The following is a 54,681-nucleotide window of genomic DNA, read 5'->3' on the forward strand; positions in this document are numbered from 1 at the left end:
TTATAAATAAAGAGTAAACATTATTATATTTTTTAAGAACAATAAATAGTTAGACAGGAAAATTAGGTACACGTCAAGCGTGCATATAAAAGAAATACAGCTACCGGTTCCGTATATTGACTTCTCACGTGGTGCAGTTATGAGTAGAAACTCTACGGAGATTTGGTTTTATACTGTCATAATAATACAGCCAAAAAAAATAGTGTTTTCTTAATCATTGGAGTATAGGTTTTGTCATATCCTTTTAAAATTATCATTAATTTTTTGTAATTAAGATTATTTAAAAATTAGTGGAAATACATATATGTGCTTACTTTGTTTTATGATAACATAGAATAATAAAATATTATTAAATTTTATAATTTTATTGTAAATAATTTTTATGTATTTTGCAGATAATGTTTTTCATTGTAAATATTTATTCTAATTCAAAAAATATTTAAATTTAAAAATAAGGATCAAATAATAAAATTGTTAAATTAAAAACAAAAAGATTATTTAAAAGATAAAATTGGTAAACTTAATATAAGAAAATAAAGATAAAATGTGAAACAAAATGTAAACACTAAAAAGAAGAATCCTATATATAATGGAAAAGATATATTTTGAGTAGAAATTAAAAACTAGAGCAGAATTAACTAATCCACCTCGTGGGATACAAAAATGTGAATAGGATCTTGGTAGTTTTAATTTTGAATTTCTTGTAGAAAATGCAACAATAATAGGAATAGTTAATGTTATAGAGAAAAGATAAACATAATAAAGTAATAAAATTATATAAATAATTGTTATTAATGATAAATAATACCATTTTAAAAGGAACTATGACTAATGAAATCGTTTCAATTTAATTTTTTATTTAAAAACGAGACAATAAGAAAATCAAAATTTGGGTGCGTTTCACGTTGACCTTCATGCATGTATAACATGCAATTAGAGCGTGCAGGTGAAAGCCATGTGGAGCCAAAAACCACCTCAAATAAGAGTGTGCGTAGAGGCGAACACATAACCGCAGATCGGTTTCACATGGTAGACGATTTTTTTTTTATTCTTTTATCAGCTCATGGTAGAGGCGTGTGAATGAGTGTTGCACCTACTTTCTAATTATTTAAATGTACTTGTATATTAAAATTACTGGTGGAAAAGTTTTTATTTTGAATAATCGTGATCGAAGAAAATATTCTATCAATACATGGGATTATTTTATGCTGGAGACAATGCACGGTAAGATACGTACTTATTTACTAAGGATTATATTTTATTTCTCGAAAGTTTGATAATCTATTAAGCTTTTGCTTTATGTTATATTTCTGCAAAACTTTGTTGGTATATGAAAATGCTTGTGTAAATTTGATTTGTTGATTGAAAATATCTGTGTTTAAATTTTATTATTTTAAGTATTAGAAAAAGGAGGAGATTTTAGTTTTGATTAATACTTTTTTACAACAAAGTGTAAAACGTGAACAAGTTTTTATCTATTTTGAAAAATAGCAAATTATGTAAGATGCAACCTTATATCAACTCTGATCGAACAATATGCCGCGTGCAACTTTTGTTTTTATTTCATCTTTTGCGTGGTTATATTTAATAATTTTAATTTAACCTTTTAAATTATAATTATTTATTACATTTTTAAAAATTAACTATTATTTTTACTTGTTTTTTTTATAAAACTGTCTATCTTCTCTTCTTTTTTTTTTATTCATTAACATTTATTTTTTTATCTTTTTTCTATTCATCTTATTTTATTTTTCATAAATTTATTTTGTATATTATTTTAATAATATTATAATATCATTATCTATTATATCATGTATATTTTAAAAGTGAGTACATGTTTTTACGTTAGTATTTTTACGTTAGTATTAAGTAAAAAGTTTTGTAATCTATATTTTCACCTATCAAAATATTACTTGAAGAAAGAAATAGCATTTGATATTGTGTTAAAACACATGTAATGCATATGTACATTCAAACTAAAAGATGTAATATATATATATATATATATATATATATATATATATATATATTAATTTTACAATGTAGAACACAGCTTAAATTGAAAACACATATTGATTATATATAATATTGAATAATTTTCCTTTACATGAGCGTTTTTGGATTTATAAACTTGAAACAATTTTACTTAATAAAAACTATTTTAAGTAAATGAATTTTATAATATAATCACAAAGGCACGAAGCCATGCCGCAAGTTGGCTTCAAGTACTGCATGGTTGAGCGAGGTGTGTACAGACTGTGACATAATAAATACAAATGGTATTATAACAATTTTAATTTTAAAAAAGTTCTTTTAATTGATGCAACCATAATTAATATTAGTCTACATGTTATACATACCTTAGACCAACAATTAAATGACTTCAACGAATTCAATATCTGAAAACTTGATTTTGTTTTAATTATTATACCTTTATGTTGAAAACAATATCAATAATAAATGTAAAAACTAATAGTAGTACAATGATACTAATATAATAACGTAATAAAATAATAAATAATTCTTTTAAAAATAAAACAATATTATTATAAATTAACTCATGTTACACATTTTATACAACGATTTCAAGATAAAACAAGTTATATAAGAAGAAGTAGTCAATTTTGTTACTTCTAATTTATGAAAAACTTAAAATTAATTATTTTAAAATTATATAAAAGAGTATCTATAAATTAATTTGAATTTATATAAAAATTAATTATAGTTTTTTTATTTTTTTATTTTAAAATTATATAAAAGAGCTTTTATATATTGTAATTAATGAATTTTTGATAAGAATAAAAGCACACGTCAAAGTAGAGTGTGTGAGATGGAATTCAAAGCAAAAATATAAATAAATAGAGAAAACATTAATAGATTTGTTGTTGGCATAGATAGAAAGAAAAGAAAATTAGGTACATGTCAAGCATGCATATAAAAAAAAGGCACGCATGAGGATCCTAGCTAGCTACCGGTTCTGTGTATATTGACATCACGTGGTTCAATTATGAGTAGAACTTCTACTGAGATTTGGCTTTATATTGTCATCATGCAGCTAAAAAAATAGTGTTTTCTTAGTCAATTGACTATAGTTTTTTGTAATATTTTTTTAAAACTAGTATTAAGTTTTTGTAATTAAGATTATTTAAAAACTTATTTTCACTAGAAATTAAAAGCTAGAGCACAATATTATTTAATCCACATTGTGGCATAGAAAACAGGTAAGTAGGATTTAGCAGTTTTAATTTTGAATTTATTTAGAAAATGCAACAATAAAAGATGTAATTAATGTTAGTGTCTTACATATATACATGGCAAAACTAAATATGCCTACGGGTACAACAAATAAAATTCGCTACGAGTGATTACTTTAAAAGGGTAAACGATCATGTACGGATATTATATTATTAGTAATTGCGGGTGTCCAATAAATAATTAAAAATAAATTTATTAGTTTAAATTTAATTAAAATTAAAAATTAATTTATATTTAATTTAATTTATATTATATTTTTTATATATTTTTTTTAATTATTTTAGATTTCATTTTAAAAATATATGAATTACTTTTTATAAAAACTCATAGATACTTTTTAAATGGATATGATGAGTAAGGCATCAAGTTGGATTTTCGGTTAGGGATTCAGTAACGGGTAGGCACTATTTGTATCTAACCTGATCTCTTGTCATCCCTACTCACATGAGACTTAGATGATGTAAGCCGACAAAGGACGACATTATCTTTGTAGTTAGTTAATCTAACTTAAATTAATTTGATAAGTAAAGTCAAGATGATTAATTAAGGATTACTGAGAAATCATATTACACTAGGCACCAGATAAGCTTAAACTTAGCCAGTACATACCCATTCAGATAAAACTCCATAATAGAACTATAAAAGAGCATTATTTACGAGTGGAGATGTCAAAATGGGTTCTGACCCCGTGAGTTAACTTGGTTCATCACAAGTTTGAACTAAGTTAAGTTGAGAAATATTCAGTTTTATTAAATATGGGTTGAACTGAACCCAACTAACTTAACCTACGGGTTAAACAAATTTGACTCAGGTTAAAAGTGGGTTGGCCTTTAACCCACCAACAACAACACTTTATTAATTTTTTTTACCATTTTTATTAGTTTTTTATTATAATTATTTCTACTTCTAATTATATAGATTCACAATTTGATATCTTTAAATATTAAAATGTTATTCAATAATATTTAAATAGTTTTGTTAAGTCATATATGTTTATACTTTAATTTTCACTATTGTAAAAAAATAAATTGAGTCAATCCACTTTCATTATATACAATAAATATATAAAATAAATTGAAAAAATAAAATATTCATAACGAGATAACCCACTAACCCCTAATGGGTCAAGTTGCGTTACAAAATTTTTGACACACCAAAAAATGAGTCCGGTTGAGCTGACATTATATTAGTTCAACCCATAGTGAGCCAACTCGTGTGAAATAGGTTGACTCATTTTGAAACTAATATTTACTAAATATGACTATTCACTTAATAATGTAAAATCTCTTTAACATCGTTAGTACGATGCTAACAAAAATGACCGAATTAAGTTGTTTATTTTAAAAAATCGAAATTTAATTGAAACAAAAATATAAATAGAACCTACTTGAAACTTTTTAACTAAAATTGAGATAAGGAGCGGTTAAGTCTAAAATTTAAAATACTATACACACTTTTAAAATATAAATTGTCAAATAAATATTATATGCTTCAAACAATTATAAAGTAAATGATAATAATTAACACTCACATCACGAATATAAACAACAGTTATAAAATATAAAAACTAAAACTAATACAAGAAAATATTAATTGTTTAAAATATAGTGTAAATTAATATTATAGAGGAAAGATAAACGTAATAAAACTAATACAATAATTTTTATCATAATTAATAATAATATTTTAAAAAAATTAAGATTAATGAAATCATCTCAGTTTATTTTGAATGATGAAGAAGTTAGAAGATTCTCAAAACATTATAGATTAACTTTTTTTTTAGTTCTAATCTATGTAGAAGCTAAAATACAAATTTTTTAATTGTGATAAATTTTTTTATAAATAAAATAAAATAAAAATTAATTTTAGTTTATATAAGAATTATTGTTATTTTTTAATTCCATATTTTAAAATGAGATAATAAAACAAATCTCCATGAAATTTCCAACATGCATTAAGATATAAGATCCCCTTACCTCAGAAGATTATGCGCCTGATCCAAGAAAGTATTCTATCTACATTTGGAAAATAATATACTTTTTTTACTGTTGACTTACAAAAAGGTTCTCCTGCAATGTGATTTTATTCCAAAAAGATTATAATTTAACGCCACTTCTTACAACTACTTGCCTAATAAATTACTAATCATAATAAATTATCTATAATAAAATATTAACTTTTTTTAATATTGATAATTTTCTTTATTTTGTTATGGCTACAAATATGTTGGAATACAATAAACTTCCGAGACCAAATTTTTATGCACCGTTTTCAGTTTTTTTTTTTTTATAAAGAGAATATAGTAAAATGTAAATATAAAATTTTAAAAGTAAATATAGTTAGTTAATAAAAATTTTAAAAGTAAATATATAAATACTATCCAAAATAATTAGAAAATAGGTCAATATAAAATGAATATAAATATTTTAATAATGTTCTCCTGCAATGTAAAATTTTATTTTATTATCGTTACAAATATGCTATAAATGAAATCGAACTGGAGCCAATTTTTATGCACTGTTTTTAATGTTTTTTTTAAATCTAATATAATAGTATAAAGATATACGTTTTTAAAATTAAATAAATGTAATTAACGAATTTCTAAAATTAGTAAAATATTTTAGAATAATATAATAGTACATAAATATTATTAAAAGTAATTTTAATATATGCTAATATAGTCATTTGTTGAAGGAGACAATGCACACGATATCCTTTCTATCTAGACTGATTTTGTTGGATTTTATTAAATTTGTTTTGAAGCATAAAAAATTGTTGATATTTTATTCTACCCTTTAAACCAATGCTTTAAACTTTGTTTAGTATTGGTGATGCAAAAATGTCATAGCGAAAGTAGTACAGTATGAAGAGATGTTTGCTTTTTATTGTCCCAATAAGAAGTTTAATACATTTTATGGTAGAGGACTATCACTAGATTTCATATCAACGATTTTCTTGTAGTGACGCATTGTGCCCAAGTCCTAACGTATTTGATTAAGATAACAAACGTTTATGCATGGATATTACTGGCCGACGTATCCTTCAGTAATTACCGACGGACTGATCCGTCGATAATGGCATAACATTAACGTTTGTAGTTTCCGACGGATTAGGCCGTCGATAATTACCGAAGGATTGATCTGTCTGTAATAACCGATGGTTTTTGCGAAGGATGTGTTTGTCGATAAATACCAACGGATCTCAGGCATCCGTCGGTAAAATTGTTATCGACAATGCGTTATCTGACAAATATCTGATCATCGATAGTCCGTCGGTAATACCAATTTACCGACGGATTTGTGTCATTATACATGGATTACTGCCGTCGATAATTACAGTTTTTCTTGTCGTGGGTGATCGTTCCTAACGATGGTTATTAGACGAACTTAGGTCGGAACCGAAACATTACTTGTAATGTAAATGATAACATCTTGTGCACTCTACCACCAACGTGGAGAGCACAAGATACAATTTTGAGGTCTTCCAAAGAGCTTTAGAAAATATCATTGGAGGAACTTGTAGGAATCCTTCTTGTTCATGAGTAGATTCTACAAGGTGACAAGAAAATAACAAAAGGCATAAATCTAGCTCTTAAAACCAAGCAAAAAGGTATGAATAACAGGTCATCTAGAGTTATGGACACATTAGATGAAGACTTAAATGAATCAGACTCCAAAGGAGATGATGAATTAAATCTCCTAACAAAGAAATTCAAAAGATTCAAAAGTAAAGTCAAAGAGAAAATGGTATACTATGAATTAGAGTCTAAATTGGTCTTTAACCTTAGCTACCAAAGTTTTAGCTTCTTACTGTTATTGATTTTGAATTTCCAATTTTAAATTAGATACTAATATTAATTTCTTGATAGCTAAAACTTTGGTAGCTAATATTTGAGACCAATTTTGACTTTAATTTCTAAACCAATTATAATTTTTTATTCATAATAGACTATTTAATATACCAATACTCTTTAATTTATAAAATGGTATCTAAATTAGTCAATATATTATTACTTTTAGATTTTAGATACCAATAATTTCAGATACTAGTATTTTTTGTCTTTAAAATTGGTTACTATTTAATTATGTTGGATACTATTTAAGGATTTTATCATATTTAACTACTTTTATGATAATGAAATATTAAAATAATTACTAATTACTATTATTAATGTAATTATAGATTATAACGTTTCTAATACTGAAAATATTTAATTTAAACTTTAGTAATCATTCATTATAATCTTAAAGATTTACGTTTATTTTATATTGACCTATTTTAAAATTATGTTGGATAGTATTTATATATTTACTTTTAAAAATTTGATTAACTAAATATATTTACTTTTAAAAATTTATATTATATATTATGTATTATATTTATAAACAAAACTGAAAACGATGCATAAAAATTTGGTCAGGGAAAGTTGATTTTATTTAAACATTGTAACCATAATAAAATAAAGAAAGATGATCAGTATTCCAAAACATATAATATTTTATTATAATTAAGTATTTATTATAATAATATTTTATTAAGAAAATAGATGTATAATGGATGTTCTTAATGAAAAGTTGCGTTAAATTATAATTTTTTTGGAATCAGGAGAACGTTTTTGTAAGTGAAGTGTAAAAGAATATGCTTTTCCCAAATGTATTTATAGAATACTTGACTGGATCAAGCGCCCAATCTTCTTTGAGTTGGTTTTGTCTTCACAAGGGATATTATATCTTACACCTCCACGTTCTAAATGCATGTTGTAAACGAATAAAGTGAAAGGTCAAACGCACCCCAATTGTAAATTCCATGTGGGGTTTTCTTTATTATTTCGTTTTAAATATAAAATTAATAGTTGAAAGATTTCATCCGTCATCATTTCTTTTAAAATGTTATTATTAATTATAACTAAGATTATTAATGATAACAAAGATTATTACTAAAATCCTACCTACATTTTTCTATGATAGGAGGTGAATTAAATAATTCTGCTGCTATAGTTTTTAATTACAAGTTCAAAAAAATATTACAAAAGCTACAGCCAAATGATTAAGAAAACACTGTTTCTTTAGCTGCACAATAACATTATAAAACCAAATCTCAGTAAAGGTTCTACTCATATAATTGCACAATGTGAAGTCAATATACACAACCGGTAGCTGTAGATGGGATCTTGTGCATTCAATTTCATTTTTTTATATGCATGCTTGACGTGTACCTAATTTTCCTTTCTAACTATTTATTGTTGTAAAAGATATAATAATATTTACTCTATTTATTATTTTACTTTGGGTTCCACCTTACATACTATACTTTCCTTTTTAACTTTTTATTGTTTTAAAATATATAGAAATATTAGTGTCAAATATATTTTTAAAAATTAGAATTAGTTTCTCTTCGAAACTTTAGACCAATTTAGTCATTCATTTTTAAAACTGTGTGGATTTAGTCATAATAGAAATATTTTTGTTAAGTTTATTTGACGTTTAAAACACATGTCTTAGCTAACATTCAAGCGAAAATATGTCAAACGGTGTAAATAACTCAAATGATATCATGAAATGTAACGACCCATTTAATTAATAAACGTAATTAAAGAAATGCCACACACAAATGGTACAACAGCGCAGTCTTGGGGTCCTTAACCCAACCCCTACAAAACTAGGCACAACACGATGCCAAAGCAAAACGATTGAAAAGTCTAACAAATACAAGTAGAGTAATAAAGCTTATCGCAATACATGGGACAAAGCCCTAAAGAAAGCCCAAAGAAACTAAGATCCAGCCCATGCAAATTATGCAGCGGAACCATCACCTCCCTGTTGCCCGCGGGTGTTCCTCGCATCTGCTCACATCAACAATAAAAGTAGGGTAAGCTAGAGCACAAAAGACTTCATCCATACAATAAGACATATTCTCACAATCTCATATACACATCTCAATCAAGCATGTTATGACTTCTCAAACAATACACTAAGACTCGACTCGACTCATCCGGATACATATAACCTAGTCGGATTCAGCGGATGCTTGCACTTGTGGTGGATACCTCTGCTCACCCCCGAGCTATGTGTTACAAGTGTTATAATGAATCAATTTCCCTCACCACAAGGTTAACCCTTAATGAATTTCAGGCCTCCTGCTACTCTCACCACAGGAGTCAGTCCGCTTTAAGTGAGACTAACTGACCCCTTAGAGCGTCAGGATACAATCCTTACCTTGAATCCTTACCAAGATATACAGATGGGGCACCACCATGGACACCCACTATCAGGGGCCATGGAATTACGTCCCGACCACTGAAGCAGGACCCTGAAGATCTCACCTAGAGATCCTAAGGAATTACGCACTGACACGGACCAATCATGCTCAATAAATTAAGAGGAATTAACATGCATATACATTTACATATCACACCAGCTCTTTATTGTTTCTCCTCTTTCATTTTCCCGGTAAATCCATACACATCCATCATTCTCAAACCATAGTTGTGAATTCCATCTCATGCCAATACCATGCTACTTTGACACCAACCATCTCATTTGTTTCACATGCCGAGATCATACAATCATATCAATCTAATTTGTAACCACAACTCATATCATGCACATCATTTCGTAGGTCTCATGCATTATATAAGGTACATCATAAACCAAACATTTCATTGAAATCGCATGCCAAGATTTATCTAAGTTCATCATTCACAATCCATGAATCACATCACTCATGCAAATTCATTCATCTCATACTTTATAAATGCATACCAAGACATACATATATCACAAAATAGTATTCATCCCAAACAAATGTGTGCCAACATTTAAGTACTTGCAATTCCATACAATCAAGCACAACCCACAACCATAATTCTTACACCAAAATTCCTAAGAAAATTTATTATCACAGAACCAAAATCATTGCAGTAATGCGTGACACATTTCTCAAGCTACATATATCTAATCGACGATCCAACCGGTCAAACCATAAAATAGCATGTTATGAACCAAATGTCAAAATTTGAGCTCAATCCAACGGTTAATGAGTTGGGAAATTCAATTTTACTAAAACTGCGCATATTAGAAAAGTACACAATCGCCCAGCGAGCCAAGGAACTCGCCCATCAACTGTGCGACGCATCAGAATACGAAAAAAGACATCAAACATCATAGTTTCATGAATATTTGAACCCCTAACTCAGAAATATACCAAAACTAACATTTTCCAATCATTTAAGCATAAAACAGAAACGAAAACAACACCACATATTTCAAAAACGTGAAAAGAACCTAGCTTCCCTTACCTGGGAAATGTTAGCTAGAGCTCCGATACTCGAACGGTGGAAAACAGTAGTACGCGGAGTAACTTTGAGAGCTGAAAATCAGAGGGACAAGGTTAGAACGAGTGTCCTAGGACAAGCCCTAACGGAAAGCACAGAGAAGAAACGAAATGGACAGAGCTAGAGTTGGGAGAGACTTACGCGGAGTGGAAGAACGAGATTGAGCTCGCTTGGCTATGGTGATTCCAAACCCTAGCAGAGGTGACGACTGCAGCTCAAGGGGGCACAAGGTTTCTATTTACGAAAAAGAGCATTAGGGTTGGGGCAGATTAGGTCTGATCCTCCCCTTTGGGCCAACTCTTACGTCCACAAGATTGGGACAGTCCTTCAAATAAAGAAGCAGAAAACTGGGCCTTACATAAAACATATTTGAAATGTCAAATAAACTTAACAAAATTTAATTTAAAGGACTAAATCCACAGTTTTAAAAAATCAAAACTTAATTGAAATAATAGAACCTACTTGAAACTTTTCAACTAAAATTTAGATAAAGAGTGATTAAGTCTAAAATTTAAAATACCATACACACTTTTAAAATATAAATTGTCAAATAAATATTATATGCTTCAAACAATTATAAAGTAAATGATAATAACACTCACATCACGAATATAAACAACAGTTATAAAATATAAAAACTAAAACTAATACAAGAAAATATTAATTGTTTAAAATATAGTGTAAATTAATATTATAGACGAAAGATAAACGTAATAAAACTAATACAATAATTTTTATCATAATTAATAATAATATTTTAAAAAAATTAAGATTAATGAAATCATCTCAGTTTATTTTGAATGATGAAGAAGTTAGAAGATTCTCAAAACATTATAGATTAACTTTTTTTTAGTTCTAATATATGTAGAAGCTAAAATACATGTTTTTTAATTGTGATAATTTTTTTTATAAATAAAATTAAATAAAAATTAATTTTAATTTATATAAGAATTATTTTTATTTTTTAATTCCTTATTTTAAAATGAGATAATAAAACAAATCTCCATGAAATTTCCAACATGCATTAAGATATAAGATCCCCTTACCTCAGAAGATTATGCGCCTGATCCAAGAAAGTATTCTATCTACATTTGGAAAATAATATACTTTTTTTACTGTTGACTTACAAAAAGGTTCTCCTGCAATGTGATTTTATTCCAAAAAGATTATAATTTAACGCCACTTCTCATTAATAACATCCATTATACAACTACTTGCCTACTAAATTACTAATCATAATAAATTATCTATAATAAAATATTAACTTTTTTTAATATTGATAATTTTCTTTATTTTATTATGGCTACAAATATGTTGGAATACAATAAACTTCCGAGACCAAATTTTTATGCACCGTTTTCAGTTTTTATTTTATAAATAGAATATAATAAAATGTAAATATAAAATTTTAAAAGTAAATATAGTTAGATAATAAAAATTTTAAAAGTAAATATATAAATACTATCCAAAATAATTTGAAAATAGGTCTATATAAAATAAATATAAATATTTTAATAATGTTCTCTGTAACACACCATTTAATTTAATAAGCGAAATTAAAGGTAGCGTCACATAAATATAACATACTAGCACAGTCCGAGAGTTTGAAACTCAACTCCTTACAACCTAAGGCACACCACGATGCAAAAAAGAAAAAAACTTGATACAGAGTTTAACCAAAGTATATAAATCTAAGGACGAACAAATACATGGGCCAAGCCCTAAAGAAACTCATAAAGAAATTAGAAACCAGTCCACGCGGACTATGCAGCGGAATCACCACCTCCCTATTGCCCATGGGTGTTCCTCGCATCTGTTCACACCAACAAGTGGATGATGATCGCAAAAGAAAGTACCACACAGAAGAACACACAACAATGAAAGTAGGATAAGCTAGAGCACAAAAGATTTCATCCATACCATCAAGATATATTCAACATACCATATACATATAGATTATAACATAGATTATAACGTTCCTAATACTGAAAATATTTAATTTAAATTTTAGTAATCATTCATTATAATCTTAAAGATTTAAGTTTATTTTATATTGACCTATTTTAAAATTATGTTCGATAGTATTTATATATTTACTTTTAAAAATTTGATTAACTAAATATATTTACTTTTAAAAATTTATATTTATATATTATGCATTATATTTATAAACAAAAACTGAAAACGATGCATAAAAATTTGGTCAGGGAAAGTTGATTTTATTTAAACATTGTAACCATAATAAAATAAAGAAAGATGATCAGTATTCCAAAACATCTAATATTTTATTATAATTTATAGTCTTTTATAACAATATTTTATTAAGAAAATAGATGTATAATGGATGTTCTTAATGAAAAGTTGCGTTAAATTATAATTTTTTTGGAATCAGGAGAACGTTTTTGTAAGTGAAGTGTAAAAGAATATGCTTTTCCCAAATGTATTCATAGAATACTTGACTGGATCAAGCGCCCAATCTTCTTTGAGTTGGTTTTGTCTTCACAAGGGATATTATATCTTACACCTCCACGTTCTAAATGCATGTTGTAAACGAATAAAGTGAAAGGTCAAACGCACCCCAATTGTAAATTCCATGTGGGGATTTCTTTATTATTTCGTTTTAAATATAAAATTAATAGTTGAAAGATTTCATCCGTCATCATTTCTTTTAAAATGTTATTATTAATTATAACTAAGATTATTAATGATAACAAAGATTATTACTAAAATCCTATCTACATTTTTCTATGATAGCAGGTGGATTAAATAATTCTGCTGCTATAGTTTTTAATTACAAGTTCAAAAAAATATTACAAAAGCTACAGCCAAATGATTAAGAAAACACTGTTTCTTTAGCTGCACAATAACATTATAAAACCAAATCTCAGTCAAGGTTCTACTCATATAATTGCACAATGTGAAGTCAATATACACAACCGGTAGCTGTAGATGGGATCTTGTGCATTCAATTTCATTTTTTTATATGCATGCTTGACGTGTACCTAATTTTCCTTTCTAACTATTTATTGTTCTAAAAGATATAATAATATTTACTCTATTTAATATTTTACTTTGGATTCCACCACTAGTGCAGAATTACATTTTTATCTCGCCTTATAGGTCTCGGTTGGCAAGGAACCGAAGCATATAACGGCGCGGTGGTATTTTTGCAATTTCAGGCAACTTTTATACCTCGGTTCAAGAAAAACCCGAGGCCAAAAGGGGTTATAGGCTTCGGTTCAAAAGAAACCGGTGCCAAAAGGGGTTATAGACTTCGGTTCAAAAAAAACCGGTGCCAAAAGGTCCTCCCAAAAATTTCAACTTTCCCGCTATTTTTAATTTTTCATTTTGAACAAAAAGGATTATACCTCAGTTGTCCAGGAGCCGGGGAAGAAAATGGTTTTATGCCCCGATTTTTAATTAAACCGAGGAAGAAGAGTTAGGTTAAAATAAAAACCCAAATCACAAAAATCACCACTTCGTCTTCTTCTCTGCTCGCGAGGTTCTTCTTCCCATTTTCTCTGCATCAAGTTCTTCTTCTTCTCTCAAGGTTTTTGACCCAATCCTCTCTAAAGTTCCAAACTTTCTTTCACACCAACATCTCAGATCCAACATGCAATCACACATACTTTCTTTCGTTTTACTTTCTTTCGAAGGTGACGAACATGGAGGTTTGATGGTTTGCGGTTCTGGTTCGTTCGCATGCTAATGGTGCAGATGCGTCGTTCTTCGTTCTAGTGTGTCATTCTTCGTTCTGTGGTTTCTCGTCTCAGGCACAATCTATTATGGTGTTTTGGACATTCTTTTTGCAGGTTGTGTGAAGGTGGTTGATGTGCTTCATGATGTAGGTGCAGATCTGATGGTGTTTGCATTTTCTGGTTGAGTCGCAAGGTGCAGCGTGATGGTTGGCGTCGCAGATCTGTGGCTTCAAAGTCGTGAGGTGTAGCGTGATGGTTGGCATCGCAGATCTGTGGCTTCAAAGGTGCGAATGTTTGCAGCGTTCTTTAGGCAAGAACTGCTAAGAGGAACACGAGAAATCCCATTAGGGAGGCAACCGTTTGATTTTTTTTTTAATTTTTAATGCATATTATGCATCGGTTCCCTCCATAGCCGAGACAGTAATGGAGAAATATGCCTCGGGTCATAACCGAGGCAGAAAGCTCATTCCTTTTTGACTCGGCTAGATATGCCTCGGGTCTTTAACCGAAGCCAAATAGTCAAAATAACCGCGACCAAAACCTTTCTCTACACTGGTGCACCTCACACACTATACTTTCCTTTTTAACTTTTTATTGTTTTAAAAGATATAAAAATATTAGGGTTAAATATATTTTTAGTTCCTTAACTTTCAATGAAAATTAGAATTAGTTTCTCTTCGAAACTTTGAACCAATTTAGTCATTCATTTTTAAAACTGTGTGGATTTAGTCATAGTAGAAATATTTTTGTTAAGTTTATTTGACATTTAAAACACATGTCTTAGTTAACATTGAAGCGAAAATATGTCAAACGGTGTAAACAACTCGAATGATATCATGAAACATGTTTGAAACGTTAAATAACCTTAACAAAATTTGATTAAAATGACTAAATCCAGACAATTTTAAAGTTGAGAGACTAAATTGGGCCAATGTTTTGAAGAGAGACTAATTCTAATTTTCATTTAAAACTAAGGGATCAAAAACATATTTAACCCAAAATATTACTGTTTTTATTTATAATTTTGCTTTGGATTCTACCTCACGCACTATACTTTGATGTGTGTTTCAAAATAGTTTGAAGTGAATCTTTTTTTAATTGTAATTGTTATCATATGCTTAGTTCTATGATCTGATGTTTGTTTAGGTAGTTAAAGCATCTTAGGAGAACTAGAGCTCTAGGAACAACCTTGAGTCAAAATTTTGTACATAAGGTAAGGGGAGCTAGTGTTATTTTTATATTTGTTTACACTTTGATTGACCTGCATGATCATTTCTCATTAATTGTACGATGACTGAGTTAAATTTAGATATGGGATGTGCATGAGTCTGTGATTTTGGCTGAATTGGTTTGCATTTGTGTTGTAACTATGAAATTGGATTGATTAACTGTTATGATGGTTCAAATTTGTCAACTTAGTCCATCTAATGCATTTTAAACTTATATTTATGCTTTTTATGAACCAAGAAACATGTAAAAATAATTAGATGAGCCAAATTCACAATTTGATACGCTTATGGAGTTTTTGGTTTTATGTAGAGTAATTAGACAAGTCAAACCACTACTAAGCGAGAGAAAAAAATGAAATCACAAAGAGCTCTAGACCCTTCCACTCATTGGCTAAGTTAGAGCTCGTGGGGCGAGCTTGATAAAACAAGCTCCAAGACCTAAGTCGTTGGCAAGTCGAATGGTTGATGGGCAAGTTATTTGGAAAATTCTAGAAGCCCGAGGTATCTTGGGATCATTGAGTGAACCAAGATTTCGTTGAGCGAGTATACCTCCAAGGGTGTCTCACTAGGTGAAGACATTATTCATTAGGCATGTCTAAGATGAAGAACAACATATATCACAATCGCTAGGTGAATTATGAGGTGGATGAGCGAGAAATTACAGAGCGGAAAAGAAGTTTGTTATGTAGTTTTGAATAATGGGTAAGGGTGAGTTGAACCAAGGTAGATAGTAATAAAATACTAGTTTGAATTATTTTATCTTATGTATGAATGAGATTCAAGTGGTGAATGTGATTATTTCTTGATTATTAGAGGATTGCGACTGAAAATTTTGGTTTATTTATGAATTGCATAATTGTGGTAAATTTCAAAGAGAATTGACATATTGTTTGTTGTGTGTATTGAGTGAAAGTTCTGATTGTGAAGTCATAACTCTACTAAACTCAGAGAATCATATAGATAATGAAATTTAGATAGTTAGAGTTGAAGGAGGTTCCTATAAAAAGATTTGTATCAAGAAACACATTTCTAGCTAGGTTATAGTGAACAAAGGTTGGTCATGACATTAATTACACTATAAGGTTACATGATAGACACAAGACTTATGTGTATTTGGACCAATACATATTATTGTGGATTTAAGTCTAGATAGTGTCTTATTTAATGATAAATTGTGATAGTTTTTATAAGAAAGGACCAATACATATTATTTTAATTTTTAATTATTATGACCATTTGGTTTGAATACTTAAATATTTTAATAATAGAAATTTGTAAAAAAAGAAAACACGTGCAATTGAAATGAAGATTGGATGTAAGGTTTTTTTTTTTTTTTAAAGAAAAAAGACCTCAAAATTATAAGAAAAAGTATAGCATGATGAAAATCCATCTAAATACACACAATCGAACTTTGAATTTGTTCAAAAGCCTGTTAGGATTCATTATTTTTCATATTGAACCAAACAGTTGGTTCTCTTAAAAGAAGATTTCAGAAATATAACATATATATATATATATATATATATATATATAATTTTGTATTATACTAATTAACTAATGATAATATCGAGAGAAAATACTGTTTTTAAAATTAAAATTCACTACAAAGGTTTGAACAATTAAAACAAAATAAAGTTTTGAGATATTGAATTCTTTGAAATCATTTAATTGTTGGCCTAATGTATGTAACACACGTGGACCAATATATTAATTTTTTCATATTATAGTTGCACCTACTAAAATATATTATTATTTTAAAGTAAAACTGTTAAAATATTAGTCGTATTTATTTTGTCACAGGCTAGATTAAATAGTTAGGTAACGTGAAGTCTCATTACAGACGCATGCACCATTTGAAGCCAACTGGCGGTATGGCTTGGTGCGGACCTTTTTGATTATATTATAAAATCAATTAATTAAAATCGTATTTACGAAATCCCCTATTTCAATTTGGAGTTGTTTTTTGACAGCTACTTTGAACAACCATCAGCTCCGCCATTTTTTCTTGACTTTTTTATTTTGTTTTTGTCGAGCTTACCATTTTTCGGTCTTTATAAATTGACATGCATGGGAATGAGAAATGACAACCAAGAATCAATCAGTAGCAGAAGCAAAGCTTGAAGCATGGCTATGTTGTATTTGGCTTTGCTCATTCTGCTCTTTCTGTTTTCCCTGAAGCTCTTGTTCCAAACAAGAAGATTCAGAAACCTTCCTCCAGGACCAATGTCTTACCCTATAATCGGAAACCTCTTACAACTGAAACAGCCTTACCACCGCACATTCGCTCAAATGTCACAAAAATACGGCCAAGTCTTCTCTCTCTGGTTCGGTTCCCGACTCGTTGTCGTCGTTTGTTCACAATCCGCGGTGCAAGAATGCTTCACCAAAAACGACATCGTCTTGGCCAACCGACCTCACTTTCTCTTTGGCAAATACATCAGCTACGATAACAGCACCATCCTTCACTCTTCCTACGGCGACCACTGGCGCCACCTCCGTCGCATCTTGTCGCTCGAGGTTGTCTCAAACAACCGTTTGACCTCCTTCTACGAAGTCCGAAGAGACGAGATCATGAGGCTGGTGCAAAAGCTCGCTAACCTCTCACGCAACCAATTTACCAAAGTGGATCTTAAAAACATGTGAGTTTTTCTCATTTCAAAACATACGTCCATATCATGTTTCTAAACTATTAAAGGGTGCTCCATAAAAACACAATCAAAGACTAAGGCTAAAAATGGACTAAATAAGAGATAATTATTTACGTCTCCTCAAGGTTGGGAAGTAACAAATAAAATATGCTCTATCTTTTATAATTAGCAAAACTAGTTTATTCAATTACACATTTCTCTTACTTCTATTATTATATTAACATTTATCTAATTAACATTTCTAAATTAAGGTTTATGGAAACGTCATTTAACACTATGACGAGAATCGTAGCTGGTAAAAGACTCTTTGGTGACGACTGTGATGTGAACGATGTGGAGAAAGCAAAAGAATTCAAAATTATCATTAAAGAGTTGGTGATATTAGCGGGAGTTAATAATCGTGGAGACTTCTTGCCTTTCGTGAGATGGTTTGATTTTGATAATTTGGAGAAGAAGCTAAAAGGATTTGGTAAAAGAACAGATGCATTCTTACAAGAACTCATCGAAGAGCGTCGTAATGGAAATAACAATGGAAATACTATGATAGACCATCTCCTTGCTCAACAACGATCGCAACCTGAACAATACACTGATCAAATCATCAAAGGACTTTCTCTGGTAATTAATGATTTCTTTAAATATGACTTTCGTCATTTTTATGTGTAGAACACTAATTTATTTTTGAAAATGATAAAAATTATCATGATGGTCATAGTTATCCAAATAATAAATAGAAATATGTAAGTTGCAATATGTATGTCAATCTTCATAACTTAATCTAAAGTGTAATTTAAATTATAGCTTTAAAATAAATATGAATATTAAAACAACAATAAGTATATTTACTTACATAACAATTTTTTTCCCATTTTGTTTAGATTCAAAACAAAAAGAATTTGTTTTTGGGAGAGCTATTATCTAGTAATTAATTTCAAAGAAACTAAGAAAGATTTTTTCGCTTTTGTGGTGTATTGAATCTTCTTTTTTATTGATTTTACAGAGCTTGCTACTTGCCGGAACAGATACATCAGCTTTAACTTTAGAATGGACAATGGCTAATTTATTGAACCATCCAGAAGTTATAAAGAAGGCAACAAATGAAATAAACATTCATGTAGGATCAAATCGTCTCGTAGAGGAATCTGACATGTCAAAACTCCCTTATATTCAGTGCATTGTTTACGAGACACTTCGATTGCATCCTGCGGCTCCAATTTGGTCACCACATTTGTCTTCAGAAGATTGCACCGTAGGAAAATATAATCTCCCGAAAGACACAATTGTGTTGGTGAATGCCTGGGCTGCTCATATGGATCCAAAAATGTGGAATGAGCCAACACACTTTAAGCCTGAAAGGTTTGAAAAGGAAAGTGAAGTAAGCAGATTACTTTCATTCGGATTAGGAAGGAGGGCTTGCCCTGGATCAAACTTGGCGCAACGTACAGTTGGCTTATCCATAGCTTTATTGCTTCAATGTTTTGAGTGGAAACGAATTAGTAAGGAAGAAATTGACATGTCTGAAGCAAATGGAATTACCATATCAAGAAAAAATCCATTGGAAGCTATGTGCCAACTTCGTCAATCACCAACAGTTAAGGATGTGTACTAATTTATGAGGTTATTTGGTGTTGTTTAAAGAATAAACAGGATGTGTACTAATTTATGATGTTGTTTGGTGTTGTTTAAAGAATAAACATATCATAATTTATGGAGAATAAATATGTATGCAATAAGCTTTATGCAATAATTTTGTAAGCCGTTGAATTAAATGTGACTCCATTGAGTGTGATATCTTATAAGTTCTAGTTTTACATTAAATTCTTATTTTCTTTATATTATTTAATATATAATATAATAGTTTTTTTTATAAACATTTGATTATAACAATTTAAAGTTTCTTGTTACAGTAGCACTACAAAAAAATTTGTTAAATACGACGGTTATTTGGGGTATAAAATGGTGGTTTTGACTACCATATTTTGCGCGTATGGTGGGTGTGTGTACCGCCATATATCCTGCCGCCACAATGAATAATATGGCGATCTTGGACGAAACGCCGCAACACCTGCCATTAAATGCATTGTGAAAATAATGGCGGTTTGAACCACCGTATTTTGTGTGCAAATAATGGCAATGAAAACCGTCTTAATTTGTTTTTTTTTTAAAGAATTGTCATGCGAAATATAACACCTAGAAATGCCATTATTTGCACTGTACAGATGCGTTATACGACATTTCAAATGCCATAATTTGAATGTGATTTTTTTTTATATTATTTTTAATTGTAACCTGCTTTCCATTATTATTGAACCTGTTTTCCATCCAATTAAAAAAATCACAAACAACATCTTGATCATTAATACTTTCATTCATAATTCATATTTCATATTTAAAAAGTTGATATTATGAAACACGATCCAAAAGATTTCACATTGAAAAAAAAAAGCCAAAAAAAAAAAAATCTAAAACATTATTATAATACATTTTGCTAAATTTCTATAGCTATGTTCCTATATTGCTATGTTCCTAACTTGTCTTTTCTGTCCCGCTTGATCTTCTTATACCAATAGGTGATGGAGCACCACTTCCAACATAGGGTACCTGGAATAAAAAAAAAACTTATAACTTATTCAAATTCACATGTGTATTATAATAAACTTATGTAATTTGTTAAATAAACTATTAAATTTTACCTCATTAACCGAAGTATGTACCAAACCAGCAGCCATAGCAGCAAAATGGTCAGGAACATCATCTCTAGACGTAATGTAGGAAACCAATGTTTGCATTTGGTTTTTGAGAGTTGTGAGCTCATTTTCCATCTTTGAAGTACATTCTCTTCATTCAAAATATATTCAACGATAATTCATTTCTACTTATAAAATATTCCAAAAGTACATAAAAATCTTGCATCTTTTAATCATAAAATATCATAAATACATTATGCAGGTTTTCACAAGTTTAGGCACTATAACACCTATAATGTTGTATACATACTCGGAAAAAATCTAGGTAAATATCTATACAGTGAACCCAGTCAAACCAAAAATAAAACCAAACAAAAGAAACAGCTCCTGATAAATGCACTCACTTAGGGATGGAATAAGGCCATGTTCATCATCACAAATTAGAAAGTTAAAATCTCCAATTGAATCAAAACCGAGTTCAATCATAAAATGCCAAAAGCTGAGACACTACAATTTCACGAAGAAATAAACATACACCCAACTCATTTGGTACAGACTGAGACACTTCAGTTTCACTCAATTATAGATTTCTCTATAATCTAGTTAGGAATTAAAACGTACGAAGAAAAAAAAACACAACTTTTTCTCTTGCTTTTAGGCCTCCTTTTTGACGAGATCAAAGAAAAACTCTTAAGGGAACACATCTATGAGCGCAACTAATCCACATTCATGACATATTAAAATAATGATAAATTTGTATTAAAACCTATGTTAAAATTGTTTTGATATCATTTTAAGCTTCTAATTAATTAGACACTTGCAGACACTATACTCGCACAATAGTTGTTCAAAATTATCATCCTCCTTTGCTTTTTTCCTGAGAAACCAGGCCATTTCATTCGCCCAGCCGGTTCTCTTTCATAAGAATTTGTGTGTCCACTTTTAGAAGCATATTATAATTATAAAGCTACTAATATTATAATAAGCTTATTGCAAATGACCAATATTTCAGTTTCCCACTTTATCGCACTGAAATCAAACTGAAGCATACTAAAGAAGATAGAACGTATTCAAGAACATCTTCAAACAAAATTTCATATAATGGCCACAAAAAGAAGACTCATATTACACTACCATTAACCCTGAAAAAGGAAGCTAGACCAAATCTGAGCATGATAGCTTGAATGTACCAATAATATTCTTTAGATTTAGGGTCCAGTTGGAGCTTCCAAGTCCATGGTCACGTGTTTAAAGCAGAGAAATAACAGAATACAATAACAAAATAAGCAAGAATCGGAGATTGCAATAACAGAATACAAAAATCAGACTTCCCTCCCAATTGATATTTTCAATCTCAACCAAATGCAACAGAGCACATTAAATATTACATTCATCCATAATTAACCCAATGATCAGAGCAAACAATAAGAGTCACACATTAGTCACTAATCAAAGTGAAAACCAACCAAAAACGAAATCGTAACAAAGGGAAAGATGTGGAAGGACCTTGTCCATGCTGGAAATGTGCAAATGCAGAGTGCATGCTCATGCCGACTGCTAGTGTGCCCAATTGGTTGAGGGTTTGGGCAGTGGAGAAATGGTTGGCGACGAAACCCTGTTCGACATTGTCGTCGGAGTCCCTAGAGATGTTCAATGCTTTGTTGTTTCCCAATCAATGTGGCGAAGGAAGAAACGATCTTCGGGGACTTGGTAATCTCCACTTGCAACAACGAGTTATGAGATCTCCGATGACGAAATCGATAGGAAGAACAATGTGGTGGTGTTGGAAAGGTGGAGTACTGAAGCGTTGGTGGGTTGCAATTCGAGTGTGATGTCGTAACGAAGTTTTATGGAACTACGAGGAGTGGAAACTACGACGTGCGAAGAGTGGGAAACTGCGTGGTGATCTCCTGCGACGAGGAGGATGGAAACGACGAGGAGTGGGAAACTGCGAGGTGTGAGGAGTGGAAAACTGCAAGGTGCGAGGAGTGGAAAACTGCGAGGTGTGAGGAGTACGGAAACGAAACCGTTAGAGGTTGGGGTTGACTGAGAGGATTTTGTAGGATTTGTCTTCACATGAGCCAGTTTTGTGTGTTGTCTGTGCATTTGTCTTATTAAAATTCAATTTACTGTGTAATAAAAAGATAGAATTAAATGAAAAGTAAATAAAAAAGAGTACTATGGAGGGAAAGATGGCGCCACTGGAAAAGACGGCGTAATGTGTAATGGGATTATAATGGCATTTTCAAATGCCATATTTTGCATACAAAATGTGGCAGTTATAGAACTGTCGTATTATGAAACAAATTATGACAGTTTTTTATAACTGCTATATTAAAACCGCCATATTTACTTCAATTTTTTGTAGTGTAGAAATTATGATAATTAGACATAAAATATCAATAAATCAAGATAGATAAATGTATATGAGATAATATTTATTTATTATGATGAAAATTAATATATCTTATTTACTGATTCAAGTTTGTGTAGAGATACATATGAATATAGCCATTTAAACTACTTAAAATTGATCTTGTAATGGTTAACATTATATAATTTCTTTTATATAATATTGTTAAGTTAATTAATAATTTTAAATATTTAAATTTTTGACACTTAATACTTTAGAGAATAGTTATTAGATATTGATACACACTATGGTATATATATTCTGCCAAAATAGATCCATAACCTAATAATCATGCAAAACTCATTACAATAAAATGTAATGAACAAATCTACTATGCTTGAAACATTTAACTAAGAATGATGAAATTAAGAATTACTCACAAAAATTTAAAAACATAGGAATCCATTGACAAGTATGCTGAACAACGCAAAATTTAAGCTAGCAATACACTCCCTAAAACTTGAATTAAACATCCTCCTCAATGTGATAATGTACCGAAAAAAGAAAACCGAAACAATAAACAAAACAAGAAAAATAAATACAATTTATGAATAACAAAACATAGTAAAAAGAAAATAAAACCTTATTTTCCATTCTTGAAACATGCAAAAGAAAACAATGGAAGTGTAGGAACACTGACACAAATATCACCATGAATATCATAAGGAGGAATGCCATCAGAAATGTCCACAAGCAACAAAATCGGATATATTAGTAGGATCAGCAACAAGATCATCAACCTCAACATCGCCCTTAATTACATCAACCACAAGAGTAACAACTACATTAGCATGAACAACATAAATAATATTAGTAGACACACCATCAAGTATAACATCATGAGCATAATCAGGAGTATGAACAAGTATTTTAGAAATATCATGAATGTCAATAGAAATATGTGAAAGACTATCAACATGAATATCATTAGTAGCTTCATTGATAACTTAGTTTTTATACTCTCATTTTAAGGCTTGTGGTATTTCTTCAAGAGTTTCTATTTTTCTTATTCTTGATTTTTAACATATATTTGTATTTTTTTTATTGAAAATATAGGAACGTAGTAAATATTGTATAAGTGTTGCATTTCTCGGCTAAAAAATTGCAGTTTTCAACATTGACCTTTTCTAATGGTTTGGTTTATAACTCTTTTTAATATACCCAATTGAGTTAAGATTTGTTGCATTTGAATATTGACTCAAGGAGATTCAAACGGAGTATGAGAAATTGAAATTTGGAGAAAGAAATGATGTTGAATGGAGCATTCAAAGTTAAGGATAGGAAGAGACATAACTATTTTAGAATTTCTTTTATTATCCTGTAGGGTAATATTGAAATTTTATAGGATAGTAAAAACAATTGGCTTATTTAGCTTACTAAAAACTGTCTCTTAAGATTTTCTCTTACTTTGAGTTTCTATAAACACTACAAAAAATATTGATTTTACCATGGGTTTAATACCGGAGGTAACAGTAACCTCTACTAATAAATAAAGTAACGGAGGTTTTCTCAAACCTTTGGTAAATAAAAGGGGTTTATGTGCAACCCTCGTAAATTTTGTGATTTTTTAATAGTGCATAATAAATATCATTTTCTTTTCTTTTAATTGAAGATCTTCACTCCAAACCTTGATCTGCCTCACACAGCCTCTAAGATAACCCTTCTTCCACTATGTAATAAACCTTTCCAATCCCCCTCTCATCCACGCTATTCCATGGCAAGGGTTCGCTAATTCGACATCACAAGCAACTAATCGTTGAAATGGATTAGCGCTAGGGTTCACTGCAACGACGAGTCGACGAAGAACATGTAGTTCGACTCAGACGAAGAAGGTAAGGAGGAAGACGAAGAGAGATACGAAGGAGACAGGGAGCAGATTCCAGCGGCAGTGCCGGTCACACAAAGGTGGTGGCGCAGGACACGTTGGAGCTCGGTGGAGGCTGCCACAGCTCCGACAATGATGGTGAAAGAGGTGAACAATTAACGCTTGTCTTGGCTTGAGTGTTGGTTTTTTGTGAAAATGTGAATGTAAATCGAGATGTGAGTGATGAATGGTGCTTTTGTTGAACGAGAGTGATGAATCCCTTCCCATGGTTTGTGTGTCGGTGCTTGTGACACGAGGGTAATGGTGAATGAAGGTGAATGTGATGATTTAGTTGTGTGAGTGATGGAGAGCCTGAAAACGTGACTCCCTTGCCATGCCAGCGTGTGTCTATGCCATATAACATAATTTTCAGTTTGCAAAATTTTTCTTATGGTTTCATGGTTTCATTTGTTATTATTATTTGATATAAATTGAGTTTAATTTTTAGATTTCCAGGATTTGAAAAACTCAACCAACCTAGTCTTCCATGTTGTCACCAATAAGAAAACTTATACTCCGATGCACACCTGATTTGCCATCAACTCTATTAATTCAACAATTGTTGAGGTTAGGGTGTTACACCAATATGATTGGTCTAAAGAAGTGAATGATGTTTTCAAGAAGTTCTTTCTCTAACTCTTGTTATAATGAGCTTGCCTACCAGTTAAAATAAGCTCTTTGCAGAGCTAATGTGAGAAAACTTTTATAAAGAAAGTTATCTGCATAAGCTAATTTAATCGTTCTTTCTTATTTTATTTCTAGAGTGCCGAGAGAGAAAGGAATTGAGAATGCAACCTCAAATTCTTTAGTTTGGATTGGCAACCTCAAATAACCTCAAAAGTTTGGATTACTTTGTTGTTTTTTAGTTTGATACTGGAGATGCATACCTAAAAACAATATTTTTTAAGCAAAAAGTATATATAGTAAACTACTAGTGTTATGATTAATGTGCAGGAAAATCTAGATTGATGACTACATAACACACAACTTGCCATTTGATGACATTAATAAAGCTTTCGATCTCATGAAGGAAGGAAGTGTTTGTGTTGTGTTATCCACATGCCAAGATAATACTTTTAGTTTCTTTCTTTATTTTTTTTCTAAAATAGTGAAAGTTATTGCAGAAATCAGTACCCCATAAAATGTAGAAACTTCTTTGCATAGTTATCATTGAACATTGATAAGAGTTAAATCTTGTATTACCAATATTGATCATGCTAATCATATGCTATGCTACTTTTTGTCTTCACTCAACCATAAAAATTTATATATGATAAAGAATGTGACATTGTTTTAAAGTCTTGCATAACACATAATAAACATTTGTTTTTATATCATTAATATTGTAAAATATTTTTAAATATATGAAATATATTTTAATGTAAAATGAAACAATTTAAAATGTAATATAAGTGGTTTAAAAGAGAGTAATTTAAGATGATGTGGAGAGATATTTTTTAGTGTTGAGAATGTCTGTTTTAGAGAATGAAGAGTGTTATTTAGGTTGAGAGTTCTACTTTAGAGAACAAAATTAGATACATAATTTTATAGTGCATGTTAGAAGAGAAAGGTTGCTTATTTTATAAATCTTTGTGGAATATTTCAGTGGATACTAGAGAATAGGGTCAACAAATCACTTGGTTTGATTTTAGAAAGTGAGATTGTTTTGCTTTATATATTAAACTGGAGTTACACAACATCATTCACTGTTAGTATTTTTTAGACAAAAATGGCCTATGGGACGACATTTGACAGGTTGACCAAAATATTTTCACAATGTTTATCATCTGATTTTCATCCCAAAAAACTTTTCATATGCAAGTTTAAATAGTATATTTTCCTTGTCATCTACTTTAATACATTCACTTTATGACTATTCATTTATTTCTTCCTTTTCTTTCCTTTTTTTTTTTTGCAGAGTTTTGTGAATCTTAGAGTATTAAATTTTGATAAGTGCAAATGTATAACTCAGATACCAGATATACACTATTGCACCATTGCACCATTGCACCAGTGATGAACAGGAAAGTTTCTATCCTTCAAGGTATTCTCTACCTCTCTCCCTTTTGCAATATCATTTAATTGTTGATTCTGTGATGAAAAATTGCTTGGACTTAATCCATAAATGAGCTTTAATCAAATAATATAAAGAAACGAGTTCTAACAATTATGGTACATCCTAGCCAATCTAGCTTCTGTGTGAAATGAAAGAATTGAAATAATATATCAACTTGGATGTTACTTTGTACTTGTTGCCTTAGTGTTGCGATCCAATGAGTTATTAACGTATTTGATGATTTTAAGATCAATAATATCATGTCCTTTTTTATAGAGAATACTTAATCTCAAGTGAACATAGTCTTAAAAGCTTAAAATGTGTGTAGGATGTTATTTGGCAAGGGCAGATATTTAAGAGTTCCTATGATCAATGTGGTATTGAAACATCTTCAGGTAAACCAGAAAACTTGTTGCTTACTATGATTGGGGACTTAACCAGCTCCTATATTTGTCTTCCAGTTCTTGGGGACTGTCATTGTGACTAAGAGTCACAAAGGGTTGGATCCCTGTTGAGAAAAGAAGATTCATTTCAATTAATTTTTTATAGAAAAGCTCACTAATTGTATATTTTGCTTGCTGGTGAGGCTTGTGAGGAAACTACTCTGGGTAGCTATCATGAATGAAAATAAATTTATTTTGTTACCTTTGAGTATTAGAACATCAATTAGTCTGTTGTAGAAGTCAATACCAGCATGGTTGGCTTCTCCGAATATTCCCTCTGTTTAAAGTCATGCATACCATGAATCTATGATACATTCTTAGTTGGAATATTAATTTATTTCAATTTTATAATGCATAGGAGCATACTTGGTAGAATTCTTGCCCATGATATGGATAGTCGGTAGCTGTTTACTCCCAAAGCTTCCATTAGATCTATATCTTCCTGTGTTTTAAACCACAATGAACTAAAATTATAAAAGTTATAATAGGTTTTATCATGAATTGAAATGTAAAACATTTTGTTAATGTTTAAAACTATATAATTGTTATTTTTAAGATATACTTTAGATATTCAAAAAATATTCTTTTTGTTATAAGTTCAGTCATAATCTAATTTATATACTAAAAGCATTTATCATAAAATTTTTCTACAGTGTAATACTATTTATCATATATATATATATATATATATATATATATATATATATATATATATTACTTGCTCAATTTGATTATTAATACAACTATTTCTTATGTTTCAGTTTTGAAAATTGTTGATTGTTTTCGGCATTTGATGTCTTTTTGATCCACATTTGACAGGAAAAAAGAATGAATACTTGAAATCCCAAATAAATTAATAAATCACAATTAGATTCCTTTGAAAATAAAAACATATGGTTGTAAAGTTAACAATAACAAAGTGTGTATAACTACAACATATATGATAACTGTGGTTTGCTAGCAGTTTTTTGTGATACTATCTAGCTGTGAGGTTTTTAATTTGAGACTTTTATAGTAACAAGTAGGAGTAAAGTTTTATCCTTAAGGATTTATAATTCTTTATCCTCTGCATTTTTCTTTATAATGTTGCAATTTATCTTTCATTGTAAGGGGACCCTTATATTGGTCTATTGGATTATAATGTTCATTAATTTGTAATAATTGTGATTGTTATTATGCATATATATTTAATTATCTTGATTGACTTGTTTATCTAATGTTAGTTATGGAGAAAAAGTTGAGCGATAGAGTGTGGAGGAGTTTGAACGGGGCAAGCTCTGGTTATGCGATACTTTTTCTCTCATAAGGTAAGTCCATTACAAGGATCTCAGCTGGTAGTTGTAACTTATGGCATGCCACATTCAAATATTTGTACAATCATTCTCACATTTTTAGACCGCTGTTATGTTTTATACATTTGTTTAGTTGATTTAGTTTACCAGTTTCCTTTACAATTGTCTGTAATTGAAACGTGATGATGCATGCTATGATTAGTGGTGTAGTTGATTCTTTATTTATTTAAAATAGGAAGGGTTAAATCTTTCTAAATTGATAGCGCATTAAAACTATAGAAGGGGAGTGTATTTATTTTTTTAATCATAATAAAAAACATTCTCCTTTTTAATCATGAAGCCATATTGCCAGGAATTTCTAGCTTCCAACACTGAGACAGGTTCTTTTTGTTTGTTACAGTAAGTCATATGACTTCTTTTCTCAAAATTATCAAGGTCAATTGTCTTCTGAGTTGATTATGTTCAATCCTGCACCGGTAATGTTTAAGACTGCATAACTTCTTTTATTTTTCAGAGTTTACATTTGTAATTATGATTCACATTTATATTGTAGGTTTCTGATCAAGGAAGTGTGCCAACTAATACAACAAGTTCTGGACATGAGGAAAATCATATGTGATAGTTGAAGAATATAATATAATGTGGAAGTTAATTGAATCATTTTATGTTTTGAGAACCATTGCAGTACTTCATGATAGTTTTTGCTGACTTATATGGTACTTGAATTTGAATTTGAATTCGTATATTTGTTATACTTTGATATACATTTAGTCATCTATAAATAATTTGTCAATTTGATGAGTTTATATCTATTTATGTATAATTTCATTAAATATAGATGAAAAAAATAGAATAAATGTAAATAATTGTGATTGAAAAAATATATATGAATACATAAATGATAAATGAGTAAAAATATAATAATAATAATTTAAAAATCTATGGTACTTTACAAAGGTTTTGAAACCTATAGTATTTTACGGAGGTTTTGAAGCCCAGGGTATTTTAGGGGGTTTTGAAACCCATGGTATTTTATGGGGCTTCTGAAACCTATGTTATTTTACGGAGGTTCTAAAACCCATAGTATTTTATGGAGGTTTCAAAATCCACGATATTTTACGGAGGTTTCAAAATTCATGGTAATTAACCGAGGGTTTTAAAACCTATGTTAAATACAAGAGGATAAAAAACTTCCATTATTGATTGGTGCTTCTTGGGGTTCGTAAAAATCCCGGCTAACACATTCTTCAGGGATGATTTAACGGGGGAAATCGAAATCCCGGGTAAAGAACTTAATAGAGGTTTTAACCCTGGGTAATGTAAAAATAAACCTCCGTTAAAATTATTTTTTCTTGTAGTGAAATAGAATAAATGGAACCAAAAACATGAAACAACATCAAACACTTTACATTCAAAATCAGAATAGTTGGTTAGGTTTTGTTCTCATTTTTGGAGATTTCTCTTCTTTGTTCTTGTGTGCTGTGCAAATTCATCTTCTTTACTCTAAGTTATTATATAGGTAAATTAAGTTATTAATTACTATTCCATGCTTAATATATACTTATAATGTATTATATGTTTAAATTGTGTTGTTATAGAGGACAGTTGAGTGGGCACTAGAGCATGAAGTTGAAATTAAGAGAAATTTCAACAGCAGAGCTTCTCATCGTTTATCTAAGCTGTTTAGAGACTCTAGAATGGCTAGAGAAAGGCCAAAATGGATTCCTAATTATGTGTGGACAAGGCTGCTAGAACATTGGAATTCTCCAAATTATCAAAGCAAATTTATTGCAGCAAAAGAGAATAGGGCTTCTGAAATGGGTGGGGCCCTACACACAAGTGGATCCATTACCACTCACGAGCATGCCCTTCGTATGGTATACACATTAACTATTTGTATTTGTCACATTTGAACTATATTTTTAGAGTTTGAAATCAGATTAAATCTAACATTATAACATATTTTGTTGAAGGTACGTGAGTTGGGACGACATGTGTTTCTTGATGAAGTCTTTCAGCAGACACATATACGAAAGGGTACTGGCGAGTATGTGGATGAGAGGTCTAGGAAGACAAATGTAAGTCTCTTTTATTGTTCAATATTATTTACTCTTAAACTTATATATGTATCCAACCACATAATAATAATTGTTCATTTTTTACTTACAAGAAGAATTTTAGACTAGGCTTTCTCAAGTTAGATCTGAGGTTTCCTCATGTGCTGATGGAACACAAGATCCGTCCTCTACTAATCCTACACAGGATGAGAATATCAGGACTAGGTGTTGGATTGAGACAGTAGGAGGAAAAAAGAAAGGAAGACTTTATGGGGCTAGTAAACTTGTTTCAAAATATACGGGTTCAAATGAAAGCAACCAACTACCAGCTTCTTCCTCTTCTAATACTAAGGACCTCAATAATATTAGGCAGCAACTTTCACGCAACCTGGAGGAAAATGTGCAATTGAGGTTCGAGTTTCGATCCTTTCAATAACTAGTCCTGCAATATCTCTCCCCTGATGCTCAGGCTCGTCTTTAACAGCCACAACCACCACAGCCAAACCCTACTCAACAGAACTCTAAAATCCCTCAACCTCATTCTCAACAACCAATTAATAAAGAGGACGATAATGTAAATGAAGGATCTTCTCTTTATTATGAAGATTATTAGCTCTTCATGTCCTTAAGAAATACTTTCTTCAGCATGTACTTAATAAACTTGTGTACAATTATGCTTACTTGGTATTGATCGTGCTTATGTAATATTTGGCAAACATATTCCTACGCTACATATTATTTTCTATGTTTTATAAAAGTGTTTCATGTGATATATATTGTGATGGAGTTTGATAATGATACAATATTTGATATAATGGAATGCTGGAATGTTGGAATGCTGGATTGTCTGTGTTGGAAATTTCTATATGCAACTATTTTGGAATGTTAAACTAACAAATAAACCCAAACAAAATTTAAGCACTTACCGACGGATTACCGACGGAGTGATGTATTACCAACGGAGTAACGGTCGATGGTTTGGTCGACGGATGCATCCGTTGGAAATTACCAGCGGACTTTAAGATTCCGTCGGTAATGTATTATCGATGATGTGTTTAACGATAATTTTTTTTTTCGAAAATTCGTCGGTAAAACATCATTATCGACGAATATGTTGCGTTACCGACGCATTTTGACCGTCGATAATAAGCGTTTTTCTTGTAGTGTTACTTCATCCATAAAAGTTGGGCGCAACAATTTCCTACAACAATATATTTAGCCTCAACGGTTTACAAAGACCTACAAACATGTTTCGTGAAATGCCAGCGCAAAACATATATATATATATATATATATATAGGAGGTGACTTGGACTACTTTCAGGAACCTGTAAAAATATTTCCATGACAACGCAAAACATGAGAAAAAAGCTAAGTTCCTCACATTGCAACAAGGGAACATGACTATGCAGGCCTACATTGACATGTTTGACTATCTAGCAAGGTTCTACTCTTAGGTTGTCACTGAAGAATGATGTTGTAGGAAGTATGAAGGCGGGCTAAAGCATGAGGATAAGGGAATTTCCAGTTTTGGTCGAGCAGGCCAAGGCAGTTGAACAGTTGGAGATGGGACCCAGTAGAGTGGTTCGATTGCAGAAGAACACTCCAAACACTAGGCAGCACAATAAGCCCTTTAGTCTTCTGCAGTCTTCATCCCGAATACTGTAATGTTATAATTATGGCGGGGCTCATCTTATGGTAGACTGCCCAAAATCCTCTGGCAGTTCTGGGGGAGGCACGAGCACTGACAAGTGATATATATAAGGTGGTATAAAGGTGGTATTTGCCCTTAAAATCTGGAGGCACTATTTGTATTGCTTTTAGTTCCAAGTCTTCAGCGATCATAAGAGCTTGAAGTACTTATTTGATCAAAAGGAGTTGAATATGAGGTAACAAAGGTGGATGGAAAACCTTAAGCGCTATAACTTTGAGCTTTTATACCATCCTGGTAAAGCCAATGTCGTTGTAGATGCCCTAAGTAGAAAGAGAGTTCATATGTCTACACTAATGGTGAAGGAGCTGGAAGTGATAGAGAAGCTCTGTGATATGAATTTGGGATTACAGATGGGTACTGATCACTTATGGTGCAACATGTTGAAGGTCACTAGTGAGTCCCTAGAAGAAATCCAAGTGGAATAAGGTAATGATGCGGAGTTGCAGCAGATCCTCGGATGGTTAGGCACCAACAAAGGAAAAGAGTTTAAGATGGGAACGAACGATATCCTACGCTTTAGAAACCTAGTATGTGTTCCAAGGAAGCAAGAACTAAGGAAGATGATCTAAGAGGAGGGGCATAAGAGTCATCCTAGCATACATCCAGGTGTGACTAAGATGTATAAGGACATGAAAGCAACCTTTTGGTGGACTGGTATGAAGACATATATGGCAGATTATGTGACAGCTTGTTTGGTGTGCCAAAAAGTGAAGATTTAACACTAGAGACTAAGAGGTAGACTACAACCACTTGATATTCCTCAGTGGAAATGGGATAGTATTTCCATGGATTTCGTGACTCACCTGCCTAGGTCAGCAAAAGGTCTGGACTCGATCTGGGTGATCGTGGATAGATTGACAAAGTGCGCGCACTTTTTGTCAATCAACCAAAAGATGTCTATGGACAAATTGGTTGAGTTATATGTTAGAGAGGTGGTTAGATTGCATGGAGTACCAAAGCGTATTGTGTAAGACTGTGATCCAAGGTTCACCTCGAGGTTCAGACAGTCACTACAGGTGGCGTTGGGCACACAGCTAAGAATGAGCTCAACATAGCATCCTTAAATAGATGGCCAGTTTGAGAAAACTATTCAGTCACTAGAGGATATGCTAAGGACATGTGTGTTGGATCACCTAGGTACATGGAATGAGATGCTACCACTAGTGGAGTTCACGTACAACCACAACTATCACTCCAGCATTGGGATAGCACCATACGAGGCTTTGTATGGGAGGATGCGTCATATGTTGGCAGTAGGATAGTCTTATCTACATCTATTTCTAGGTAAGTCCAATTTTCGAGGACAAATATTTTATAAGTTGGAGGGAATGTAAGACCCAAAAAATTTAAATAATTAAATAAATAATTATTTAATAAATGCATGTAATGGGGACCTTTATGACAATTAATGCTGGAATTGATGATAAGTAATAGTACTAGCTTAATTGGTTGAGAGTGCTTGGCTAGTACAAAGGACTTGGGTTCCAATCCTGTGTATGCCAATTGTGTGTTATTTAAATCGTGTATTATTTTTAATGATAATATGCTTGATCATGATGAGTGATAATACAATCCTAGATTTTTACAAATTATTACGAAACATGAATTGGCTGAATTGGTGGTGCACTTGTTTTGAGATTGGATGGTTGTGTGTTCCTTTTTGGCATGCTTTGAGAGGGATTAGAAAACCCTAGCCATCTTGAGGAGGAGATGGAAGGATTGGAAAATGATCTCATAATGGTTTTAGAATGACAATCAATCCCAATTTCATTGCATTTTTTGTTTTCTTGCCATAAACCATAATTAAGGCATAATTAAGAGGTCAATTAAGGGTGATAAAGTGTGTTTTAGAGGCTGCCATTGTTAAGTATTGTGAGGAGAGGAATTTCAAAGCTACATTGTGTTTTAGTGAGTGAGAGGGAGAACTTAATTGTGGAAGAGCAAATGAGGTCATTGTTGATCACGGAGGGACTCTAAGATTATAAAGCTTGAGCAAGGAATCCAGGTTAGAGGAGTTGAGTTTGTATGCTTTAATCTGTCGTTAAATAATTGGATGTTGTATGTATTACATGTGAATCTCTGGTCTCTATTGTTTTTTGGATTTTCTCGTGTTTTTGAAAATTTTCCAAAAACCGCCTGGCGACGTTGAAGGCCCACCAAACGACTCAACCAATTATGCTTAATTTGTTGGGTTTCTGCCATAATCTGCCTGGTGGCACGAACTGGTCGCTTGGCAACACCACTTGGATAACCAAATTTCTTGGTTTTTGTATGATTCGCCTGGCGACGATGAACACCCGCCAAGCGACGCAAGCAAGATTGGCTTGATTTTGGTGTTTTGGGGTGTTCTGGTTATTTTAATTGGGGAAAATGAATCTTTACATGATAATGTAATTGTGGAATATTATTAATGGTCGAATTACGTTGTGAATTGAATTAATTGGATGAAAGTTGTTATGAAGAAATCTTAAGGTTGGAAAATTGGGGAAATTTGGAATATAGGAACCATTGATGCGAGAATTACATTAAGACTTGGTATGTTTACGTTTAAGATGATATTAAGTAACCTCTGGATTATGATTGCTTGTGAAACTGTGGAGATAAAGTGGGAAAAATGTTTTTGGGTTTTGGAGCCTTTGTACGTGCAGGAATCTCTAGGTTGTACCTAGAATCTATGAACCACCTAATAGCATCTTTCTTGCCGCTAGGCACTAACATAGAGAGAGTAGCTTTGCGTGGCTGTGAGGTGCAGTTTTGTATCTGGGTCTTTTGAGGTCAAGTTGTTGTGAAAATGGATTTTTAGGGCTGTAGGACTGAGGTTGAGTGTAATAAAAAATCCATGAATTAAGAAGAGGATATGACTTTAAAGGGAATCGGTGAATTGGAGATCTGTGAGGTGAAAAATAGTGTATTACAGGTTGTAACAAAAGAATTGTGCATAAGTTGAATACAGGTTGAGACTTAGAATTTGGACATCCTCTTTTAAGTTACTTTCTTTAAATATATTATGGAATTGTATGGTTAAGATTTGATTGGTGATGTTGAGTCTGCAGGAGGTTGGTGTGAAAGGGATTAATATGGTTATTATAGCAATAAGACATGAACTGTGATAAAGACACATGTTATGGGCAGTTGGGATGTTTCTATGAACAAGGGCTAACTTGTGAAGGGGTACAAGTGTGGATATTGTGCTAAATGGTAATGATATAAGTATATTTGTTCATAATTAGGCATTGGTGTTGTGAAGGTAAAATATGGATCATGGTACATGGAAGAATTACTTCACTTAGAGAGTTAAGACGAGTCTGCAATCATTGGGAAGTGTGAGCAATTGTTTTGTAGGATCTTTAAACTGGTAAAAATCATTTATTGGTGTAGTGCCTGGCAGTAGGGTTTTAGCCACCACGCGATAGCTTCAAAATTAGAGAGGGTCTAAGCGATTAGCGCCTGGCGGAAGGATTGTGTTCGCCAGGCGATGTCTGCAGGGCAGGGACTTCCGAGGTGCTTGGTGTAACATCCCGCCAGGATATTAAGGATTTTTAATAAAATAAAGAAAATAATAAACTCGCTACATTTAATAATTCCTCATTTCCCAAAAACGCGGGAAATTTAAACTTTATTAATGAAAGCCAACATCCATTATTTATATAAAATTATGAAAAATAGTCTAAAACATCTCATAAGAGTTTACATCATCATAAAATACATAAAAGCATAAATTCCCGAGCTATCCTCTCTCCGTAGCTAAGCTTCACCAGAACCACTTGCATCAACATCATCTACTCACGTATACCGCATATATGATCATCGCCAAACACAAGCAGATAGGGTGAGATTAACAGATAAAACATATATATATATATATATATATATATATATATATATATATATATATATATATATACATATACCACACATAACTATGAATAACACAATCATCCCAAATGAATTCCATCCTTTTAATTCATACCACCTGGCCACAACCAGGTTATTCGTGTTCTACAACTTTTAATTCCATCCTTTTGCTGCCATACCTATCGGCCACAATCGATAAAGCACGTGCGGGAAACCATGTTACAGATCATACACCGTAATGTCAGGTGGAGTTCCCAAAATACGAACATAGTTGGCAAGGTTAATCTTATAGCTTTGGGTTTATTTTATCAAATACCACATGCATGGACTCTTCAACAATCATTAGCCTTTTGTTATATACTCTATATGCATAACTATGTGTAGCATAATCAAGAAATATACCTTCATCCGCTTTAGCTTCAAACTTGCCAAGTTGTTCTTTACCGTTATTTAAGATGAAACATTTACAACAAAATTCTTTTAGGCGACTCAAAGCAGACCTTATATTTTTGAAAAGGTCATAAGGGGTTTTCTTTAAAATAGGCCCAATCAACACACAATTTAAAACATAACAAGTTGTGTTTACTACATCGGTCCAAAAGTACTTTAGTAGTGAATTTTCATTTAACATGGTCTTAGCAAGTTCTTGAAGTGGTCTATTCTTTGTTTCAACCACTCCATTTTGTCAAGGAGTTCTAGGAGCTGAAAAATGTGTTTAATACCACGTTTTTCACAAAAATGTTCAAACTTTTCATTTTGAAACTCTCCACCATGATCACTTCAAATAGACACAATCTTAGAACTCTTTTCATTTTCTAAAACCTTGGCAAGCCCTTTGAAATCATGAAATGTATCATTCTTGGTTGCTAAAAATAATGTCCATGTAAACCTAGAGAAATCATCTACTACGACTAATGCATAAAGGTTTCCACAAGGACTCATGTTTCTTGAAGGTCTAAATAGATCCATGTGAAGCAACTCCAAAGGTCTTTCAGTTGAAACATAATTTTTGGGTTTAAAAGAGACCTTGATTTTTTTCCCTTTTGCAAGCTTCACAAGCTTTATCCTTCTCAAACTTAAGTTTTGGTAAACCTTCAACCAACTATTTTCTATTCAGTCAATTAAAATGTTGCATGTCTATGTGACAAAGCCTTCTATGCCATAACCAAGTATCATCTTCTTTTGTAAGCAAGCAATGTATGTTATATGATGCATGATGCAGATCAAGCAAGTATATATTGTTGACTCTTTTTCCTATCAACACAATGCTAGCACATGAATCAAAGATGAGACAGTGACTAGGTTGAAAAACAACTTTAAATCCCTTATCACAAACCTGGCTTATACTTATCAAGTTATGCTTTAATCCTTCAACTAAAAGCACATTTTTTATGTTGAATGAGGATTTTGGTCTCCATAAGTCACAAATCCTTCATCCTTTAACTCCAACTTTGCAAATTTGGTTTTTTCACTTGTCATGTCCCTTAGTTAAATCATATTTTCTAGCTTTGCAACTTTTAAAAACATGCCCTTTTCTCATACAATAATTGCAAGTTGTCAAAGAAATATCACTTAATGCATTCTTGGAAAATAAATTATCAAACTCTTGACTTTCTTCTCGTTAAAAGAGTTGTAGCCAATTCTACCCCTTCCAAAAACACAATTTTGAGAGCAAAGAACAACCTCTAAGTTTACTTTTCCTCTTGTGAACCTTGCACATGTCTTTATAAGGTATTTCACTTTGTTTTCCAAAAGAGTGCAGTTTTCCCAAGGTTTTGCAACCAACTAATTTTCATTGCAACAAGTTGAATTATTGTAAATCATATACAAATTTTTGAAATCAACTTTTAAATCAGCTATTTCTAATTATAGTTGATTAACCCTATTTTCCAGCTAGCTGTGTAATCGTTTGAGTCGATTGTTTATGGCAAAAATTTTATTAGCTTCATTATGGAACTCTTCAAAGTCATGTAACAATTGATTATATCATTCTTGTCCAAAGAACTTACTTAGCTTGATGATGATAACTCATATCCTACCATAAGACACAAACTGCCTTCCTCACTTTCATCTTGTGATGAGCTACTTGTTGAATCATCATCATCTTCCTAAACTATGTAGCAATAGTCAATGTAGATAGTTCTCTTTATTCTGAAATAACCGTGACCATTGGTTGCCAAGTTCTATCAAGACACTTCGACACCTTGATGTTTAGCTCCTATTTATCAAACTCTTTACCCAAACCTATGTGATTGTTGACAATATGAGTGAATCTCTTGTATCAAGGCATGCTTCCTTGCTCTCTTCACATCATTAGTCGCTGCATGTGTCACTTCAAGCACATCCCACATATCTTTGGCACATTTACATTGGAAAATTTTAAATCACTTATCCATGTTCAAAGATGATGTGAGGATGTTCTTTGCAGTGCAATCATATCGAGTTCTCCTTCTTTCCCTCCCTTTCCACTTAGTCCAAGGCTTATCAACCTGTTTATTATCAGCCACATGTTTAGGTGTGTAAAGTCCATTCAAAATTGCATCTCAAATACCTTGGTCAATGATACCACTAAACTAGTAGTTGACAATGTGAGTGAATCTCTTTTTTACTTCAACTATGGACTCTCCTTGTTACATCTTAAATAGCTCATACTCTTGTATCAAGGCATGCTTCCTTGCTCTCTTCACATCATTAGTCGCTGCATGTGTCATTTCAAGCACATACCACATATCTTTTGCACTTTTGCATTGGAAAATTCTAAATCACTTATCCATGTTCAAAGATGATGTGAGGATGTTCTTTGCAGTGCAATCATATTGAGTTCTCTTTCTTTCCTCCTCTTTCCACTCAGTCCACGGCTTATCAACCTGTTTATCATCAACCACATGATTAGGTGTGTAAAGTCCTTTCAAAATTGCATCTCAAATACCTTGGTCAATTGATTCAATGAAGATTTCATCCTAATATTTGAAAACTGGTAGTTGATACCACTAAACATAGGTGGTCTGTGAATAGAAGCACCTTTTGCAAAAGGAAGCTTGTTTTCATCCATTTTAAATAGTCAAAAATAATTTTGGATCAAACATGAATAAATTTCAAGAACCTTGCTCTACATACCAGTTGTGAGTATTGAAATGGGTGAAATGCCAAGAAGGGGTGGAGTTGAATTGACTAATTAAAAAGTTAGGTAACTTTTCAAAGCTTAAAACATTTTTAACTTGAATCAAATAACCACGAAATGAGGATGGAAAAGCTACTAGGTTGCACACTTTTAATCGATCAAAAATAGGAACAATTGGCTTATTTCATTAAACAAGTATAGTACTGTGTAAATCAATAGATTAAAACATAAAATCATTCGACTAAAAACTGGGAAATCTATAGAAATTCGAATTTGCAGTTTAAACCAATAACAACATGAAAAACTTATCTAGATTGATTCAAATAAGTAATAAAAATATTAGCAAAGCTTGAGATCATGCTAGAACACACAAGAACAACTAAAAGATGGTTCAATTCAAATTTCTTGAAACTTTAAAGTGCAAAACGAAAGAGGAGAGGCAAGCACAATAACACAAGATTTTTTTACTGGTTCACTCAAATCCGAGCTACATCCAGTTTGTCAAGGCAACCTGAGCCTGATTTGTACTATTTCAAAAGGTTTACAAAATCCACAAGATCACACTTTCAAAATATGCAAAAAAATACAACCAAAGATCCTTGAATTACACAAGAATCAATACAAGCACAACAAGACCACCCTTGTAGACCTGGAAAATCACCAGGAATGACCTAGAAACTTGAGAAAGATCAAACCTGAATGAAGGCACAACCTTGCTTACCAAACGTCTTCCTCCATGTTTTAAAAACCAAGCAAAAAGCTCTAAAAATGATCCCAGATCAATCATCAACAATTGCGCTTTTGTATGATCATGAGAGAGAGAGTTTTCCACAGAATATCCAATGATTTCGCGCTCAAAATGGTAAGTCTTTCTTCTCCCTCGAGAAAAACAAAACTTATAGTCAAACTGTTAAGAAGTTGAACATGTTGATTTTTCAATCAATCGATTGATTTCACTTAACTTAGTGAAATCAATTGAATAAAAAATAAAAATAAATCAATTGATTGAATACTTAATAATTAAAACTAATACAACAAACCTTTTAACCTGTTCAAAAGACATTCAACAAATTAAAAGAAACCATTTAACCTGCTGAAAAAAATTCAACAGATTAAATGACACAAATAAGACCTTATACATCTATACAATGCTAAATGGTCTACACAATGAACTACAATCTTTAAGCTTGTTTTCTTCATCAATAATCCAGATATAGCGCATGCACACACACACACACATGAGGCTTCATCAACACATGAAACACCAAATATTCACATTTTCATCAATTTAATCATGGTTCTACCATGTTCCAATGCAATGGCTTCATGTCTCTTCATCAAATCTTTAAGCACCAAATCATCAAGGCCATTTGTGCTAACACTTCATCATCTTTATTATTGATTTTTTTTACTATAGACATGTGTATCTTCTGTATAAAAAATTTCAAGTAGTGAATGGCTTGGAAGTTTGGATAAATGAAGTAGAAATACAATTAGATAGAAAGGTGAGTGCAAGACTGATAAAGGTGGTGAGTATTATGGAAGATATGATAAAAGTGGACAACACCCCAGTCTGTTTGTTGAGTTCCTTAAGAAACGTGGTATTTGTGCTCAATACACAATGTCAAGCACACCACAAAAAATGGTGTATGGAAAGGCATAATCGAATCTGAATGGATATGGTTAGGAGTATGTTAAGGAATTCAAGTTTACTTGTATCGCTATAGATGTATGTTTTAGAAACTACCATGCATTTATTGAACAGAGTTCCTAGCAAAACTTTTTAGAAGACTCATTTTGAGTTATGTACAAGCAGGTGACCTAGTTTAAGACACTTGCATGTTGTTAGTTGAAAGTAAGAATTTATAATTTGTAAGAGTAGAAAAGAAACTGGATAAGAGAACAATCAGTGGATATTTCATTGGTTATCTAGAAAAGTTAAAAAAATAGTATATCTTTTACTATGCCACTCATACTACGAGAATCATTGAGACTAAAAATGCTCAGTTCATTGAGAATGGTAAAACTAGTAGGAGTGCAAATTCACGAAATGTGGAGATTAAAGAAGTTAAAATACAAGTTCTTGTTGCTAGTACCACTTTTTCAAGAGTTGTTGTTCCCCATGAAGAACAACAAATTAATGATCCCTAGGTTACTAATAAACTAGTAGTAGAACAACGACAAGAAATAGAATTAAGAAGATCTCACAGAGAAAGAAGGTTTGCTATTTTGAATGGTTACGTAGTTTATCTACAAAAGTCAGAAAATGACTTAAGTATTGATAATGACCAAGTTTCATTTTCAGAAGCCATTAATGGAGATAATTTTGGTAAGTGGTTAAATGCTATGAAAGATGAACTTAAATCAATGGCACAAAATGATGTATGAGACTTGTGGAATTGCTAGAAGGATGCAAGAGAGTTGGATGTAAATGGGTCTTTAAGACTAAGAGTGACTCTCATGGCAATATTTAACTTTACAAGGCTTGACTATTTGCCAAAGGTTTACTTAGAAAGATGACATTGACTATAAGGAAACAATTTTGTCTATTTCTAAGAAAGATTCCTTTAGAATTATCATGGCATTACTAACTCATTATGATCTTAAATTGCATCAAATGGATATTAAAACTGCCTTTCTGAATGGGAATTTAGAAGATAATGTCTATATGGAAAAACCAGTGGGGTTCACTAAAGAAACAAAGGAACACATGGTGTGTAAACTTAAGAAACCAATATATGGACTTAAGCAAACTTATTGACAATAGTATCTTAATTTCAATGATGTTATATTGTCCTTTGGATTTAAATAAAACACTGTTGATCGATATATATATATATATATATATATATGTATATGTATATGTATATGTATATGTATATGTATATGTATATGTATATGTATATGTATATATACATATACATATACATATACATATACATATACATATACATATACATATACATATACATATACATATATATATATATATATATATATATATATATATATATATATATATATATATTTGAAAGCTAGTGGGAGCAAGTTTATATTTTTGATGTTGCATGTTGATGATATTTCTTTGCAACTAATGATTCTGGTCTATTAAGTGAGTCTAAGAGGTTTCTTTCTAATAACTTTAAAATGAAAGATATGGGTGAGGCATATAATGTGATAAGAAGAGAAATATTTCATGATAAATCATAAGGACTACGAGGTTTGTCTCAGAAAGCATATATTAATAAAGTTTTAAAGAGATTCAGAATGAATAAATGTTCAGCATCTCTTGTTCTAATACAGAAAGGAGACAAATTTAGTCTCCTACAATGTCCAAAGAATGATTTGGAATGGAAACAAATTGAAGATATCCCTTATGCTTCTATTGCTAGGAGTTTAATATGTGCTCAAAGATGTACAAGGCTAGATATCAGCTTTGCAGTTGACATACTTGGTAGATATCAAAGTAATCTATGTCTAGATCATTGGAAAGCTGCAAAGAAAATTTCAAAATACCTAACAGAAACATAGAATCACATGCTTACTTATAGGGAAATTGATCACCTTGAGATGATTGGTTATATAAATTGAGACTTTGTCAATTGTATGGATACAAGAAAGTTTACATTTGGTTATGTGTATCTTTTAGCCAGAGGAATGATTTCATGGAAAAGTGCGAAGCAAACCATTATTGTTGCATCCACCATGGAAGTTGAATTTGTGGCATACTTTGAGGCCATAGTTCAGGCTATTGGTTGCAGAACTTTATTTCAGGACTTGGAGTATTCGATAGTTTTCTGTAACAATCTTCTTTTCTAAAAAACACAAGTATTCCAAAAGGTGCTAAGTATATGGAATTGAAATACTTTTTCGTTAAAGAAGAAGTTAAAAAATGCAGTGTCAATTGAACATATTAAAACTGATCTTATGGTTGTTGACCCTTTAATAAAAGGGTTACTGTCCAAATTATTTGTAGGACATGTAAAAAATATGAGCATTATGTCTACTAGTAAATGTTAAATGTTGAAAGTTAATGTTATTAATGCTTATGTGAAACTCTAAGCTCTTTGATGTATAAGTTTTTGAAATTTGTGTTTTCTTCTTTATGTTTATGAATGCAAATTATGATAAAGAAAACAGATTATATTATTGTTATTGTTATTGAAATGATATTATGTTTAAACTCATTATGGACTTCTTATTCTAAAATTATATTAAGGAGAAAGGGATAATACAGTACCACATGGAAGAAAATACGTCGATTGAATGATGTGCAATCGCCATGACTCTTGTTATTTTTGTATCTTTGATTATGAATAATGATGAAACCAATTTATGTAAGGATTTTTAATGCAGATTATGATTTGTGTATTAAATCATAGAATGTTATGACATCGTATAAGTCAAGTGGGAGAATGTTAGAATTAATTCTATTATGTCACTCATTTGAAATATTATGATGGGGTGATTTAATAAGATATAAGGACCTGTCACAATCGAAATCGCGACGGGATGACGAACCAAAAAAATAAAATTTGTAAAAAAGAGTTTTGGAGTCGCCACCATAGTTATTATAGGAAACTATGGAAAACCATAAAAAGAGCAAGGTCTACGAAAACAGAGATTGGGGGTACGGGAGTTAATTACGCGTAGGGAAGGTTTTAGCACCCTACAACGCCCATCCTTAAGACGGTACCTTTAATTAAAATACAAATTGATGTGGTCTCCTTTAAATATTTATTTTAAAAAAGAAATAAAATAAAATAAATAGATAAAATATAAATAAATAAAACAAAATAAAAAATTAATAAATTAATAAATTAACAATAATAAAAATAAATAAATAAATAAAGATGACAAAGAAAAACAAAAGAAACAAAAAAGATTTTTTATTTTTTGGGCCCGACAATGATTACTCCTTGCTCCTACGTATCTCCATTCATAATGGAGAATCAGGGTCACGTAGTTCTTTATGAAAATACTTTTTGAAAACAATTTGTTCGAAGATGTTGATATCACTCTTTTTTAATATTTGAATATTTTGTATTTTTTAGTAATCTTATAGAAAAGCGAAGGTATTAAGTACTAAGTTGACGCGAGCGGTCACACGAGCACTTATACATTTTAAAAGTTAAAAGGGTATTTAAATTATTTATTTGTTATCACTTCCTTTAAAAAAACTTTCGAAATAAGACATTGATACCCAACAAAATTTGACTATTTCATATCCACAATTTATGAAAACATTAGGAAAATAAATAAATAAAAGATTAGGAAATAACGTTTAGGATTAAACATATTATTTTAATATGAAAATTTTTTACAACCCTTAACATGAAAAAAAATGGCACAACATATTCATACAATGTCAAAACATGATATCTCTCACTTATTCATGCAACAATGTTCACAACCCAAAGCAATCAACAAAACCTTAATTATAAAACTAATGAACCCCAAAAGACATGACAGTAATGTTTTTTTTTATATCAAAAGAAATACTGAAAACATCAAATTCAACCAAGATAAAACACATCTCGAGAAATATTGCATGACACAATAAAAAATTAATTTTGCGAACCTGGACGGGAGATCAGACTTGCAATAATTCTGTTGGAACACTAAGAAGCACGTGGGGGTGGCGATTGATGGTGAGCGGGTTTTTGTATGTGTGAGGGTTAAAAGAGAATGTGTGCTTAGAGTGAAAGAGGGCTCTAGAAATTTTTTTTGAGAGAGAAAATTCATCCTTTCTTATTTTTCTGATGGGTTTATATACACAACACATTATAAATCTAATGTAATCTCGTAATAAAGGTCTGCATTAACTACAACGAGTTTTAAAAGGCAAGAACTGGTCTTAAAATTATTACAAAATGAGAATCAAATCATATAAAAAACAGAGCACAAAATCAAATGTGATCAGCAAAATTAATTTTAATTAGTAAAAGAGATTTTGTTTTGAATTATATTACTACTTTCTTTATCTGGGAAAAAAAAGGTGTCATAAAATCAGAGCACAAAATCAGAGTAAATAATTCTAAATATTAGAGCATATTCTGTTTCTAATTATTAGACTAACTTCTTAATCTGGAGCAGAAACGACAAAGCATAGAATGGGAGTGCAAAAACTAAATTTTGGGCTACCATTAGTTGCGAGAAAAACGGTGTGGGTGTATAGAATATTTTGGGCTAAAATAGAAACAAAAGCCTCAAAAGAAAATACATACAAGATTAAAACAAAGTTTTTTTCTTTTTATTTATTTATTTATTATTATTATTATTATTATTATTATTATTATTATTATTCTGTTATTATTATTATTTAGACAAAGCAAAAAAAAAAAAAAAAAAAAACAAAGAGAAAACTTTTTTTATTTTTTATTATTATTTTTTTTTTACCTTTTTCTGAAAAAAAACAAATTATTATTTATTCTATTATTTATTTAGCCGGACGAAATTGGGTGTTGACAGGACCTTATGATTATTATGGGAAGTTATAATAAAATAAAAATCAACTTGATGGACGTTAGTTTATTAAAGGGATTAGGTTCTGTCTTTGGACATAAATTTCTTTCATATTAAGTCATCTAGAACATGTGAGAGGAGAAAAACAAACAAAGAGATAAATTGGAAAAAGAAGATTGAAAAACACATTTTAATTGGATCTTTCATGGATCAAGATTAGTATCTTTGTTATGTTTAAGTTGCGAAAATCGTAAACCATAAAGATGCTATAGTAGTTTTCTGAAATGAATTATGATAGTATGAAATATTAACTTACATCTCAACTTTAGCACAAACATGTATTTAGAAAAAAAATTATCACAGTTTTTTTTATTACTATTATTATGGATTTAACGTTTTTTAACGTCATTATAACGATTTAGAAAGTTTCTCTTACCTTTGAAACTTGGATTTGATGGCAGATATTATTCACATAATTTTTCCAATATTTTGTGACCTACGCTTTGATTTAAACCTTTCACATTAGAACTTTGTCAACAATCCAAAATAATCTTTAGCTTTAGAGAAAAAGTTTACAATATCTCAAATTATCTTGATAAGATTGTCAAAAAAATAAAATTTATATAATGCTATAGGATTTATATATATGAACTTTTTCTACAACTTAGGATTGATCTCTGATATTTGATCCGTTATTATATCTTATGCTCTCACCTTACTCATTAACATCATGAGTTTTTAAAATTAGAATACCATATACATTTTTTAAAATGATATAAATTGTTAAATACATATTATATTTTTCAAACAAATATTATATTTTATTTAAACCAGGACTGATAATATTTTATTAACAAGTTTTTGTTTTTCTGGACCGGACAATGTTTTGGGGTTGAAGATAGTAAAAAACTTAAATGTTTGTCTCATTAGGTTTTTTACGGAGAAATGTCCACTAAATAATATTTATCTATTTTTTTTAGTTTTATATATACCATTCTATTATATGGTTGAGACAATTTAATTGCTTTATTTAATATATTTATTCTCGGTGGTAAAAGAGTTATTTTTCGAACAAATGTAAGTAAAAAAAAACATAATATTTTAAAATTATGACGTAAAATAGTTAATATAACAATTTATGTTATAATTAATAACAATATTTAAAAGAAATTATGGCAAATAATAATAAAAAAAATCCCCACGTGGAATTCACAGGCATGCAGAATTTTGAGGTGTAAAATATGTCATGTGTATCACTAAACAATTTTGATTGATGTAAGTAAACTTTTATTATCTTTAATAAGTTTTAATATATTCAATACGTTATTATAATATTATTTATTTTCAATGTTTAAGTTATTTATATATATGTGTATTGAGAGGAAGAATGTTTAGATTTACGGATCTATTGACCCTCTTGTCATTGGAACCGTTGGGAATAAAGTTAGTGAGGTATAAACATATTTATTAGAGACATTTGAAAATTGACACGATACTTAGAACCTTATTTGCAGTAATAAATATACATTTTATAAATTAATGCATATTTATGTAAAACTTAATTGTATATATATAATACTGTTTAAAGCTTTAAGGGTCACTAGTAATTGATAATAATTATTGCTCAACAATCTTTTGTAGTTCTCATGCATTCGTTACAAAAAAAAACCTAATACTTTTAACAATTAAAAATACATTGCCTAAGTATTTTAGATGTGTATTTGTTGTGTTATAGAATTTAATCTTATAAGTTCCATACTTAATACAATTTGTTTGTACATTAACTTTTACATATGTTTATAGAAAGAAGATGTAGTACATTGCAACAAATATAAATAATTAATCTTACCATCATTGAAATATAATTATCAAATATATGATATTTTATCAATTTACATGTAAGTATTAAAAGCTTTACATAATTTATATATATGATATTTTATCAATTTACATGTAAATATTAAAAGCTTTACATAATTTATATATGTTAATTAGGTTAGGATTGTATTATATTATTAGGATTCAATCTAAATTTCTGTGTTGATATTCAAGTCTGGTCTAGATAAATTTTGTATGCAAGTTTTGTTATTAAGTAGTAGGAAAAGAAATAAAATTATCATAAGAAAAAGTATTTTCTATGCCTGTTAAAGTGACTTATATTAATGACATTCCTATTCCCCAAGTCGATTTTCTATGACAGGACTAAAACTGATATAAAATATAGGCTTTCTGTGTCATTTCCAAAAGTAACATAAAAAGAAATGAAAACTTTTTATATCGATTATTATCTTTTTCAATTACAAAATTGGTATAAATTTCTTTTTACCGACATTCATAATAATGAACGATCAAAACTAAATCAACGAGAAACAAATAGTTTAAGTTTAAAGTGGTGTAATAAAGATAAACGTAGTATTTTAAAATTATCCAGTAATAAAAAATATGATATAATATTATTTGTATTAATTATTAAAATCTTGAAAAGAAATTACGAGAAAAGTTAAATGTAACACCTCATTTAATTAATAAACGTAATTAAAGGAAGCGTCACACAAAGATAAAGTAGTAGCGCAATCTTAGAGTTTTAAACCTAACTCCTTACAACCCAAGATACACCACGATGCCAAAAAAGAAACAAGTTCTAAAGTTTAATAGAATTAAATAGGAATCTAAGAGACGGACTGGTACCTGGGCCATAGCCCTAAAGAAAAGCCCAATAAGAACATGAAGTCCTGCCCGAGTAGACTATGTAGCAGAATCATCTCTCCCCTGTTGACCACGATTACCTCTCGCATCTGCTCCCATCAATAAATTGATGATCACCGCAAAGGTAAAAGAACAACATACAAGGCAATCAAACAAGTAAAGGGTAACCTAGAGCCCAAAAGATTTTTATCATGCAATCAGATATATTGTCACAGTCCAATATACATACATCTTCCAAGCATATTATGACTTTTAAATCAATACACTAAGACTCGACTTGACTCATCCGGATACATATAATCTGGTCGGATTCAGCGGATGCTGCACTTGTGGTGGATACCTCTGCTCATCCCCGAGCTGCTAACCCTCAAGCTTTGTGTTACAAGTGTTACAATGAATCAATCCCTCACACACAAGGTTAGCCCTTAATGAGTTTCAGGCCTCATACTACTCTCACCAAACAGTAAGCCCGCTCTAAGTGAGACTAACTGACTCCTTAGAGTGTCAGGATACAACCTTACCTTGAATCCTTACCAAATTATACAGATGGGACATTACCATGGACACCCACTAACAGGGCCCATGGAATTACGTCCCGATCACTGAAGCACGACCCTAAAATCTCACATAGAGATTCCAAGGGATTACGTACTAATCACAGACCAATCATAAACAAACAATAAAAGAATACTCATCATGCTTATAATTTAATACCAACCTCTGTAACCAATCCTCATTCGTATCACATGTTGAATCCATACCACTGGTTATTCCCAGTTCATGAGTATAAAGCTTCATCTGATACCAATACCATGCCTCTTTGGTTTCTAACTAGCTCATTATATTCACATGCCATGATCACTCAATCACAAATTATCCAATTTATAACCACATATCATACCATGCATTTTATTTCACAGGCCTCATGCATCATACAGAATATATCATAATTTAAACAATCCAATTAACCAAGTGAAGAAAACCACACAACTTGCAGCAAATTTCGCTTAAGCTAGGAGCCCTCGCTAAGGCGAGAGGGGTGCTCTTGCTTAGGCGGTAGTCCCTCGCTTAGGTGAGATTGCGACAAGGCATTAGGAGAGTTTCGCAGGATTGCTTAGGCGAGCCCTGCCTCGCCCGAGCGAGACAACCCCTCGCCCAAAGGTGAGGTTCCTCGCTTGGGCTAGACTACATCAACGTTCAAAAGCTTCCACGCCTCCTCGCTTAGGCGAGCGTCTTTCGCCTGAGCGAGATAGTGCCTCGCTCAAAACCAGAGCTCTCCGCCTGAGCGGGAGTTCGTGAAACCCCTAGTCTGCTTCTGCATGTCTCGCCTGGGCGAGTCAGTCCCGCTTGGGCAAGAGCAATAGATCTCGCCACTGTTCTCCCTGCAACAGTCATGCATTTGCACTCAAATTGCAGTACAAGGCATTTCACATATTGATCGCAATCATACAATTCATACAATACCCAACAAACACTAATCCAGGCAAAAAATCATTCAAGACCTAAAACCCTAACTTTCCTTACTTGGAAAAGGGTTTGTAAGGACCTTAACGACACGACAACGAGCATAGTAGCTCTAGGACCGAACTAACGGGATGAAATAAAAGTTGAACAGAACCAAGAAACGGGGTTAACAAGAGACCCTAACTGGAAATACGGAGGATGATTAATGAGGATCAGTATGAGCGAGGAAGAGATACTTACGTGGAGCAACGAGTCCTCCTAGTTCAACATCATAGTGGAAGCAAAACCCTAGCAGAGAGGGAGGTGGCTGCAGCTCTAAGGTTTTCTAAAAGAGTAGAATGAGTGAGTTACGGCAAATCTAGGGTTGGGTTTTATCCTTTGGGCCAGCCCTAAGCCCATCTGATTTGGAATGGCTTTTTAAAATAAGGCCTAAAAGTAACTAGGCCTTACATTCTCCCCAACAAGAAAATTTTTGACCTCAAAAATGAAAACTTACCAGGTAAAAAGATGTGGATGTGATCTCCTCATATCCGCCTCCAACTCCCAAGTAAAGTTACCCATCTTCCGAACCTAAATGACTTTGACTAGACTGATGGGTTTTCCTTGGCGTTCCTCAACGTGACTCTCCTCCAATGCGATGGGTAATACTTTAAAAGTGAAGTCCTCTCTGATCTGTATATCCTCGGCTTCTAACACATGAGTCAAATCAAACACATATTTCCTCAACTGCGAAACATCGAACACCAGATAAAGATTTACCAACTGAGGAGGCAAAGCTATCTCATATGCCACTGGTCCAATCCTTCTCGATATCCTTGAGCGGAGAGCCCTTCCCACACCAGTGGTTCAGGTCACCCTCAAGAACAATTGATCTCCTATCGCGAACTCCAAGGGTCTCCTCCTGCGGTCCGCATAGGCTTTCTGTCTACTCTGAGAAGCCTGCATCCTATCTCTCATCATTCTCACTTTCTTAGTGGTCTTCTCTAACAGTTCAGGTCCAACAAACACCACCCTTCCATCTTGATACCAACATAGGGGAGTTCTACATTTTCTACCATAAAGAGCCTCATATGGCGCCATGCCAATGCTCGCATGAAAACTATTGTTGTAGGTGAACTCTATCAGGGGCAGTATCTCATCCCAAGCACCCAGAGGATCCAATATGCATGTTCGTAGCAAATCCTCAAGTGATGAATCGTTCTCTCAGATTGACCATCGGTTTGAGGATGATAAGTTGAACTCATGGTGAGCTTGCTACCCATAGCACTCTACAGCGTTTGCCAAAACCGTGAAGTGAACCGCGAATCTTTGTCTGACACTATATTTGACGGTACCCCATGTAACCTCACTATCTCTCTAATGTACAGCTGGGCCAACTTGGCCATAGGCATCCTCAGGTTCATCGCCAAGAAATGAGCACTCTTGGTCAGTCGGTGCACTATGACCCAGATGGTGTCGTACCCTCTAAAGGTCCATGGTAAATGGTTCACAAAATCCATGGAGATGCTATCCCATTTCCACATTTTCAAGCGCTGTAGGTTCCCACCGGGTCTCTGATGCTCCACCTTTGCCTTTTGACATGTTAAACACGCTGATACGAATTGAGCCACATCTTTCTTCATCCCCTGCCACCAGAAGGTTTCCTTGAGATCCTGGTACATCTTAGTCATGTCGGGGTGTAGACGAAGGCAACTTTTACGTCCTTCTTCAAGGATTAACTTCTTTACCTCTGCGTCATCTGGTATACACACTCTGCCTTGAAATCTTAATATCCCATCATTACCCAAGGCAAAATCTCTAGTCTCCTCTGACCCAAGTTGTTCTCTAACTTTGTTCAGACTACATCCAACAACTGCCTCTCTCTGATTGAGCCCAAGAAGTCACTAGATATAGTCAGGGTGCTATATCTAATGAACTCAGATCCCAACTCCACCTGCAACTTCATATCCCTGAACTTCTCCAGTAGTCTCACCTCCTTGATCATAAGGTGTGCAGTATGTACAGTCTTCCTACTCAAGGCATCAACTACATTCGCCTTCCCTGGGTGGTATAGGAGCTCAAAGTCATTATCCTTCAGGAATTCCATCCATCTCCTCTACCTCATGTTCAGCTCCTTCTGATCAAACAGATACTTGAGGATTTTATGATCGTTGAACACACGAAACTGGGCACCATATAGATAATGCCTCCAGATCTTCAAACAAACACTATGGTCGCCAACTCTAGGTCATGAGTGGGGTAGTTACGCTCATGCACCTTAAGTTGTCCTGAAGTATACGCCACCGCCTTCTTCTTTTGCATTAACACGCAACCAAGCCTCATGTGAGAAGCATCACAATAGACTTCGAAAGGTTTCCCAACATCGGGGATCACTAATATAGGGGCGCTCGTCAATCTTCTCTTCAACTCTTGGAAACTTTCCTCGCACTTATCTGTCCAAGTGAAAGGTTGGTCTTTCCAAGTGAGTTGTGTCAGAGGCGCCACTATCTTGGAGAATCCTTCTATGAATCTCCTATAGTAGCCGGCTAGACCCACAAAACTTCGTATCTCTGTTGCAGACTTGGGACTTTCCCACTTTACCATTGCCTTCACCTTTGTTGGGTCCAATGCAATACCCTGTGCAGATATCACGTGCCCCAAAAACTTGACTTCATCCATCCAGAACTCGCACTTAGACAACTTGGCATATAATTGTTTCTCTCTCAAGACACCAAGCACTAGTCTCAGATGCTCGGTATGCTCCTCCTGGGCTCTGGAATAGATAAGGATGTCTGCAATGAAGACCGCGACAAACTTATCTAGGAATGGCCCGAAGATCCTGTTCATATAGTCCATGAACTCTATCGGAGCATTGGTCACACCGAAAGGCATAACCACATACTCGTAGTGTCCATACTGGGACCTGAATGTTGTGTTTTGCACATCATCAGCCTTCACCAAAATTTTATGGTATCCTGACCGCAGATCTATCTTCGAGAACACTGATGACCCATGCAGCTGATCCATGAAGTCATCAATTCTCGGGAGAGGGTATTTATTCTTGATTGTCATTTTGTTCAACTGCTTGTAGTCCACACACAGACGTGAACTCCCATCCTTTTTCTTTACCAACAACACTGGTGCTCCCCACGACGAAGTACTGGGCCGGATAAACTGCTTCCCCAACAACTCCTCTATTTGTTTCTTAAGCCCCACCAACTCTGCCGGAGCTATGCGATACTAGGCCATCGATACCAGGCCTGTTCTTGGTACCAGGTCAATAGAGAACTCCACCTCTCTATTTGGAGGCAATCCTGGCACCTTATCCGGTAATACATCCTCAAACTTATGCACGACCGGTAAAACTAACGTCCCTTCCCCTTTCTCCACCTCAAGATGTGTGAAGATTATGTAACACTATATGTCCTCTTGTAGTTCCTTTGAGTCAGGGAATAACAACTTCTTTTCTCGGTAATCTATAAGAATGCGATTGGCAGAGAGTCAATCCATCCCTAAGATTACCTCCAACTCTTGTAGAGGTAGGCATATCAAATTCACCTTGTATCTGCGCCCTTCCACCTCCATTGGAAATCTAACACATAAGGACGACGTCCTGACTAAACCCGATGCCAGAGTAGACACCACAAGTTCGCATAGCAGTTCACACACCGACAGATCCAACCTTTCCACACAAGTATTTGACACAAAAGAGTGTGTTGCTCCAGAGTCATACAACACACAACATGATTTTCCAGCTAACATGCAATCACCTATCACAAGGTTACCTGAACCTGCAGCTTCTGCTGCTTACATGGCGTACACTCGGCCTGTCGCCTGAGGCCTGTTGCCTCGGTGCCTCTGTTGGTTCTGAGCAAGAGTCTAAATTGGAGGGCGTGTCACTAACTAGCAAGGGTGGGACAGTCATTCCCAAAGTGGCCTTTCTTGCTACAATTGTTGCACCGGCGGTAGCCTTCCATGCGTGGGCAGGCACTCCTCAGATGAGGGCCTCCACATATATAGCACTGCACTCGGCCCTGCTGGGGAGGAAAACTCCTAGACCCTTGGGACTGATGGTTGGGTTTATCATATGGCCTCCTCCGCTCCTCGTGTCTAGGTTTGGACCCAGATGGTCCACCAATCCTCTGTCGTTATTGTGGTTGATGTGGTTGTTGTGGGCGCTGACCTTCTCCATCTTCTCCATCATCTCCATCACTCTGGCCTTCTCCACCAGAGCAGCAAAATCCTTGGTGGACAAGGGAGCCACCATCAATCGAATATCACCGCAAAGACCATTCTCGAATTTGCGACATCTCCATTTTTTGTCGAGCGGTAGAGTGTAAAAGCGGCTGAGGTGTTTGCAGCATACTCAGTCCCAGATTTCCCTCCCTAGGTCAATTGGAGGA

General features: G+C 32.3%; 3 protein-coding genes and 3 long non-coding RNA genes across 10 annotated transcripts; 4 read left to right on the top strand and 2 right to left on the bottom strand.

The window, feature by feature from the left end:
• Positions 1-8,828: 8,828 nt before the first annotated feature.
• Positions 8,829-10,874, bottom strand: LOC146882113 (uncharacterized). The gene is made up of 3 exons (XR_014985199.1): positions 10,730-10,874; positions 10,553-10,623; positions 8,829-9,097 (listed from the first exon to the last, which is right to left on the bottom strand). It is a non-coding gene; the product is annotated as an uncharacterized LOC146882113 (long non-coding RNA).
• A 6,716-nt stretch (positions 10,875-17,590) lies between these two features.
• On the top strand, positions 17,591-19,962 carry LOC114167228 (cytochrome P450 81E8-like). Its single transcript, XM_028052247.2, has 3 exons — positions 17,591-18,154; positions 18,415-18,781; positions 19,164-19,962. The coding sequence occupies exons 1-3, from the start codon at positions 17,640-17,642 to the stop codon at positions 19,770-19,772; spliced, it is 1,491 nt and encodes a 496-aa protein (XP_027908048.2). The 5' UTR covers positions 17,591-17,639; the 3' UTR covers positions 19,773-19,962.
• A 4,819-nt stretch (positions 19,963-24,781) lies between these two features.
• On the top strand, positions 24,782-29,726 carry LOC114167229 (uncharacterized). Of its 5 annotated transcripts, XR_014985361.1 has the most exons (6): positions 24,802-25,235; positions 27,046-27,171; positions 27,512-27,578; positions 28,850-28,933; positions 29,319-29,394; positions 29,472-29,726. It is a non-coding gene; the product is annotated as an uncharacterized LOC114167229 (long non-coding RNA). The 5 variants fall into 5 exon arrangements; XR_014985360.1 differs by having other exon boundaries at positions 24,782-25,235; positions 27,046-27,578; XR_014985363.1 differs by lacking the exon at positions 27,512-27,578 and having other exon boundaries at positions 24,809-25,235.
• Positions 25,242-26,843, top strand: LOC146882114 (uncharacterized). Its single transcript, XR_014985364.1, has 2 exons — positions 25,242-25,694; positions 26,082-26,843. It is a non-coding gene; the product is annotated as an uncharacterized LOC146882114 (long non-coding RNA).
• An 889-nt stretch (positions 29,727-30,615) lies between the features above and the next one.
• On the top strand, positions 30,616-31,411 carry LOC146882115 (uncharacterized). The gene is made up of 3 exons (XM_085667283.1): positions 30,616-30,795; positions 30,892-30,996; positions 31,100-31,411. Exons 1-3 carry the CDS (start codon positions 30,616-30,618, stop codon positions 31,409-31,411), a joined length of 597 nt encoding a protein of 198 aa, XP_085523409.1.
• Positions 31,412-50,869: 19,458 nt separating this feature from the next.
• LOC146882116 (uncharacterized) lies at positions 50,870-51,379 on the bottom strand. Its single transcript, XM_085667284.1, has 2 exons — positions 51,155-51,379; positions 50,870-51,025 (listed from the first exon to the last, which is right to left on the bottom strand). Exons 1-2 carry the CDS (start codon positions 51,377-51,379, stop codon positions 50,870-50,872), a joined length of 381 nt encoding a protein of 126 aa, XP_085523410.1.
• Between the last annotated feature and the right edge of the window lie 3,302 nt (positions 51,380-54,681).

The sequence above is a fragment of the Vigna unguiculata genome, chromosome 10 (genome assembly GCF_037176805.1).
Source record: "Vigna unguiculata cultivar grain cowpea cultivar isolate G323 ecotype 2 chromosome 10, ASM3717680v1, whole genome shotgun sequence".
Taxonomy (NCBI): domain Eukaryota; kingdom Viridiplantae; phylum Streptophyta; class Magnoliopsida; order Fabales; family Fabaceae; genus Vigna; species Vigna unguiculata.

Bases quoted from the DNA above. Each gene is read 5' to 3' on its own strand.
- LOC114167228 (XM_028052247.2), top strand. From the start codon at position 17,640: ATGGCTATGTTGTATTTGGCTTTGCTCATTCTGCTCTTTCTGTTTTCC. The intron at 18,155-18,414 runs GTGAGTTTTTCT...TTCTAAATTAAG, and splicing joins AAAGTGGATCTTAAAAACAT to GTTTATGGAAACGTCATTTA. The intron at 18,782-19,163 runs GTAATTAATGAT...TTGATTTTACAG, and splicing joins TCATCAAAGGACTTTCTCTG to AGCTTGCTACTTGCCGGAAC.
- LOC146882115 (XM_085667283.1), top strand. From the start codon at position 30,616: ATGGCTAGAGAAAGGCCAAAATGGATTCCTAATTATGTGTGGACAAGG. The intron at 30,796-30,891 runs GTATACACATTA...ATTTTGTTGAAG, and splicing joins ACGAGCATGCCCTTCGTATG to GTACGTGAGTTGGGACGACA. The intron at 30,997-31,099 runs GTAAGTCTCTTT...GAAGAATTTTAG, and splicing joins AGAGGTCTAGGAAGACAAAT to ACTAGGCTTTCTCAAGTTAG.
- LOC146882116 (XM_085667284.1), bottom strand. From the start codon at position 51,379: ATGGCGCCATATGAGGCTCTTTATGGTAGAAAATGTAGAACTCCCCTA. The intron at 51,026-51,154 runs GTGACCTGAACC...GATGTTTCGCAG, and splicing joins GAGATCAATTGTTCTTGAGG to TTGAGGAAATATGTGTTTGA.